Consider the following 72,089-nt stretch of genomic DNA (forward strand, 5'->3'; position numbering starts at 1 on the left):
TCGGTGCAGAGAAGATGGAGAAAGAGAGGCAAACTTTTAATGCTGGGCTGAGAAGCCAGTAGTAAGGATTAAGAGGCATCGGAAGCTTCTAACATAGTGGATGGTCATGCAGAAGAGAGGTACTTCCTCTGAATGACAAGTGGGTCAAGCTGCTACCATTCAATATCAAGGAAGTTGAGAGTGAACTTTTAAATGAAGGAATAAGAGTAAGCAGGCATATCCAGAACAGTAGAGAGGTGGAGATGACATATTTATTATGGATGATGGTATGAAATTTTTTTGGTCTCTGTAAGGCTAGAACACAGAATGGAATTAGTCAAAAAGAGAGTATTATTTAAACTGGATCCTGGGAAGAGAATCAAACCTGTACAGTAACAATATAAAGTATAAGTTGTCAAATGAAGGAATATCAATAAAGCAACAGCAGACATACCAGAAACTTGACGGAAAGAGAACAATCTGCTAGGCATCATTCAGTGGAATAAAATTAGCAACAATGATCAAAAGAACACTAACTATTTGGCAAGATCAAATTATATGCACCCAAGATTTACTTAAAATTCTCCTGGTACTTGAAGTACTTGGGAGATATGAAGGCACCTTCTAAATTGATCCCAGGTGAGATTCTAAGAAATTCAGGGTACATAAACCTGATATGTCAACAAGGCAGATTAGTATAGTCTATAATAATGCACAAATTAATTATCATAAACATAAATCTGACCATACACTGGGGAAGAGACAATGCAGATTCTTGAAGAGAAAGCCTGTACCATAAACATACTATAGATATTTGAAAGTTCAGCATATGGGTAAGGGTATTCTGACTGATATATCCCAGCTGGATTCCCACTAAGTTTCTGGCTTAATTTGTCATGCAAAGCTTTAAAGAGCTTAATCAGTTACAGCATGAGATAAATTTCTTCACTTTATTCCATCATTTGGTTAAATTATTAAACAGAGGGTAAGAATTAATATTTTTTGCAGTAATCAACAATGAATTCCACAAAGGTGTGTGCTGGGACTTGTGCAGTTTGATATATTAATAGATGACCTGGAACTGAAAGCCATTAGTGAAGTGGCAAAGTTTACTGCTGATAACAAGTTATTCAAGACAGTAAAAATGAAGGCAGACCATGAAAAATTGCAGGAGAACCTGAGGAAGTTGAATGAATAGCCAATAAAATGGCAGATGAAATTCGGTATAGACAAATGTCATACATTCGGTATAGACAAATGTCAAGCCATGTATAGGGGAATGAGCAGGCCTGCACACACAGCACAATGGGCCCTGAATTGGTCATTGTCACCCAGGAACAATATTTTGGGTCCTCATAAAAGGCTCTATGAAAATGTCGGCCCAATATTGGTAAGACAGGCAAACCAGAGGTAATAATCATTTTAAAAAGTAGCGAAGAATAAAAAAAGAGAACATCATATCTCATTGTATAATTTCCTGGAATCACCCCTTTCCCTTTCCTTTTAAATAGAATCGATGAAAACTGGAAAAGATTCAGGAAATGAGAACAAGGATTAACAGATATATCAAACTGCACTGTTTCTTTGTATCAAATAATGAACTAAGAGAAGACTGTAAAACTTGGGGGGAAAGTGACAAAAAAAATATTACAACAGATGCCTTTTAAAAAGAGTGTCTGGGAGAGGCTGGGTAAGGACTGATAGTCCATTGGGAATATAAATTGTCCAAAGTAAAAGGAAGAATAGATGAATTTTGTAGGAGTCAGCTTCAAAACAATTTTAGGGAATTAGTTCTTCAGTCAGTAGCTGTAGCCTAGTGAAACTGCTCCAAAGAATGTTGGAAATTCTAAAAAGAGCATGGGCTGAAGGAGAGATGGAGAAAACTCATGGAAAAGAGAACAAGGATACCTATTTAATGCATATGTACAACTTCTGACTCCAGAACTGAAACACACTGGAAAGCACATGAGGCAAAAGTGTCACAGATACTTCTGAAATTTTCATTCTTTCCTAGATTTCCATTTATGATGTATTTTATTTTGGAAAAAATAGAAACAAACATTTGGTGTGACTCAGAAGGCCTTTACTATACAAATTTCTTGTTATTGATTCTCCCAATGGCAGTCACTGCCTACTTCATTAGCAACAAACAAACCAAACTGAGCATAGAGAATGAGGCACACCCTCACCGTTATGCTTTGCAACTTCACTCTCATCCTTATGTGACCCCAAAGCCATAGCAATTTTTTATGAATTTTCTTTTTCTATTCAAAGTTAACAGCAGTTGTTTCATAGCTTGTCCAAGTCTTGTTTTCACAGGGTGGTCTGTACGCCCTCACTTATGATGCAAGCGTGTTGAGGGGTTCTTTAAGGTGTGAAGCCTGGTGAGGATAGTGCTGGAGGAGTGTGGGAGGTGGGGACTGCCACTCCTGGTGCAATGTGGACCATTCTGCCTGTTGGAGCCAGTTCCAAGGATGCAGAGCACAGCACCACTCTTACAAGACATTTCAGACACTCACAGGCAAGGAGTGCAGCAAGCACACGATGCAGAGAGCAACAGCCTGGCGCTTGAGCACCAGCCCTCTCTCAGCACAGAGACAGATGATGTGTGGTCTGATAGAAGCAGTGGTAGGCACACTGCCTTTTCCTGAAACTGGGCTTATAAATGAATGATAAAGAATTTGGGGTTGTCCCAATAAGGAATGTGATCACTCAGATAATTTTGTTGCATTTTATTTTTTTGTAAACAGAGTCTGTGCTATGTCTATAATAAGAAACACAGGTTTCTCCTATACCTATTGTTCATGGAAAGCTGCTTAATACAAGATTTACACTCCCTTCTTAGCAATGGCAACATTAATCTTCATAGGTAACAACTGCATACATAGCAAGAATAATAATTATGAAAAAGCTTTTCTTCTCATACCTACTATCCATCTTATCTTTTAGTTCATAAGCTACCACTCGTTATTTGAGACTGCTAAATCAAAATTTTGTGAAGATCAAAGTGCCTCTAGTACCTCTACTTTGTTTTGGGGACGAATCACAGCTTTCACCAATATCTTTCTTGCCTGTAATATTACATTTTTATTGATCTTTATAACTTCAGATTGCTGTTCACATCAAATGTGTTTGAACAGAACCTCATCAAGGTTTTTTAAACACTAAGAAACCAAAGTACCTCTAGTTCCAGGCTATCAGGTGTTTTATTCTTGCACGGATTGAAAGGATCCAGGTACATGCAACTTAGACTATTTTTTTATTATTGTTTAGACAGCACTGTGTTCTTGAGAAGCAGAGAACAAACACAAAATTTTTAGTGAGGAGACAAGACTTCCTTCTCCTACTACCTATTGATACACTGGCAGTTGAGTATTTAACAGTAGCCTATGGCTTCTGCTTCCCTCAGTGATTGCACTTTTTGGAATTGGAGGTTTCTTCTTAGGTATGAAACTTTTGGAATCATGGATGCTAAGAATTTTAGATTTTCTGTGCTGTCAGGCACTGACCCCCAAGAAAAAAACTACATTTTACCTGAGGCCATGGTGAAGGCTTCCAAAATTGAATGATAGAACTGGGATTATGGGCGTGTAGTTTGAAAAGAAGCGTGTAATATCACATGGTGCAAAACTTAGAGTTAAAGGTTTTAGAGCAAGATGTAGATTTTATGGTGGGAGCTGATCCTTCTTTTTTACCTTCTTCTTCACCTTCTTCTTCATGGGTTTGGGTGGTATTGTGTAATTGGATAAAAAATCCGCATTGCAGGCATACGTGATGGGTTATTTGGTTAAAAGTAAAAATAATGTAGGTGTCATTTCTTAATTGGACAGTTTATCCTTAAAAGACCTTGTAGAGAGAGATATGTTGCCATTTTTTACCTTTTTACCTTTACTGTAGAACTTACAGCTTGTGAGACTGTAACAGAGAAAAGAACTAATAAACATCTGAGTCTGAACAAGAAATACCAGCTTGGGATTTTGTCCAGACCTTGGCAGAAAAGAAACAAAGAATTCATTAAGAAACAATTCTTGTAAAACTTGGCAAAAAATTGTCCATCAACAGAAAGAAGAATCTCTTCCTTAGATTATCACCAGCCAATATTACAGGCATTTATAAAAGCAGTCTTTCTTCTGGAAAAAAAACCTGGTTTATAATCTGTCGTTAGCTACAGATTGTCTTCATAGGAGAAAAACATGGGAGTGGTAGGGATTTTTGCTTTCTTTTTTATGCTTCCTTAAGGCTGAAAATTTTCTGAAGGATGATCACTGTTCTGCTCCACAGCTAGGAATGTTGATCTAAATTTACGCCATAATGTTTTTGTGATTAGGACTCAGTGAAGATCCATATAACAATACAACTGAATTAGTCTATTTCACTGATTAAAGAATTTTGTCTAGAAAATAATTTTCCTCTAAATTCATCATATTTATGTGACTAACAAAATAGCTTGATTAACACTGTAATAATGTCTACCAAAAAAGTATATGATTCACTACTTATGTCAAGCTAAGAGAATAATTTCTTAACATTATGTGCTGAAAAAAACAGTATCTAGTTAAGTTTTCTAAAAGTTGTTGATATATTTGGCTTTTTGATCTTATTCATTAACTAAACTATGGGAAAAAAAAGAAGGTACAACCTTTTCATATGTCTCTGATTCAGTTGATACAGTTTTTATACTAATCATCATGAAAATATTTTACATGCATCTAGGCATATAATAACATAATGTCTTGCATTTTATGTAAATCCCTCAGTATTGTATGATTAATCATTGTCCTATTGAAATGCAATATTAATTTTAAAAGAAGAGTAAACAGTAAGGTTTTAAGTGATCAAAAGAAATCAGAAAAGACCTAGTTTGAACCTAAAAAGGGCTGATTCACTTAGGATTTAGTCAGCCTGAACCTAATATATTAGGCTCCAAAGAAAGCATTTCACTTGATGTCCTTGGTTTTTTTCATAAGTATGGATTTATGGATAAGAACAGACACATGGTTATCTGCTGCAGTTTCGCCCCCACCACCCTCTCTGCAAAATCCAGAATCTGTGAAAATGCTTTTGCACACATGCAGTTCCCAGGTCTTTGCCATATATCATGGCAGCCTCCTTTCCCTTCCTCAGAGAAGGTCATTCCTTTCCAGAATGACCTGAGCATGCCTACCTCCACTTGGTTGCTGCACAACAGCACACTATAATGAAGAAAGATCATTCTCTTTCTTCTCTAGGGTAGTGACTTTTCTTCTGCCAAGAAGAATTGTTGTTTCAACAAGAAAATTGTTGAAAGAACATACAGCAGCAGTCTGTGGAAGTTAGTCTAGCAAACCTTTTAGTGTCTCAAGTTTCACTGGAATACTTTACACACGAGTTCAAAGCACAAGATTAAACTTGTGTTTTCACATTTCCATCATATCCAAGTCCTCCTCAGATTTCAGTGTCCTATTGCTTGAAACCAGCAGTAATATTGCAGGATTTTTTTTGAGGTATCAATTTTATAGAAGACCTAAGCATTTATTATTATGCCTCTCAAATCCTCTGAATAGTTGGGACATGGTAAGTTGAAAGTTTTAAGGTAAGTCTGAAAATACTTCTTCAGGTAATGCATAAACAAAATTAATGGTGGATCAAAACCCAATATACTTGTGGATAATGACAGATCCGATGCACTTCTACCAGTATGTTGTCTTTAACTGCCTGACTTAGGCTGCAGAAAACTTAACTGAGGTAAAATGATGAAGTATACTGCAGAATCTTATTTCTGTTATTGCTGTTTCTTATTTGGCAGAAACTCTAAAAGAAAGAGTTATGTCCTCTGAGTCATATAGAAACATACTGTAATTTAATATATGCCTCTAGCTCATACTGAAATATCAAAAAAAACCCAGAAAATCCAAACTGAACTATGTCAGATTTACAGCAGAACTTAGACAAAACCCGTGGAGCTTTAATGATATCTGCTGAAGCAGCTCAAGAATTAACCTAGCAATATATAAAAAAAAGGAGTATTTTTCTTCAGCTAACAAAAAACTTATGAAGAGTCTTGCTGCAATACTCTCAAGACAGCACTTTTTTAAACTAGTTCAAAAATAAATTACAATGATTAGTTTTCTGTTTAAAAGACTGCCTGTGTGAATGTCAAAATATACACTGCTAATAAACTGAGTTATGGTAAAGGTATGAAAACCATGTTATGTGAACTGCTCTACCAGTTTAAAGATGTTCTAAATGGCTCCACAAAATGCATGTAAAATTACAATGAAACCTTGATATGAAATTATGGCCTTTACTAAACTTTTTCTGCTTCACTTCTACTCAGGATTCGTTGGATTTACACAGAGCAAACATCCAAATATGTTAAGTTGATTTTGATTTTGAAGTTTTATTGCTGCCTGAAATTAATTTCTGTAATCAGATGCTTCCCACTTCTCTCGTCACTGCAGTTGAGGTGTCTAGCAACCAGAAGCAGACAAAACCCAAAACTAGTAATTCACGTGAAAGCTGGGGACTCTATCTTTGATTTTGCTTTGATTTGAAACAAAACAAAGCCAGATTTTTTTTTTCAACATTTTCAGTAAATTCGAAGGAATATTTCAACTAGTCATGGAAATTAAAACAGATTTAGCAAATAAATCAAGTAATTTTTTTTTGCAATCAAAATTTAAAAACAGTAGTAAACTTGAATTTCCCTGAGAGTAGATATGAGGTTATCTGGGATATAGAGCTATGGAGTAATCTTCTGGGATAACAGTCCAGAGAAATAGACCTGGGAAAAAAAGATTATGTCAAGGTTTGTAGCAGCTGCTATCATTTTGTTAATAAACTCAAATTATTCCCAGCCTCATCAGTCCTACGACAAGAGAGTCTCCAACAGCTGTAGTACATTACTGAAGCCTATCTTCCTTTTTGCTAATCCTGGCAATTGCCTAGTGAGTGTCAATAAAATTTGGCCTTGACCTACATCTCACAGCAACTGAGACACAAATTAATACCAAAGAATACATACACTGAATAAGTACTGGGTCTTGTGACATAAAACCCTTTTTCATGTCAAGAAACTTCAAATGTACCTTACCACAACATGACCTAACACATCCTTTCCAATCAGCTCTACTTGTTATTCATGTGCTTCATTCTGAACATTGTGTGAAATAAGCAGGAGAATGGATAAAATTATTTTTCTCAATGCGAAGCTGTTCAATTACTTTGTGAGTTCATTACAGTTGTACATAAGTACCTTACTTAATTGTATAATTACTTCTATAGTGTCATTCTAGGACAAGTTAATGTAGATAATATTGATCAATATGAATTTTTTATTTTTCACATCTGTGTTTATTGTAAAGAACTATCCATAACTTTTCTCATGTTCAGAAATTTCAGAGAAATGGTGTTAGATTTGTATTTGGATTCTTAGGTAGTTTCTCAGAGAGCATTTTTTTCTTTATTTCTTTTTCAGGTGTATGAAGTGAAAAAGAAATTTAATGAATTTTTATATGATGACAGATGACCTGTCACTCATCTTTAATCATTACTATAGCCGTTAACAACATAAAGTGACAATTCTGGCTCAGATTATTATTTCAATTGTATACAATAACTTTTTTTTTAATATCAGACATGATCTGAGAGCTAATAACTGCAAGAACAGTGGCTCTGGAACCTCTTAGTCTTCAACACTTTGGCACAATATCATAAATCTTTTTTTTTATTCTATCTAAAGAGAAATCTATTGAGTGATGTGAGTTGAATAAGATTTCAAGAGGAACGGTTACAAAAGGTGTCTTGTATGTAGAGGAAGAGTTAGAGTTTGCTGTGATCCTTTACAGTAAAGAGTAGGAATGCCCTGTCGTTCCCACTTCATGTCATATTGTATAGAGTAGATAAGGAATGAGGAAACAAGAAATTGCAAGTCAAGGAACTGATTGAAGCGGAAGTTTGGATTTCTTTGGATTTTGGAAAGTCTGTTACTTTCCAACATGGCATGAATTAAAGCATTTTATTGCTGCTATTTTGTCCTCTTCTTTACCTCTTTTTGTTGATGTCAATGGTCATTGACTTCTTCAGGTCTTAAAACTAATATAGTATCTCACATTTTGTTTCATAAAAACCTCTAGACCTTTTAAGTACTTTTCTTTTCTGTCCTTTGGGTCCTTCAAATGGTCTAGGTATACATTTATTTGTCTAGGTGTCTGAGCCTAAAAGCTGGATTGGCAGAAACACTGTTCAGCTGATGCCTGGCCTGAGTTAAAAGTATCGCAATATTTAAACACAAATTCCCAAGTATGACTAGAAATTCTTCTCACCTGAGAGGTCTGACACCTTTCTAGAACGATAAATGCTGTGTTTTGCATTATCTGCTTTCTTTGAGTAGCTTGGTGGTTGGAATATTTGTGCAAAATAAAAATATTTGGTGGTATAGAGGAACACAGGTTTCCTTAGCTGCTAAAGCATTGCTTTCACTATCAGACTTTGTGGCCATTATAATTTTTCCCCATTTTTGTTTCCCAGTCACTAGATAAGCCACCTTCAACACAACTATTGAGACTTGAGCAAGTATTTAGGGTAGTAGTAAGGCTGGCACTTAAATCACTGTCTCAGAAGGTGAGATGATAGGAGGACACATAGATATCTACATCAAGCTGTAAAATGTAAAGAAAACATTATGTTTTAGCAGAAGGGAAAGAATCTCCTGAGTCATTTAAATAGATTTATTTTTACCTAAATAGAGTGATTGAGGCCACAGAATTGATGATGGATTGCTCCTGCAATTTGAGGCCCTATTTCTCTGATTTGTGGCTGATTTGTGTCAAGGCCCTGAGAGTGCAAATAGGCATCAGTTGCTGTGTCTCAGAGAGTGCTGGGCTCTCGTCATTGTGTCCCAACAAGAAATCAGTGTCTCATTAACAGAGTTTAAAGGTTCATATCCTACTAATCATGTAGAAGGGTTCATTTCAAATATGCAGGGGTTTAACTCCTGATTATTTCTACCAGTCAGGAGCTCAATGGTAGAGGTATGTACCTCCACCTGAAGATGCAGGTGGACTCCTTTTACCATGTGCACATTTGGGAATCTCATTGCCCTTCACAAGCCCTCCTTAAAGTGACGTTGCGTCTCTCTGCCACAGATGGGACATGTCACTGTTTTTTCTTCACCCAATAGATGAAAAATTGATGATTGCCAGAAATTTCTATTAACTGGTGGGTATTCTGGGGAGTGGCCTGCATTTTGCAGGAAAGCAGCTGTTTCATGTCAAGTGAAGTAGTTTATGTCAGTCATTTATGTCAGGCACTGTGCTCTAGAAGTGGTACAGAGACAAAGTTAATTGATTTGTCTCAACTCTTTAACACAGAGACTAGCACTTGTGTGACAATGCCTGTGACAGCACACTTATATTCCAAAGAAACTGATAAAGGAGGCAGGACAGATGGCTGATGACATGGACCAAGCATTAATAGCAATAACTTCTGATAGACTGTTCATCTCTTCAGTGCTGTCATTCCTCCCTCTTTATTTGTCTGCCTCTATTTGTCTAAGTCTGACACCAGTAGTAAAAGGCAGATGTTCATTGAAGAAATCCTTTGCATTTGGTACTTTCAATGCTGAGAAAGAATTTCCTGGCCCAACCAATTGCATTGACCTTGCTCACTTGAACAGAAAACCATCATGTCAAACAACTATGCTGGCTTCTATTTCCATTGTGATGAGACTCAGTGATGGAATAATATATTCACATGGACCATACATCTTTTTCTGGGTCTTCAGGTTCTTCTAGATTTTTCATAGAATTATAGAATCATTTATGTTGGAAAAGACCTATAAGATTGTGAAGTCCAACCTTTAACCCAGCACTGCCCAGTCCACCACTAACCATGTCCCCAGGTGTTGTATCTACATGTCTTTTAAATACCTGCAGGGATGGTGATTCCACAACTTCCCTTGGCAGCCTTTTCAATGTTTGACAACCCTTTCCATGAAGAAATTGTTTGTAATATCCAAACTAAATTTCTCCTGGTGACACCTGAGACAATTTCATCTTGTTCTTTCCTTCAAGACCTAGTAAAAGAGACCAACCTGCACCATCTGGCTACAACCTTGTTACAGGTAGTTGTAAAGAGCAAAAAGGTCCCCTGAGCCTCCTTTTTTTCCATGCTAATCAACCCCTCAGGTTTTCTCAGGTGCTCCTCACCAGACTTGGGCTCTAGACACTTCACCAACTTTGTTGCTCTTCTCACTTCAGCACCTCCATGTCTTTCTTGTAGCAAGGGACCCAAAACTGAATCACAGAATCCTCAAGGTTGGAAGAGACCTTCAAGGTCATTCAGTCCAACCATCCAGCACTACCACTGCTACCCCTACTAAGCCACATCACCCAGCACCAGAAACAGATGCCTCTAAAATATCTTCAGCGATGGTGACCTCACCACAGACTTGGATATCTTTTATCAATGCCTGACCACCCTAATGGTGAAATTTTTTTCCTAATATCTTTTATGGATCTCCTCTGCCTCAGCTTAAGGCCATTTCCTCTTGCTGCAGGCATGGTAGAAGATACTGCCCCTACCTCACGACAAGTCTTTAGGTGCAGTCTCACCAGTGCTCTGGTCCTGCTGGCCACATCATTGCTGATACGGGCCGAGGTTGTCATTGGCCTTCTTGTCCACCTGGGTGTATGCTGGCTCATGTTCAGCTGCTGTTGAGCAGCATCCCAAGCCTTGCAGCTGCTCTTCCTTCAGCCTGTAGCATTGCATGGCATTAGTGTGACAAAAGTGAAGGACCTGGCAATTGTCTAGTTGGACTTCATGCAGCTAGACTCAGCTCATCCAGCCAGCCTATCCAGATCAGTCTGTAGAGCCTGCCTGCCCTCCAGCAGACGGGAGGTACTCATGCTCAACCTGCTCAACCTGGTGCCATTTGCAAACTAAGGATGCACTCAATCCCTTGCCCAGAAGCACATCCTTTTAAGTGTACTCATATCATATATCTCAGTACACCAAAAGGGAAGGAGTAATTATGCTCTACATGCACAGAGCACTTCAAGGGTAGAATTGCTTTGTCCCTTTCCACAAACAGACTGCCAATTTGTAGATTAATCAGTCTGTATATCTCCTTTCTGTCCAATGTTAAACCTGGGTGGTACATGAGACATGGTAGGATGTTGACTGAGATAGAAGAATATTGTTGTACTGATTTGGGCTTAGACATAGTTAATTTTCTTCATAGAAGCTAGTATGAGCAATGTTTTGGATTTGTGCTGGAAACCGTGTCAATAAGTCAGGGCTGTTTAAGTCACAGCTGAGCAGTGGTTACACAACACCAAGGCCTTTTTATCTTCTCACATCATCCCATCAGAAAAGAGGCTAAGGGTGCATACCCTGGGAGGGGATACAGCCAGAACAGATGACCCCTGCTGAACAAAGGAACATTCCATACCATATGGCATGAATGTGAGTGTAAATTTTGCAGGTCTGTTTGTATATATCAGTGCACAAGGCTGCCTGGAGGGCATTTACCCCAAATAGATCATGTTAAAGTCAACGAAATCATCATCCATCATGCTCAGCATATAAATCTGGGGGAAGAAAAAGGAAGGGGGAATGTTCAGGGTGATGGTGTTTGTCATCCAAGACATCATTATGTGCAATGAAGCCTTGTTTTCCTGGGGATGGCTGAAAAACTGTCTGCCCATGGGAAGGTGTGAATGAACTCTTTGTTCTGCTTTGCACCTGTGCATAGTTTTTGCTTTCCATATTAAGCTGTCCTTGTCTCAACCCACAAGTTTTCTCACTTTTACCATTCCAATTCTCTGCCCACCCTGCTTGGGGGGGGCAGGGAGGGAAGTAAGCAAGCAACTGTGTGGTGTTTAGCTACTTAATGATGTTAATAATGACAATTATTACAATAAGTCAGGGCTGTTTAAGTCACAGCTGAGCAGTGGTTACACAACACCAAGGCCTTTTTATCTTCTCACATCATCCCATCAGAAAAGAGGCTAAGGGTGCATACCCTGGGAGGGGATACAGCCAGAACAGATGACCCCTGCTGAACAAAGGAACATTCCATACCATATGGCATGAATGCGAGTGTAAATTTTGCAGGTCTGTTTGTATATATCAGTGCACAAGGCTGCCTGGAGGGCATTTACCCCAAATAGATCATGTTAAAGTCAACGAAATCATCATCCATCATGCTCAGCATATAAATCTGGGGGAAGAAAAAGGAAGGGGGAATGTTCAGGGTGATGGTGTTTGTCATCCAAGACATCATTATGTGCAATGAAGCCTTGTTTTCCTGGGGATGGCTGAAAAACTGTCTGCCCATGGGAAGGTGTGAATGAACTCTTTGTTCTGCTTTGCACCTGTGCATAGTTTTTGCTTTCCATATTAAGCTGTCCTTGTCTCAACCCACAAGTTTTCTCACTTTTACCATTCCAATTCTCTGCCCACCCTGCTTGGGGGGGGCAGGGAGGGAAGTAAGCAAGCAACTGTGTGGTGTTTAGCTACTTAATGATGTTAATAATGACAATTATTAAAAAAAATATCTAGCATAATTTTTTTTCTCAGCCAATGAGAAGGAATATTCAGAAGTTCTGAAAACAATGCCAGAACTGAATACTAACTGTATTAACGTTAACAAAATATACACTTCATCAGGAAGTATCTAACACAAAATTAAAACCAGCTTTATTACAAAAATAACAATTTGTATTTTTCAACCCACTCTATTTAGCAACAAAATTTTTGTGAAATGTATGGATTTCTGAGATAAGCAATAGCTTTCCTCACTGGTGCATATTCAAAGTGAATTAAAGCGAAAGTTTTATAGCAGCCAATGTTTCAATTAGCACTGTATATTTTAACTGGTTTGTCAATTTACCTTATTGTATTTTTCATTTGTAGTCACTGTTCAATTGATTTCCATCTTCATTTATTTTACTTTAAAAAATCAACATTCATACAGTATGTTGATATGGTTTCTTCTCCTTGCATCCAGCCCAAAGGCACTGAGAGCAAGGCAACCTTTTGGATGTTTCTTACATCAGAAGCTTAAGGATTGTTTCAGCAACTGATTAGATGGGAAATTCTGTTTGTTGCAAAAGTCTCTTTTAAGGGAAACATCTTGTGGCTTTGTATAAAACATATATATAAGCATAAATTCCAGATTAACCCATACTAATTCATAGTCTACCATTATGATAAGTAGTAGTGGGTTTGTAATTATTAAATAGAATGTAAGTTACTAGTAAAGCCAATTGATTTACTTTGTATCCACAATTATTGCAATAATTGGATATTAGAATCTAAAAATTACTAATCTATATGCTTGCTATATCCAGAAAAAAAAAATGTTAAGACAGCACATTTTACAGATGCTTTGTTAGAAATCTGTGTTAGTATTTTTCTGATTCGTCTGTGTAATAGGGGATATGCGTATCCACAAATTTTTAAAAGTGCCACTATCATTATTAGGCAATATCAGCAGGGCTCACAGAAGCTGGAGTAAATAAATCTACTAGCTTAGGATGGGTTATGACATTATGCAAGAATATCTGATTTTGTCTCTTTGCTGATCATGTAGCTAAATCTCTGACAACCCTAGAGGCCTTCTTGTTTTCTAGCTTCTTATAGTGATGTGTAGTCACACATCAGCATCACCATTCCAAGGCCATGAGAGCATCTGCCTTTTCTTAAAGGTCCTGTGGTGCATTAGTCTGGTCACCCTCTTCCTCTCTTTGGTTCTGTTAAGGACAGGGATCAGAATCCTGCAGCCAAGTTAAAGGGCTTTTGGCCATGTGATCAGCAATCAGCACAGTTCTTTTAGATTGAGTTTTTTGGGTTATCCTAAAGGACTTTAAGGACAGGTTTTCCATGGGTGATGCATCTTCTTTCTGGACTCAAAAAGAAGCTGAATGCAATTGCATTAATAGGATATTTCAAAACCCTGTCAGGATCTCTAGTCTGCCTTCTGTATGAAAAAAGCTGAATGCTGTCATAGCTTCATAGGTACAGATTAGTTGGTCCCATCCAGCACTCTCTTGTCTACCAGTGGAACCTATCTGGAGCCAAGAAATTTGACAATACATGGCACAGATGCAGATGGTGCAGATCAGCATCCACTGGTTATACTGATTACTTTATGCCTGGCCGTTCCCTCTGGTGCTGCTTCTTCTGATGATGACAGCTACAGGAACAGATACAATGGAACAGATATGTATTCTTTTCTTTGGGCAACTCTCCTGTGACAGCAGTTTTTGGTATTCAACAAACTTTCCCTGGATACCTCTCCGTCCTTGTTTCTTTCTGGTTTTTGAAGGGGGAATTTCTTCTAGTCAGTACCACCACTTGGACAATTAAGGGACAGCTAGGTCCTAGGGTTTTTCACTCAACAGGCTGCTTCAACAGTCACTTCCCATTTATTCCTAAAGCAGTATCAGACTTTCATCCTGGCCTGTTGCTAGATTAAGAGATTAATTAAGTTTTCTGTTTATTTCTCTACATCTCATTCTTTTAGGTGTGATGCAGCACTTCTCACTCAAAGTCAAAAAGATAATTTTGGTTTATTTCTTCAGGTGAAGGCATGTTAAGATAGCTCTTTGGCCATGTGTTTCCCACTTAAGGAAGAGTGGAAGCTCAGTTCTCTGCCTTTGGTGATCTCCAAGACAATACTCAGCTGTATCCACATTATCTGTGAAATTGTAAAAGCTCCACAGAGTTCCAATGGAAAGTCAGGGAGCATCCTGCTGGAGATTTTTTGTTTACCATGCCCAGCATCTGGGTCCTGAAAATGCTTGTGGACTGTTTACCTGTTTTTCCCACCAGCATTTCAGTCGGCTCAATTCCACTTAAAAACCATATGGCTATAATCATGGTCCATGAAAACAAGAATTCAAGATCCTCAGCTAGACCCTTTCTGGTAAGGTAAATGCAAAGAATACAGGAATTCAGACAATAAATAAATGCTTTCTCAGAGACAGTGAATCCACACCAAATTAGTCTTCCAGCCCAGTCTTTCTTATCTTCTGTGGTTCTTTACACATTTGTTTTTGGCTTTAGAAGGATACAGAAAGGACAGTCCATGTCAGCCATGTACACACACACTGAGCAGTAGAACACAGTACACTTGGCTGTTTTATCTACAGCAAAATTTCCCTTCTCTCAGTCATCAAATCACAGCTAGAACTACTGTAGAAACATGTAATCTGTCTGTAGAATCTAGCACTACCTATTTGTAAGTAAAGTTTCATTCCAGATTTTTTGCATCTTGGAAATGATACTCTGCCATTAATCTCGGATTTCTCAAAGGCTCGGGCTTGCTTGCCATGCATGGTTTGGATACACTCTCAGGGGTCTGCTTCTCCTGAGCTTGTATATGTACATGCTCTGCTAAGAAGCATGATAAAGAAACTAAACTCTTTTTGACATGAATCTGTGCTAGTGCTCCATACAAGCTACAAAATATAATTAAAGCATGTATTATACCATTATATTTAAACATTAACACAACAGTCCAGCACTGGGGTGCTGGTCACAAGACAGATGTATTGCTTAAAGGATGTCATAGATATCACTATTAAAATACTCTATTTGACATTACTCATTAAACTGTGTTTGAGTAAGGTGCTTTTTAACAATATAGCTGCACTCAAGATAAATTAATAATCCTGTCTCTAATTCTGCTGAAACCTATTGTTTCTAAGCATCTATATTGCTGCCTTGCCTAGACGTACTGCTTAAGTAATGTCATAGTCTGAAAATTAAAATCTTGGTCCTAAGATCATTCTCAGCCAATGGACCCCCTAGATTTCCCTTTTGATTTAATAGCAAGCCAGGGAAACATATTTATTTGGGTGTCTTTCTTTTTATGAATCTGAATTACTAGTATTATTCTGGTAGAATTTAATAAACTGATATAGCATCCCATAATTACCAGCTACTCTTATAAAGTAATGAATTTTGTCACCCTTGCCGATAATTTACTGGTGTGACATGGGAAGTCTGCATATGATGGGTTAAGATATTACTGCTGTTAGCTGGTTGACTTGGCTCTCTGTCAGAGTTGCCAAGTCATAACTGAGACTCGAACCATGGCCTCTGCAGCTCCCAGCCTGTTGTCTTGATGTAGCAGAACCTGCGGCACTGATGGCATAGGACTGTCTGGAGCCAGCACACGAGTTCCTGTCTGTTGACTGTGGGAAATTGCAATTGCTATGACAGCAGCCAAAAGAAAAGTTGGTGCTTGCAGCTCCTGGAACCGTCTCTGCTAGTTTTGCCATTGAATATTAGATTAATCGTATGTAAAATGCTAAAAAGAAGCTTCTTGTTTACTGCAGTCTGCACTATATCAGGTGTTGTACAGAAAATCCTGCTACAATGAATTAAGGCTTTCATCTGTTTCTTTTAGAAAATTTAAAAAAAAAATCCAAACCCAAGCAACTATATCATGAATTGCTTTCATAGCACATTACATCAAAAAAGGAGTTAATCACAGTAATGCTGATTTCTGCCATCCCACCACCCACAGCTTTCCATTACATGTGTTTATACTATAAAGCTGCCATTCACTTCTCTAAAATAGAGATGTCTCAGTTTTACCCTCCATCAGGACCTAAGTATTCCACCTCCAGGGTTCCAAGGTATAGAATCTCCCACTCTTTTGAAACTGGTGTCTTATCTGTCAAGAGAAGAGCTTGAGAGGTGTCACCTCTTATTTAGCCAAGAGATGATCAGCTAAATATGCCTGTTCATGTATGCCTTCTGTGTCCAAAGCACAGTGAACCCACAACATTTCTAGCTCAAGGCACTACAGTACTATAAATAAATTTCAAAATTCAATTTGTAACTTTTCTTCAAGCTAGCCCACTTTGAATATTTTAATATCAGGCTAGACAGAGATAGAGAGAAAATAGATTTGAGGTTTCAGCTGTAAAATAGGTGATTTTTTAGATCTTTAAAGACAAAAGAGGTGCTGGAAGGGAGGACTTTGGAAAGAGAATACATACTGAGACTCTAGTGCCTTATAAACATAGTTTGAAGTACCAGACTCTGAAAGCAGAAAAAATCCCCAAAGAATATGTGTGTTGAAATAATCAAAATCTAGGATACCTTCTCTTAAAATTTGCTACTTCTTGTAGCTGTGAATATGTGACATTTTCCAAGGAGTCATTATTCTTTGTATTTCTACATTTGCTTTTCATGGGTAAGAGAGAAATGTGCATAGTTGATCTCTTCTTTCTATATATACCACACCATTTCTCTCATTTTCAATTCATGTCACCAAAATTTTCTTCTTGTTAACACCTTTTTCCATTTGAAATTTATGCACAGCTTGGTAGAACTTTTTGCTGCATAAATTTACTTTTGTACTAAGGTATACAGATCATTTATGATCTGCACTGAACAATGCTTCATATTGATTTTTTAGCCATCCATTTTCTGATTTTTTTACTTTTTCACAGGTCCTGTGTCTCTCTTCTGTTAAATACTGTGCTGCATTTGACCCCGTTGCTAAGCTTTTCTCTTTCCTTGTGACATTAGCCAGGATCTCAGCCTTTGCTGTATATGAACTATATCACCCAACCTGAGAGCCATGCTGAGAATTTGATGGAGTTGAAAAAGTAAAGGTATGAGCTATACATCTGAAGCATATTTGACCCAGTGGAAATACCAGCAATAATCACTTTTAGGTGCACTGTCCTCATGCCTCTGGGCAGCTGGGGATGTTCTGTTCTGTTCTGTTGCTGGAACTCCTGGAGTTGTTCATAGCCAAGTCCTTCACTTTCTATCACCTTCAACTTTATCATCTCCATTGTCCTCAGCCTCACTTCCCATGGAAAAAAAAAAAATGTATATGAAAGCTATCTCTGAAATCAAACTGGAATAAGGGATGCAGGTGGTGGTGGTGGTGGGAGCTGATTCTGTGACTTTTTTCTTGTTACTTTTATTTTTTATGAGGAAGATCTTGAAACTAATTTCAGAAATATTGCATGGGCATGTTTGCTACACAAAACCAGGTTAGATAATTAAAATGTACTGTTAGCTAGATCTGGATAGGATAAATACTTGATTGAACTTTCATACCATAAGGGTGGTCATGCTGGCTGACAGAGAATTTCTCCTGAGGTCATAGACATAGTTTAAGTTAGATGGAGCTGTTGCAATATCTGAAAATGTCGAGTTCTTAAATTTCCATTAATATTTATGTGTCTAATAGGAAGAAAGATCAATAGCTTTTTCTCAGAAGGCAACCACTAGAGAACTAAAATTAATTACTGAAAATAAAATAATTACAGACAATCTTATTTGTGTTCTGGACAGCTAATTAGAAAGATCGAGATATAAGTCAACAATGTTTTCTTGTTTCTGCACTGACTTTAAAGTCTGACTGCAGCTCTCAGATACATGGGATATATTTTAACTACTACTACCTATATCCTATTCTACATTATATCATTACTTTTTATAACTTTAGCTATTTCATTTCCCTTCCTCTCTCTCTCTCTCTCCTTTCTCCTCTCTTCTTCAGTTCCTCACTTTTCTCCACCCTCTCTCCCTCTTTCCCTGCCCTCATTCATTCCTTCCCTTCTAATTTTTAATATATTTTCCCATAGATAATTAATTTATACCCATTCTATGTACTCTATTTTCTTGGCCAATAAATGGTCTTTCTTTACTTCTGTTTGTGGAAATGGAGGAAAAGAAGAAATGAGTGCTTTTCGCTGCACCTTCTTTGTTCATGAATATTGAATTTGCAAGGGCTTTTGATTGCTTTTGCCATTGGCATTAATCACATTTGCAAATAAAAGCTCCCTGAAAAACAACTTACTAGTGTTATGTAGGCTGTACATTGACCTCCTCTATCTTTAGATCCACATACATCAATAAGTAATCACAAAGAAAACCCAGATGGAAGCATTTTCCTTTCAGGAAAGAGAGGAGATAACGATTTGCCTGTAAAATTTATATATCAGACCTAACCACCTCAGTAAATTTATCTTTCCTTCAGCAGAATTGTCAATTTTAGTCAAATAATTTGAGACATCTCTGATAGATGTTCTACCTCCTTTTTTAGCTACTAAGCTAATTAAGTGCTTCTCATAACACCGGTGAAGGAAAGATAAAGGTGAAATGGACAGAGACTTCTGTCATGATATTTAAATCTGAAAATCATAATTGCATGGGGCTTTCTTTTTAACATAAATCAGGAGTTCTTGCAGAAGATTGTTTGAGGAAAAAGCCTTGACCTAGTAATGGGAGGAAATTTAAAATCTAGTTTATATTAGGAGGCACTTATTTCTGCTGGTCCTGATAGCCTCGAAAATTTCAACCTGGTACTTGATATTGATTGAAACTTACATAATATTGTAAACTATACATGAACAATCATCATGACAAGGAGCAGGAAATTAAACTGGTATATTTAGGACTTATATAGATTTTAACACCTTAGCCTCAATTGATTTGATGGACACTGAAGGGAACAGTGTCCTCTTTAGCTGTGTCTGTTCTGAAAGAGAAATACCAACATGTCTAGTGTACTAGTTGTGTGATTCCTGATGTTTCTTAGCCTTTGCCAACACACTCCTGAATATATAAGGTAAGTAGGTAAAAATTACTGAAGAGCAGGAAGGAATGAATAGAACAATGACAGCAGAATTGCTGGGTTATAAACATAGCTTTGCCGCTTATTTTTTATTGACTTGTTTTAGAAGACACCAGAAAGCTACTACCCCAAGTTTATTTGTCTACAAAATAAGACCAATGATTCTTTAAATCATTCCCATAAGTTTCCATGTTATTTTCAAATTGTTTTCCCTATTGATTATCTTACATAAATCACCACAGTGACAATTTGTTTTTAAGAACCTGTTGAATATGTAGTTGGTTTTCACCCTGTTGCGTGTGTATTTTTAGTCGAACTTAATTTCTTTGTGAGACGTGATGTTAAAATAATAACTGCTAAAGTCTATAGGAGAAAACAGTAGGAGTTTACAAGCTGGCAAATGATTTCTAGAAATTTAAGCAATTGTTCTAATTGACTACCAAATGTTCTTCTGGTTACTTAATATATTTTATCTAGTTAAAAATTGGCAACATAGTATTCTGCAATTTATTGTAACATAAATAAAATTATTTAATACAAACTTTTTCCTGTTACAGAGACAAGCAACATTTCATACAATAGCAAATAAAATGTGGCTTTAAAAATCAAATAATAAGAATCAAAGAAGCTAAGGACAAAAAATAAAATCAGTATTTTCTAAAGTTGTGAAAACAGATTTCAATATTTTTTAAGCTACCATTCCAAATATAAAAGATGGCTCACCATGAGCTTGTACAGTGACAATTTTAAGCTTTGCAGTTTGGAAAGACTTTGGTTTTAGAGGTCTTAACTCAAAGTCAAACACAAGCTTTTTCTGGATTACTGTAGCTCAAACATTGTTTCTAAAATTTGAAAGGCTTGAAGGAATTGTAAAATCAAAGTGTCTCCTTAATCTTTGCAAGTTTATATAAAATTTTCACAAGTATTTTCCCTAGTGTTGAGTGAATTTCAGTGTAATATTATCATACAGATAAAAGCTTTATGTGACAGAATACATTAATGTTAATGCTCATGAAAAGCTCTCAAAACCCTTTTTGCCCACTCTGGTCATGCTGCTCCTGGTCATTCTCACTGCTCCAGGGCTGCTCCTATTTGGTGGGGGGGGCGGGGGGGGTTGGCCACCATTATTCCTTATCCAGCCCATGCTTCATCAGCCTCATGTTGCCAGCTCCTGGCAGGTCTCAGAGCTTCCCCCACCCTGTACACTGCAGTCCTCCACAGGTGGAATGATCCTGCACCAATATATCCCCTGGCAAGGGATGTATGTTCAACTGGGTCCTTTTTAGATTGGACATTAGGACCAATTTCTTCACAGAAAGGATGACTGGGCTTTGGGAAGGGCTGCCCAGGGAGGTGATGGAGCCACCGTCACTGGGAGTTTTTAAGAAAAAGCTATATGTGGCACTCAGTGCCATGGTCTAATTGACAAGGGCAGTGTTTGGTCATATGTTGTACTCAACCACATTAAAGACCTTTTCCAGTCTAGTTGATTCTGTGATTCTGTGATTCTTTGCTTTACATTCCCTGTGATTATTGTCCTGTTTTAGTTGTGCTGTTATGAATCATAAATAATGCCTTTTAGCTGCATACTAGTGCATGCAGTCTGTATTTAATAAAGATAAGACCTTTTCAAGAAGTTAGGCATCTGATGCTAGTTTTTGTGCAGCCACATCACCTGCTGATTTAAACTACAAGTAAAGAAATGCCTATTGTATAACTGTTGAACTAAATAACTTCTACATTTACATGATAATAATTTTTGAAGTTAAGATGATTTTGTGCTCTCTGATTTGTCTCTAAACAATTGTTTTTAAATAAAAAGAGGAATATTTCTTGAATCATGAATAAAAGCCAATAAATGTCCCAGTCTGTGCACAAAAATACATTTAAAAGACAGAAAATTACTTTATCTTCTCAAAATAAGAGAAACTGTTTAAATGTTGCAAAGACAAAGAAAAAATCACGTTTTAAAATCTTTTTTCTAAAAAAATTCTTATGAGAAAACCCTGACATTATAAAGCATTGATTTCTGTTTGAGGAACTCCATTTTTGCTTCCACTTTTTTGAGACAGGGAAGAAATACATCTTCATTCATATTCATCAGGAAACATCATTATACAATTTTTATTTTCACTATTGTTTAAAATGGCAGTGTAACTGCACTTAAAGCAAATTCAGATTTACCCGCTAAGAATTCTGTATTAAAAATCCTTTTTAAGGTCTCAGTACTGCAAAATTGCTACTTTGGTAGTTTTATATAGATGTAGTTATAAGTAGCATTATCATAGGAAGTATGACAAAGGTTTATGTCAGAAATAACTAGTTTTATTAAATATAAAATATTTTTCTATGCTATATATGATATATAGCATAGAAAACATCTTTCTAAAATAGCTTTGGCTTTAAACGATTAAATACTCTTTTAAAAAAATAAAAGGTTTAAAATTAATGTTTTCCTGCATGTACACTAGGTTTGCAATGAAGACTTCCATGGGATTTGAAGCAGGTAACTAAGTTTCCTTGACATATTTATACTCAAAGACTAGCTAACAATCATTTTTGCATTATTTTTTTAACCCCAGGAGCAACTTAGAGACAGTTTAGATCTATTATAGTTCTTATAACTAAGAGATTGGCTTCTAAGCACACATCAGAGAGTATCCCACCTCTACAGGCTGTTGGTAGTGTTTCTGCTTTCCTGGCACTTTTTTCAGTCCCGAAACACCATGACCAAATCGACTACCACTGACAAGATACTTTTGTGTATTTTACTAGCATTAAACTGACTCTGTGGTGCTCTATTTGCAATAGTACCAGTGGGCCTGAGATTGTAAAAAGTATATTTTTAAGTTTTAGTATGAAAAAATCTCTCAGTTTAATCACTGGTATGCTACAGGCAGATAAATATCGCCTTGTAATGTCTATGAAAGTTGGAAATGCATTTTTATATCCAGAATATAGATTCTGAGTATCAAAACCAGAGTGACAATAATATTGTTTCTTAAAATCTTCTTGAAGTTATTAATTATCTTTATGGTTTTTTCTCTTGGTAAAACAGATTGTAGCTTGATTATCTGAGAATATTTACAGATATATCCTTATCATCATTACTGAAATTTTTAAGCATAAGCACCTTCTCCAAAAGGTTAATTATATTCTGAGAGCTTTTTAATATTTCTGACACTTTTGTTGTTTTTGAACAGAATGATACTTGAAATAGTCTCCCTAAAACTGTGGAATTGTCACATAAAAAAAGAACTTCATTATTTTGAATGAAATCTGAGTTATGATGCAACCCATCATGCACATATTATTTACACACTTCCAAATTTGGAGAAGAAATGCACACCTTTTCTTGATGGAGCACAAATCTACTTTTATTTACATTTATTAAGCGCAGCTTTTTCTGCAGCAATATACATGTAAAGTTTGTCTTAAACTTGATAATTGCAAACCTTACTGATTTTCTGTCAGCACAACAGTATGTTTTCTTCACTATCAGTATATGGATTTGAAACATACTCAGATAAAAGAAAATCCTCCCAGAAATATTTTCTTTCTTGTAGAAGAGGAAGCTGAAACACAAAGTTTAAGTGACAAGGATGAGAGTAGGAAGAAGAACAAGGGAAACCTATGTGCTCTAGGGGAGAAGTAGAAAGTACAGGTTCAAACCACTTTTTTTCTTTTCTGATTTGGTCCCTGATGTGACTCAGAAGAAACCAGAGTTCTTACTTAAGAAGTTGAACCAGAGTTCAACTTTTAGAATTCTTCTTTAAATTTTGGTGTCCATATTGAGACAGTAAGGTCTCCCATAGTTTTTGAAAATAAGGCCTTATGTGTTCCAGAAGCAGTGCTGACCTGAATCATCCTTTGAATATATTCTGATTATTTGGATGCATTAGGCTTAGTGCAATTTGCTTTACTCAAAAATAACTTGAATTTATGCTTCCCTTTATTGATATATAATCACTGAAATTCAAACAAAAATTTGTGGTAATGCTTCAAATAAAGTCAAGAAAAAGGCAAGGGAAACATGTTTCTGTATGATGAGAAATGTATATCAGATCAGAAGAAAAGAATGTGAGTGTAAATTTTGCAGGTCTGTTTGTATATATCAGTGCACAAGGCTGCCTGGAGGGCATTTACCCCAAATAGATCATGTTAAAGTCAATGAAATCATCATCCAACTTGGAAAGAAACTTTTTAATAAAAAAAAATACTTGGATGTAAAAGTATAAAAATTTGTATCAGGAAATAGAGTCTTCAGAGTGGAAACAGCACTGGTCAATACTTGGTAGGACATTGCCAGAAGACTCCACATTACTCTGCCTTATCCAGAGAGAGAGAAGTCACCATTGGATGCCACAAACTCCCACAGACTGCACTCTGCCACTTACTTTTCTCATTCCCTCATTCATCTCTGCTGTTTCCTGGCCACTGCCACCAAGGGTGTCATCATCACATCCCCAAGTAGTTCTTCCTTTCTAGGTATGGAGCTAGTCCTGGCATTCTCAGTATTCTTGATTGTTAGCTTTCCACCATGCATTCCCTTTAGAAGGTGTTGGAAGGATTAAAACACCTCATAAGAGTTATAGGTGATTCTTGAAACACCAATAAAGAGAAGGAAAAACAAGCAAATAAATAGCTGGCTTCTCTTAAAGATGTAAGGACTAAAATTCCTTTGAATCAATTTCCTTATCTGAACAGTTACCTATTTTCTGCTCCATCAAATCTCTCGTACTTGGAACAGAGATTTGGACATTGGCTTTGAAGAATATTGAGGCAAAATGTCTTAATCTTCCCTTCTTTTTTAACCAGCTTTCTTCTGAAATTCTGTAGCAAAAGTCAAGGCACTCTCATAGGCAGCCCAACTAAGATATGTTATACTTTCATCCAAGGCTATGATGGGCTCCAAGAGGTCACAGAGGCAGAGCATGCGGGCAGGATATTAAAACTGTCAACAGGTTATCTGGGCATCTCCAGGCATAGAAAACTGTCCTGAACTGTAATAGCAGTTCTGTGACTATGAGCATAATATGAGAAAAGAATAAACTGAAGCTTAGCAGAAAAACTTTAGTACAGTGTGGGAGATGGCTCTAAAAACAGAATAGGAACAGAAGGGACAAGAAAGAATAAGTCTGAGAAGTAGTATAGTTTTTTTGCTGTTGTAGTTTACTTGTATCATATCTCTTGTCTCATGCCCTTTTGTTACCATTCTGTTTCCCATATCCAGGGCTTGGAAACCATTCTCAACCATCACCCCTGAGTGACTATCTTTATGGAAGTTTTGTTGGCTGACTTTTCACATGGAGTGACTCCTTCCTGTGCTGTATAGTGCAGTGTGATGACTCTTGAAAAATGAGAAAAATTTAATGATTCTACTTGGGAAGTAGTGAAAAGCTTAGTTCCTAGAGAAAATGAAACTATGGCAGATAGAGACTGATTAAAAATTAAAAACAAGATTGCGAGAGGACTTGAACTGTAGTGGGACCAGAATGTGGGCATTTGTGGACAAAAGAATTACCAAACTTTTCCAAATGTTCTCCTAATATTCTCACAGCCCACTCTTGCCACCTATCTTCTTTCTCAGTAGCACAGCAATAAGACAGCTGAAAGTGTAAAAATTAAATTCAGGCAGTCTTACTTTCAAGACCTTTTATATTTTCTTCTACTCTTGACAGAAGAGGAGTCTCCTGCTCCTGCTGGTTCAGATTCTCTGGAGTAATAGTTGCCGTTTAATATTAAGTACTAAACCAGAAAAACAGGGGTCTCCAAGCACTGTAGCATGCATTGTTTTCAGTAAAAAGAAGTTTCCATCTTGTATCATGCCTTTTCTACCTTCCAAACTACATTAATTTCTCACTTTCTAGAAACTGCATTGTTTTGACCTGCCACAGCTGCAGAAGACAGCTCAGTCTGTTGATGTCTCCTGAAGGAAAAAGGTCTCACTGTAGAGTTCTGCCCTTTCTAAATCTATATTGAAGATGGACTGTACCTGCCATGCTTACTGTTAATACTTTTGGAGTAGGAATTGGGACATTTTGAGAAGGAAGCATATATTATTTAAGCAGTTAGGTGGCTTTTTTGCAAAACTGGCTTGCACTGGCAACTGCTTTGAACACAAAGACTCTTCTTGTGATTCTACCTCGTGAGAGAAAAAAATAAACTTTTCAGAAAGGAAAATTGTACAGAGGATGTAAAATGCAGAAAACCAGAATGTCAAATAATTGAGAAATAAATGAGTAAAGAAGGACAGTGGCTGCCCTTTCAAGGAATGTCTGTGACCAAATGAAGAAGACACCACAATTTGTGCTTAGACTGTTGTTTGCCCTGTGGGGAAAATGACCCTTCAGTTTGTTGTAGGACTGAACCCCTGAGGCACTTCTACAGTCAGACTTCAGAACGACTCAGCTGATATCCACATGTAAGGGAAGGGGGAAAGGCACCTTCAGTTATTCACCTCTGTCACTTCTGACTTTGACTGCAAAGGCAGTACCTCTGAAGTATTTCTGAATTATTTTTGTTTTCTGCAGTACACCACCTTTGAGCATAGCCTTGAGGCATCTGTGAAGGTGTTGCTCTGGTTTATCAGCAGAGGGAGGAAGCCAGGGCTAGAAAATAAATGCTTTGCCACATCTATTTGTGTGTATGCAGTTAGTAAAAAGAGAGATGCTTAACTAGTGTTTTACAAAGAGCTTGTAATAGATCAACTCATACTGGCTGGAAATATTTCTTAGAAATGACAAATTACTTTTATTATCTAGAGAAAGATTAAGAGAAAGGACATTGAGCAATTTTCCTCAAACTCATCTTTGTTAGTGACTCCTTGCCTCAGTCTAACCAATTGAGAACTGGAATAACTGCTAGCACAGTTATTATTTAAGACTTTAGGTATTGTCATGGTATTATGAAACGTTGAATTTTTTAAATTTCAAGCTTTAAAAATTGCATGTTTTAAAGAGCTTTTTAAGAAGGAAAATATAAATATAGAGAACTAATGAAAAATTTTATACAGATATTTATGTTTTAATGCCATATCCCACAATGACTATAAAGCATTCTTTTTCATCTTCACCTCAAAACTGCAATGAAAGACATGTTGCTTAAACCAGTATGAAAACTTTTTGCCCTTGGAGATGCATATTGATGAATATAGCAGCTCTATTTCTTCAAAAGATAAGAAACATGGTATTGTGCTGCATTTTAATGGTCTGAAATATGAGGTGTTCACCCTGGAATTGATTATTGTGGATTGGATTTAGATATCCTGGAGAGAAGGTGATTTGAAAATTTGATTAATTAAATGAACCCTTAGTTTGTCACCAGAGAGTGGGGTTTTTTATTAAATTGGTTTTCTCCTGCCTTCTTTAGAATTTTATTTCCACACTGTTCCTACTCATTAAGGAAATTATGATATAAAAAAAGAAAGAGATCCAACCAGTTGCAAAGCAAGGGCAGCAGCAACAAAATTCCCCTCCTATGTTTTATTGCCAAGCATGAGATGACATGATTGATATGATATGATATGATATGATATGATATGATATGATATGATATGATATGATATGATATGATGATATGGCGTGGAATATGGTTGGTTGGTGCCAGCTGTTCCAGCTATGTCCCCTCCCAGTTCCTTGTGCAGCCCCAGACCCCTTGTTGGTGAGTGGAGTGAGGAGCAGAAAAGGCCTTTTCTCTCCATAAGTGCTTCTCAGCTGTGACTAAAACATCCCTGTGATTTCAATGCTGTTTTCACCACAAATCCAAAAAATTTCCCTATACAAGCTACTATGAAGAAAACTACCTCTAGCACAGCTAAACCAAAACAAAAATATTTATTTCCTAAATTCCTGCCTTATAGGAAAGAAAGAAATATTTTCTTTCAAAAGACAGAAAAGAAGTAAACAGGAAAGAAATAACTGAATTAAAAAACAATAAATGCAAGGAATTTATATTCTACCTTCACCTTTAATTATTGCTATTATATGCATTTGCACAAGAACTCAAGCTCTCTCTCTCTCTCTTTGCTGCTAATACAGGCCATGAAAAGATTAGCTTTATATGTCTCCAACTAAATTTCCAGCACAAGAATGTAAGGACGCAGAAATAACTAAGAGCAAAGTAGTTGACATGGCAACAGCAAATAGCCAGAAGATCTTGTGCAGTCTCTCAAGATGGAAAAGTTTGATTTTCCTCACTAAGGGAAGAAGGAAGAAATGTCTCTAACATTAGATATTTTGTTACAATCTAATACAAAAAATTGAATTGCCTCATGGCCTGTTTTAGAATTAGCAGGGAATTATAATAAAGAGTAGTGTTCACATTGTAAATGAGAAATTATTTACTTAGTGGGCTATGTTCATTACCATGGTTTGCTGTTGACTTAAGCATTTGAGATATTGTATTTGCCTTAATCTCTAAGGATATATGGATAGGCAATGACAGATGAAGGTATTAGTCTTCTATGCAGCCTCAAAACTACACTTACTGGACCATTCTGTATTGTGCACATTTCTCACAGTAATGCATTAAGGATTTAAAAATACCATGAAAATATGAAAAAATGCTGTTTAATTCCTTTCCTGTCTGTGTGTAAAATTTGAAAGTCTACTCCTGAATAATGTGTATCAATTCTACTGTAATAAAACAAACTTCCTTTGACATAAATAAAAGAGTAATCTTGGTAATCTTAGAATGATCTCAGTTGTCATCTTTTGTCATGATTGAAAACGTTTACTCATAAAATGTCCCCCTTTTTATTTAATTAATCTGCAAATTAAGATACAACAAAAAATAATATTTTAATATCCCAAGGAAAATCATTACCTACTCCAGGTTCTGATGCTCACAGTTTGTAGTACTTTGCTTTCAGCTTGATCCAAGTCCCACTGAAAGTAGTGGGATAGAGTGGATTAAGTATTTGCTAAATAGTTCTATTGATTTCTGAAATGTTGAAATTCATCATAAGTGAAAATAGTATTTTGGACAGCCTTCTGAATTTAAATAACATTGTGGTGGGTAAAAAGCCTGCAAGGAACATACAAGTCTTCCTGTTTTTGCAGTACCATTGTATTTTAGTTATATTTTTTAATTGTAAAAAGAAACTACATCCTTGCCTGTTGTTGTTCTACCTTTTTCTACTCAGGGAAATAATTGTTAGTTATTCTAGCCCAGTTTCCTCTTTCTTTTAACCTGGTGCTTTTGGTGTTTACTCCCCTCATTTTTTATGAAGTAAGTTTGTCATTATTGCTAATTGCATTATGAAACTTGCTTTGAGAAAACTAACACACACTCCAGAACAGACTGGAATATCATGTGTTATGCAAAAATATGGCAGATAACAGTTTCACATTTTTGCAATACTGTGAATAAATACAAAAATATTCAAACCATTTGAGTGAAACAATTTCAGGAAGACTAGCAACTCATAAATTTCCTGCTGCTGTCACTACTATATGCTTTGTCTATTTCTATTGCTTCTGACAAGGATGATTTCTGGACAGGTATTGGGAGATCCAGTATGTCCTGAATAGAATATCTGCTCCCAACTATGTGATGTAAACTCATTTTTCAGTTAGAAATACCACAAGTGAGGAGAGATTGTCCTCACTGAGCAATGGTCTGCCACATTTTAGCAGAGAGATTTGTCCATTTCCATGTATGGATGAACTCTGTTTTGCCCATATTTGAACGTTAATAGGAGTGGGAGCTTCTGAATGTGTAGGACCCATACCTTCACAAAAGTTATGGGTTTTGGCACACATGGCAATGGACCTTAAGAAAATCAAACTCAGGTTGTCCATGTAGTTGCATTTTTAACCTTACTGGACAATTTTTTACCTGAAATCAAATAGTGATTTAGTATTTCTTACATTATACTGTCTATATAAATAATTCTAGTATATGTGTATATAATTATGTAGCTATATTAATTACATATAAAATTTGGCATTTATATTCACTAGTCTACTATTTGGTGCATAAGACTAAGTTGACTTTGGAAAGCAAACAGCTACTGACTGCCAATTTTTCTTCCAAATTCTTCCAAGTGCTTGGCTAGAACTGAAAATTCTTACCTATACCTTTCTCTCCTATCTTGTCCTCTCCTTTCCTCCCCTCTCCTCCCTTCCTATCTCCTCTCCTTTTCTTCTTTTTAATAAATTAATATTTAATTCTTTCACAAGAAGCTAATTTTATTAAAACAGATATTTTGAAATATAAGATAAAATAAATTTGTGTAATTTATTAGGTCTGATAGCTAAATAGAAAAATTATTTTAAATATGCTTTTACAATTGGCCTAAATAATTCTCAGTAATATCTAGTGCTAGTATTGAAATTGATACAAAATAGGGCAAAAATTACTAAAAGTAAGACTTAATAAGAAACACCTGTCCATGGTGGTCCTATTTGGTCCTCCAGTGACATGCTGTGATGTAGGAAATTTTTGTTCATCATGAGGAGATCAGTGATTCATCTCTTGTATAGCAACTTCTTGAAAGAAATTAGTGTTTTATGAATTTGTCAAGCTTCAACTCTTATCTGAAAGAGGATATCTAACATCAGAGCTCAATGCTGCTACTTAATACTTCTTACTAAGGATTAAAGGGTCAGCCCCACTCAGCTTCAGTTATTGCAGTCACTCACACCTGAAGCCTAGGAGCTACTAATGGCATTAAAAAGACATCATGGTAGGTCGCCATTTTTAAAATTAAACTGATGAGATAATAATTTTTTTTATTTCCATAACAGTTTGCTATCTAGGATTCACAGAAAGTTCATACAAAAATGAAGTTCTTAATATATATTACATGGTCTTTGGAAGACAAGTTGATTCTTACCAGGGTTTTAGTTGTACATCCAGAGAAAATTGCACTTTTGTGCAACACCTTCATTCCTATGCAGCATGCTTCAAAACAAAATCCTCCCTGTCAGGAGACACACATGGATCCGTCATAACTCTATGAGTGCACAACATCTATAAAGGCCATCCTGAGCATTGTGAAATTCTATGTGCTTCTATGGCAACAGGAAACAAATTGAAGCAGCCTTTATATAGTCCCAGTTGCAGCTGCTTGAAAATGGGAGTGCAAAGTAATCCTATGGAATAAGAACTCTTACAAGATCTTGAAGGGCCACCACCATGATAAGATATCACCTTCCAATTTGATAAAATTATTTTAAGCCACATTTTCTGGCTGGTCCCTTAGAAACCATGACTCTGACATCACCTGTGAGATCTTTTTCTTTCCTGTCTCTTCAAGACAGCTTCACTCCTTTCGCCTCAGAAGAAGATTCAGTCAGAGCGAGGTTGTTTATGACTCTAATGAATAGCTTCCATAGACCATCATTAACAAAGTTAAAGAAGGAGCATATGACAGCTGCAGACAAGTCTGTGTTTTTCAATGGGACTGGCCAGTAAGTGGTGTAAAGATTGAACAGCTCAAAAATTGTCCTTCTGTAGACTGTTCTTCATCACCATGATTAAGCTCAAGACAACTAAATGACTCCCTAACACACAGGCATACCCACCACCTCTCCATCCTTGCCATGATCCATGAAGGAAGAAAACAGGTTGTATATAAACTTCTTCTCTGTACTCCCCTTGTTTGAAAATACAAGCAAGCAATTGACTTTCACCTCTAACATGCTGCTTTGCATTTGTTGGAAGTGAGTTCCTCTGAACACCACAACTGAATCCCTCTGGTGTATTTGTGTCCGTTTGTCTATGCAACAGCCTTTGGCAGACTAAAAATGTTTAGTTCAGTGGTTTTCCTGCTGGGCTGCATGACATATTTCCAGATGATTTACCACACAGCTTCCTGTACTGTGATGAGGCATCATCTGTTACTCTTCAAGCAATTGTACTTCATGCTGGTGGCAACTTCCTGCTGGGTTTTTTGACCAACAAAATTGTGAAGATTCTGTAAAAAAAAATCCATAAGTGTTGTCTGAGTGTTATTGCTTTATATCGAATTAAATTGACTATGATTTATTGGTTGTCTAGGTAGACTCATAATGGTAGATAAGCTACAAGAGAAAAAAAAAAGGCAGCAACATACAAAATATTCTGGTAATATTAGAACAGAGAGACTTAGACCAAGAAGAGATTTTTTTTTTTTTATCATAATGAATTCAGAGTTGTTCACAGTGACTGAATAAACAAAAAAACAAGATTTGAAATCTACAATTCAGAATGCAGTAATGCCTCCAAGGAGCAATTGCAAATACAGCATTAAAATGACTCATTGACTCCTGTGTATTGACCTAATATTGACTTTACTAAAGATTAAGCTTCCATAAATTGGCTGGGGAAAGAAATAGCAGCATAAAGATTTCTAACTGGAACACTTCTGCGTATGCACCAATTCAGCAAAACACTGAATCTTGTTTACCTTTATGCAAAGTTTCTCTGTATCAGTGTCTCAGCCTCTGATGAACTAAAAGTGATTGTTTCTGAACAGATGAGTTCATTTTGGTCTGTTGGTGTATATTCAGAAGAGAAATCATTTGAAAGAGATTCCCTATTTTGAGAGATTATCTACACTAACATCCTCATTTGAATGACATGTTGGGGATTTTCAACAGTTCCTTAAATTATTTGAATGAGAATCACATAGCATACATTTGAATCCTTAAATAATTTACAACATCATGAATACTTAAATCGATTAAAATTTAGGTGGGTTTTTATTATTTTATTTATTTAAGGATGAGGAACACAAATTCCTTTATAAGAGTCTTGTTGCATGAGGAGTATACACACAGAGAATGAGAGAAACAACAATCCTGTTTTCAACAAAACAGTTATTTAAATAAATGCATTGGAAAACCACTTAGAAATCATTCTTTACATGTGGTAGGCAAACTGTTAACTCAGTCTGAAATTATTTTGTATTTTCTGTGGGTATGACACTACTGCAAGCTAAATATTCAAAACCTGTAGTAACTGCAGCAGTGTCCTGGTTCTGGCCCATATCAGCAGGAGGAAGTCTGGGATGATATCTTATTATTTGATACTGCTTTATGTCACTGCCAGAGGCAGGGAAAAGGGACTCTGTCACTCTTTTCTGGGAAGGAGGCATGTCCTTTTGTGGTGGAACAAAAGCATGGTAGGGTGAGAGACCTGTTGATGTTGCTCATTGTTTTGGGCTCATTGGTGAGCATTTCTGCATGTGAAACGTTCTCTTTTTTGTATATTCTTGTTGTTAATATTGTTATTGCTACTGTTAATTTTCTTATCTCATTGATGTTTCCAGTAAATTGTTCTTATCTCAATCCCTGATCTTTGTCTTTTGTGCCAACAAGTCTCTCTGGTCACTCTCCTGGTGGGGGAAAGGGGGCAGAAGAGGCAGAAAAGGGAGCGAGTGAGTGGAAGTGTGGTTTGGAAAGTCTGAGCGGGAGAACTAAATAGGAGAGTAGCATTCCTAAATCATGACATACAGTAATTGTTACTTTGACTAGATTTTACCATTTATGTTAAGCTTTATTTATTTTATGCTTTTCCACACTACCAGAGATTTCTTTGTTTTCCTCAGGATGGCACTTTTCATATTTTGAAAACCAAACAGTGCAAGAAATACTGAATCAACTGAAAAACTGTAGCCACTTCTTCACAGTGGGGAGGAACTGCAGCGATCAGTGAGTTTGCATTCTATCATTCAGTTTGTTTTAGGCAGGAATTGTTAACAAATGAGGGATTTGGATGAAAGCAAATGGAGAATAAAGAGAACTTTATTCCAAAGGTCAATATGAGAGCAACCCTAAAACACAGAGGTGTTTAGAAAGAAAGTGAAAAGTTCAGTCAGCACAAGGGATTTGAAATAGATCAGAGAAAGAGAAATAAAAGTGTTTGAATGGAAATTTCCTTCATTCATAGCAGAGAAATCAGGTTTATTTTTAGGCAAAACATAACAGGCACCAGAAAAAAATAATGTGGTCAAGGGTGCAAAGAGGTGATTGCATCAGAGCTACTGTTTACAATAGAAATTGTAGTAGGCCATGAACACCTTAGCAAATGAGCATCACACAAGAAAAAGTTGAAACTATAGAACAGGTTGCACATTACTATGATTATCTGCAGACTTTTCCACTTCATAAAGCTGCTGTTATAATGTACTGTTCAATAATATCTCTACCATAAACTTCTTAATGGGGATTACAAAGACAGGTTTTTTTCTCTAAATTTGTGACATTTACTGTTTACTTCTCTGTTCCTCTACTAGGGTTTTGGTAATGGTTTGTACTTTACACCTTTTTTTTCCACTCATGTATGAGGAAGTTCTCCACAAATAATGGCTGTTTTTAGCATGCAACCTTTTCACAAGACATTTCTCTCAAGGCTGGTAAATTGCCATTTCTCCATACTTCTGGAAAATTGTTTGACTACCCAAAGTTGCATATGAATATTATTAAATAATCTAGCATGATGTTCGTACCTTTCCTGGGATCTGCTTTTCAAAGACTTCCACATTTATTTATAAGGTGATAAAAAAGAAATTTATTTTTTCAACTTTCCTTTTTGTTGTTTTTTTAATGCCTAATTAAGCCATGAAATGATGATTTTGACTTTGCTATAAGAGTAGCATCAAAACATCCAAAATTTTACCAGCTGCTTCCACCAATTTAAATTCAACTATTATCTGTCCAGAAGAATGTGGTTTACTACCCCAGTAGAGACAAAACAGATGCAACAGCATAATGCATGCTTGTTCAATGCCATTGCTGTCCAGCAATTTTGTCTCTTGACTGAGGATATGATGCACAGGAGCTGTTGAACTGTACATTACCAGCAAATATTAACAAGAGCACAGTTGGTTTATTCTAGACCCATAAAGCTGAATTCCTAGTAAAAATATCTCATCTATATTTCATCAGTATCAAATGCAATCAAAGACTAACCATATCCAAGGGTGCAGAATGACATTTTATTCGATGTCTTCAGATCATTAATTCACCCAATCCTTTTCAGTTTAAGAAATCCTGAAATATTTTTATGCGGGTTCTTAGTACTTAGCAATATGATATTCAGAAGGAGGAAATTGAAAATATCAGTGTGGGTGTCAGTACCCACCATTAAGAATTAAGGAATTTTTAACCATTTATGATATTTTAGGCTATGTTAAAATTATTGGAATGTCTAAATATTATTTATATCTGACTGTAACTATGTAACAATAGGAAACCTATAGCAGACAACAACCAAAATGACAGACAGTTCTCTCTATCTTGTACTTGTAACCAGGCTGAATTTGCAAAGAAATACTGTGTCCACTTATAATGAGAAAAACCCAAGCTGATAAAATGGTGAGAGGTGAAAGGAAAAATTGTGCTTAACCATTAGTTCAGGTAAACTAGTAAGAACAGGACCTCTGTTGAGGAGTCATGGAATACCTGGTAATTTGGAATGCAGCATCAATTTGATCTTCAGATTTGTACACACAGATTACTGAAATAGAAAAAGAAATTCCTTCAACAAATCTTTTGACATACCATTGGGCTAACATAATTCAATGTATTTCCTGACTGTTGACATCAGGTATTACACACTTTAAGAAACAATGTCAGTCACAGAGATGATACTGGAGTGTTTTACCTTTAAAGGAGTTAAGTCCTTCTCACACTACTGCAAACATCCTTTCTTGTTTCCAAGACACTGCTTTGATTCTTAATTGACCTTTCCACAGGTATTGTGTCTGTATTCTTGTGAGCTTTGTGTGGCTTCAACGTACCAACATGCAATATTAAATTAGGATGTCAACTTGTTCATTTCTTTCCTTTTCTGATGTATGTCAGTGAGCTGTTCACAGAATAACTATTCCATTGTGAAACACCTACAAAAATCCTGGAGATGATTTTAAGGCAGAAATTAATAATTTTTATTATGTAAACTGTGTCATTCTCAACAAAACCATGACCACAATTATAAAAGGACCTTGCTTTTCAGTTATGCTTTTTTTTCTTTATAACCTACATACTGCCTTTTTGAAATGAAGCATGCTGTAAATGATATATGAGCTAAAACATGGAATCCTGCTAGAAAATGGGTTTTGGAGGGAAAAACCCCCTGATTACTAGCATTCTTTAAAAAGAAAATAGTTAAACTTATTTCTAGGATTTATAATGCTGTGAATAAAATAATGGTACTGGGAATATAAATGAGAATTGATTAAGTAAATGACAAAGAGACTTAAAGCAACTTCTGATGAAAAAATATTGGAACAGATGATATTTTAATAGAGACATTATAATAGGTATCAAAATATAAATTACTATACTAAGCATTATTATTCTTTATTATTTAGTTACATTGAAGAAATAATCATAGTGTGATGTAGATATTAAAAATTCTACTTTGTATTGTTATACAGTATTGCTGTAGAGTATACAGTATTGTTATATATTATATACAGTATTGTTATAGAGTATTGCTTTCTCCTTTCTATAATTCTTTTGATATGAAGTTTCAAAGGAATTGTAAAATTATTATAAACTATTATCAGATTATATTAATTGCTATAATTAATGATTAGTAATATACACATTATTATTCATGCTATATTACTACTATAAGTAAAATTATAAGAAATTTCAAAATCATTTATATTTTTTATAAAAACACTGAGGTTTTTTCATTTACCTTTACAGGTAAATATTTGATTTGATGGTAGAAAACTATTGATTAGTTCTTGATGAATACCTGAAAGAGTAGAATTTCTCTTTCCTAAATATGATTATTAGTCCATAAAATGTGTTTGGATCAACTGAGCATGATAAGCTTAAGCTTTCATGAAAGCTAAAGTGACTGGTAGTTGAAATGTTGATTGCTAGGTGAAAATTTTCCAGCTCAATGTTTATTTTTTATACCATCTACCGTATGATGTATGTACATATCAAACTCACAGCTCATTACTTTGGCAGGAATAAGGTGGCATGTCAGATTCTTTTTCAAAGAAGTGGATACACAGACTGAATTTTAGTTTTATTCCCATATTTTAAATTAATGGTACAATGTTTCACAAAATATACTTTCCAAAAAGTTAATCAACATTTACAAACTTAAGAGCTAGTGACATGAAGGTGGCATTAATTCCTCTTTCCAAGTATCACAAAATGTATATTGACATGTCTCAAGCTCAAAAATGTCTTAAAAAAATACAGTCAATTAAGTTAATTTGCCTTCTTGGCGCAATAATTGAACAAATTATCATTATAAGATTTATCACTTAGTTATACCATTAACTGAGAACTTGTTTTAGTCTATATTTAAAGTAGTATCTTAAATTTATTCTGGTACTGAAATGGCAAAATATTGAATTATATAAACTTCTCAACACTTTTATAACTTTCTGTATGAATAACTAAAAGATTGGTACTGGCAGGTAGAAGTATATGTATGTATATAATTTATATAATATTATAAAATTTAATTTGAAGTATAATATGCATAGGGTTATTCTTGAAATGCCCAGTAACATTATCTGATGTCTATTTGTATCATATGGCATAATCTACCCCTTCAAAAATTTAAAAATTAAAATAGATATTCTAACTTTAATTCAAGTATTGATGTGATAAATTGTTGAATGTTATAATTTGGACTACCACAAAACATCTGAAACAATTCACATTTTCTGTATTCAAATTTCTTGATTTGATTAAGAGATGGTGAGTTAGCAAATTTCAGTTAAATGCTGTTTAGACACATGATGTTGACTCATAGTTAAGCCAAGTGGCTTGAGACAAGTTCACATACATGAAGATTTATTAACAGAGAAGCTGCGTTGAAGGAAAATTAAAAATAAGAACTGGGTGAAAAGGTAAGAGGGAGAGAGGAAGGAGATGCTATTACTGCTGACTGGAGCATGATCAAATCAAAGGCAGGTTCTGCATGATACAGCCACTGACTAGGAGATCTATTTACAGCAGCACTGTTGGAGTTGGCAGGTGCAAGGTTAGAGGAGTAACAACACAAGAGCAATTGCATGAGAAAGCAGGGGAAAAACTCCTCTTGGTCAAGAGGAAGCTGGGTGAAGGGTTATGGAGCTGCACCTGGGAAGCAGCCCATGGATGGGCAAATAGAAGATCCTTACAACACAAAGGGCAAAGCCTAAGGCAATGTACAGCACATCTCAAGCCAATGGGGACTGGTTGATAATGAGGCTAAAGCTGTTCCTGAGTAATTCAGCTATTTTGGTCTGCATGATTCCTGGCCAGTTTATGGACAGATATACAGGGTACAGTCATTTTAGTCAGTGAGCTTGGCCTGGAAGTTGTGGAGGAGGATAGAGAGGGGCAGCAGGTCTCACCCCTTCCCTACAGACCCATCTCCTCAGCTGTGCCAGAGCTCTGGCCCCTGTCTTCTGAGAAAGCAATCCTTATGTCTGTTACATATAAGAAGCCTTCACACGTGTGTGAAGGAGAGGTGACTGATTCTGACATTTCATTCACTGTCAATAGATACTGTATAGACTATCTGATTTCACAAAAAAAATCATGTCTAGAAAAAACTAAGCATGCAAAAAAAACACATTAGGAGTGACTCAGCTACGTAATCATATCCTAGTTATAAAGCTGACAGTGTTTAGCAATGGATTTTAACAAGATTTATTTGTTTTCTGTTTTTAAGCAAAATTTTAGGGCAACTCTCTGTAAGGAGCTGTGGAAAACAAATTCATCTAATGGTCCTCTGGGAAAAATGTAGAAAGACTGTTCAAGCAAAACATTATTCTGTTATTTTGGGCGATGATACATCCATAAAAGAAAAATAATCAAAATGCTTATGAGTCTATTTTCTTTAAAACACACAAATACTAGTTTCCAAGAAAAACAAATATATCTTTACAGCTACAAAGATACCTGAAAATAACAAGTCCTGTTTTCTCATTTAAGTTGCAAAAGAGATGGTCATGTGCATTTTCTAAGTCACTGACATGAGTGATTTGCTATTTAGTAAATGAGAAAGTATGAAATAGATTTTGAGTGTTCAATTCATAGGAATCAAGATATGTGCTAGAATGAAACCTCCTGCATGGCTGGAAAGATAATTTTGCTAGTGGGTACAGTCTTAACTCATCATTTGAAGTGGAAGTGGAAGGGGACAGGTGAAACTGGAAATTTCTCCCCATCAAAACCATGGGTTTCTGAAGCTGTTCTTCTGGCTGCCAGGGGCCCAAAGCACTGCTCATAATTCCTGTCTTCCTCAAGCAAACAAAACGAAAATGAGATGCAAAAAGCTCTGCCAAGACTAGTGCTGTGCCCTTAGAGGTCCTCCTCCATGGAACTTATGAGACCTATGGGGAAAGGAAGAAAAGGATTAACCTCAGGCTCCTGAGATCTAAAGAAGGTTTTGGATTGTTAGGGATTTTGTGGAGGCTGTTTCTTACCCAGGACTGCAGAAGCCCTTTACTCTCATCATATCGCATTCAAAGTTTTATGGGGCAGATCAGGCTGACAGGGATGCTTGTGTCCATCTGCAGCAGAACACCTTGAGCTGTGGGCTTATCACTGGAGCCACCCTAACATTTTCAATTTCATATGTCATTGCTCAGTGCTGATCTACCAGAAAACAGCTGCTCAGATGTCCCCTGGGCAGTCAATTTACACATAAAGAAACCTGAGGACTCTGTTGTTCTTATATCAGTGATGGATGAAAATGTTGGGTATATGATAAGGACTGTTCCCAGGAATGATTGACTCTCCTTTTCTACCCTGTGAATGAGCAGTGTGTGAGAGAGCAGATCCTGCTGCAAATCATGGTGACCCTCATGCCACGTTGTTTGTACTTCTAAGGTTCCAGCAGCCACCCTTTTGCCTGCAACTGAACTTCCCCACTCCAGGAACTCCTTGGTTGCTTTGCCTTAGACAGTGAAATAAGCTGCACACATTGGGAAATTGTGATATCAGAGAAGAGCAGCAGAAAATTTCCTAAAAACAAGAATTCAAATAGACCTTATTCCTAATTCAATGAAGCATCTTCTGAAAAGCAGTTGGAAAACCAATACAGTGTCTTCCAGTGGCAACCAATACATTGTTCCATGATGCTTTTAAATAGTTGATATTTGTTCTTTAAGGAGTAAGAAGGAAGGCAATTAAATTATTTAAACATTTAACACATATAATATATCATTATACTCATATTGAAATGTGATGTGCAAATGATGCTAACAGATACTTAGGACACATACATGGGACTTTTAATCCACTCTACAGGCCACTTGGACTTAAAATTATAACTTGTATTAGATAATTATATTTCAACATCTGTTTTTGGACAAGAGAAATTTTCTTTTTGACAATGACAAGCAAGCTGCTTTTTCTAAAAGAAACTTGCTTGTTCTAACATGGGGAGTTGGAAGTTGAATCTCAAGAAATTCTGTTTCACAGAAACTGACCCCTCTTTGTGCACACATCTTAATTCATATCCTAATGTTTTTCTAGCACTTCTATGTATAGTTAGAAAACAACAGGGAAAACTGACTTCTCATAACTCCCTGAATTAGTATCAGATAACAACTTTTAACTCTTTTCAATTCTTGAGAATAGACTAGTTTTCATTTTAAATTTAGGGATTATTGTGCTTATGATGCTCTTTAGTTTGACTTCTGTAAAATCAGAATATTAATTTGTACAGTAAGTGTCACAAACCTTCTGTCATAAGTGTCTTCTGACTATCATAACTTTACAAGGTCAATTTCTTTCATTTAATGGATCTGACTTAATTTGAGTGTGAAATGTTTTGGCCTAGCTGTAACCCATTATTATAGCTAAGAATATGAATAAAAAATCACTATACTGCTTGGTACTTTTCAATAGCGTCTTTCACACTGTGAAGAACAAAACAATCTTTAATGCTCTCATCCTTCTGACCTATTCTGAACAACCTCACCCCCTATTTTCTCTTTTAGTCCTGTATTTCTTATGTGCAATCTTATAATTTACCAAGGATTTACATATCCGTAATTAAATTTCTCAGAAAAAAAATTAAGGTTAGGCCTCACAAAGAAGAAAGGTTTAGATCAGCTATTCGGAGTAAATTCTTCACTATGAGGATGATGAGACAATGGAACAGCTTGCCCAGAGAGGTTGTGGATATCCCATCTCTGGAAGAATTCAAGGCCAGGTTGGACAGGCCTCTGAGTAACCTGATCTAGCAGAAGGTATCCCTGCACATGGCAGGGGTGCAATTAGATACTTTTTAAGATCCCTCCCAACCCAAACCATTCTATAGCTCAACTATTATCAAGGATTATCTTCAAAGTGGACATAACTAAGAAGTGGACCTGCATTTTTCAATTCTAATACTTTTTTGAAAATCAGTAGATGTTACAATGGCAAAAAGTATTTTCCATTGTTCCATCTTTCTTGCCATACAACATTTCATTTGTAATGTAAACCAATGCTTGATTTTTCAATTCTTACTGTCTAAAAAATTGTTAATATTTTTGCCAATTAGTTTAGTAGCAAGAGGCATTTAAATAATATTCAGTGAGAATATTTGTGATCGAGAATCAATATCGCAAAATAGAATCCAGAACACAGTAGCTGGAAAGACTACCTCATTTCCCTCCTCTTCATCTTCATTTTTCAATTATGAATCATGGCAATTTTTTTACTTTGACTAATGGCATTTTATCTTTACCTTCAGGGTTTAAAAGGATTGGAAATTATTTTTTGTTCTGCTTGTTCTTTGACTTCAAATATAAAATATGCTATATTTCATTTAGAGAACCTCACAAAAGGAATGTAGATAGCTATACCAAATGACTATGTAAGTACCATTAGAAAGAGTAAATCTTGTTATGAAAGGATTCAGTGAGTTCTTGAAATCATGGGAGATAACAGCTTTTCAAGTCCTTACCAGCTAAAGTATTGAAATATCTGATTAATATTATGAAATACTATTTTTCTTTTACTTAAAAGAACAGTTTTTAAGATTTTCTTGCCTGACAACAAGGAGATATTCATATAGAAACAATATAGTGCAGGTGAAACAAATCATGTGATGCATGTTAAAAACTGTGAAAATTATCTTAAAAGATGTGGAAAAAAGTTTTATAGCAATGTCTTTCACAATGTAAATACTCAAAATTATGCGGAAGGTAAATGATCCTTCCTTTTGGGTATTTTTTATAGGCATTACTTTTCCACTTGCTGTGACTATATGCTGAACCTATTACTCTGTGTTTGCACTAAATGAGACTTGGAGGAATCTGAGTTTTACGCCCCATGAAGCTTCCTTTAGAGCTGTTGTCGCATCACTTCATCTTTTTATGAACCAGTTTTCTGCCTCCATAGAGCCATGAAAGAGCTTATACAGACAAGAGAAGATGTCTCTTAGGACTCAAGCTATTTTCAAGTCACAAAGCTCTTGAGTAAATATAATGTGCTTTAGAGATACCTCTGCTAAGCCATTTTTCCACTGACATACTATAGAATGGGGAGGAAGATTCTTATGGAGAAAAGAACCCATTTAATACAACTAACAGGAACTCAGAGGGAAAATATCTTCCTAATGAATCTTTACAGAAACATGGACTTGCTGTGTGAATCTGTAGTGACATGTTTGCAGTATGTTTATGTTTTAATTAGTTGCTTTCTGTAATTTGTGACAAGCAATTGATGATCAAGTTCATGCATATATCTGAGCCTTAGAGCACACCTTTGAGAGCTCAATGTCAATGATCACTTCACAGATTTCAAATTTTCATAGTAGGGATGAAGACAGGAGAATCAGATCCTGCCTTCAGAAATCCATCTCTACATTAGCATTGAATGCACTTTTTGGTTAATTAATAAAAATAAGTCTATACTTTCAAAGTAAAAGGAAGAACTGAAGTTTCATATGTAATCTGTTATTTTCTGAAAAAGGAGGGGTATCAATTTTATTGTCCAAATTTCATATTCATTAAACCCAAAATTTAGCTATTTCAGAGGTATAATAGAAATTTTGTTCCTCAGCTCTTTTCCTGACTATAAAATGGAAGTATCAATGTGTCGTGACATGAGATGGAATAGGAGAAAGATGAAGTAGAGAAAAATAAATATTAATACTAGAAATATTTTCTTATTTTTTTACCATTACATGAAATACCTGTTAGCAAGTAAAATGAATATTTTTAATCAGAATCATGACAAAATTTGATTAATTTTCTGTTCTTGCTGTCAAATTGTGAAAACAATATTTCTGTGGTAAAAGTGATGTCGATATGGGCATCTCACATAATCTGTTTACTTAAATGTTCTTGAATAAATAGAAATAGAATCAAAGTTATTAAAGTTGTATAATATTTTCTTCATGCAATAATGACCATATAATTACAAGAGTCAGTTATGTAATTATATTTGTGCTTGAGCTTAGATTTCATGTAAGTGTATGCAGTAATTCAATTTCTTCTGCATGATTATGCAGTGTCATAAAAATTTAAATAAATATGCTACAAAGCAAAATGTGAATAATGTAAGTTATTAGAAATAGAACTTGTTCAATCCCAAGTTACTTAATCATCTTATGCTTAGTTTATTACTACACTTTTCCCTTTTATTACGCCCAAGAAATTAGAACAAACTTTATGGGTTCTCAAACCTGTGATTTAGTTTATTATGTAAACTATGCTACATATTCATATTCTGTAGACTTTCATTATTAAACAACTGATTCTTGGACTTAACAAGAATAATTTCTTGGGAACATCTTCATGAGCTCTGCTGTTGAGGATACAATCATTGATCATGTTCATCAGCATATTGTAAGAAGGTGTGGAGTAAAGAGAGATGATGAGGAAGTCACACTTTCATTAGACAAGTGTAAGAAGCTGTGGGGTATTTATTCCCATATAAACCACCAAAGCTAAAAAAAAAAAAAAAAATAGAAATGTAGAAATAGCTAAATTCTGTAGACAGCATAGGCAAATATATCTCTGTTTAAAATTATTTTCATTTGGAAGCAGGTTCAGAGATCACCTTCTGAAGAGGAATGTTATGTTGGAGGCTCCATGAGCAAAGTAAATTAAGAGGTGAGTAGAGTTCAAAGCATGCTAAAAAAGATAACAGGGTTTTTGGAGATCATGCTTTTGGACATGACAACTAAAGTTTGAAGAAGTCTGGTGAGTGTGGTTCAGATGTACCAGTTGAGGTACATCTGAATGTTGAGGAAATACTTACAGTTGAGGAAATATTCCTTCTTATTCCCATTGTTCTTGTTCAACTAGGACATAGCTGAAAGCACATTACAATTAAAAAAAAAAACAAAAAACCAAACAAAAAAACCCTTTAGAAAACAAAAGTAAACAGAAACAGAGTTTGAGGATTCTATAAAAAGATCAGAAAAAAGAATGCAAAATTCCTTTGTCCTTGAAACACATTATCTAGAAACCTATGTAAGTGAAGGATTTCAACATGTTTCATGTTTCACTGTTCTACCAAATCTCTATAGATTCCTTAGGAGATATTCTGCAACTATAATGGAAACATTGCTGGAAAAAAGTCTGAGGCATAATGATTCTCTTTTATTTTTTTTTTCTCTCAGCTGTGATTTTGGAAAATATTTTAATTGACTTTGCCTTAATTTAGCTCACTGCAAAGACTGGTCACATTCAAGGATAGATTCAAGGCACTGAGCTGACTAGACTTTCATAAATGTTCTTCTGGCTGTGTTTAACTACTATTTAGAGGGAATTTTCATTTCTTATTATGATAGATTTTGAAAAATGGCAGTTAATAGCTATAAGAAAATAGAATTCCTTCCATAAGAAGAATCGTGAAGTGGATCAAGTTTAGGTCATTATATTAGAAAATGCTGAAAGTACTTTTTGTTATTTTACTTAAGTCTTTATCATTAATATTTAGAATGTATTATCTAATGCTTTTTTGTCATATGGTAATTTTTGAGTGTTTGGCTTTGTAATTTGGATTAGTATTCTTTGAAGGTTCTTATTTGTATTATTTCCCATATTTTAAGAAAAGCTGCCTGACAATAAGTAGTTCCATGGATTGACATCAAAATACCTTCCATCAAAACTATGTCATTTTCTAGGAACATCCACTCTTGCTACTGTGCAAACTAATCTGTTACCTGACTTTTGGGCCACTGCTGAAGACACATAAGAGATTCCAGTTATGGGAAAAGTGTTTGGTTTATGTATCTTAAACAAAATTAGAAGTGAAGTGTTTTCCTGATTTCTTAGTTAACCCACAGACAGTGGATAAGGATCAACATCAACTTAGCAACATGGTCCTAGGGACCAAAGGGTTAATAAATACTTACAAATTTGCTGTGCGCTTCCATAATTATTCTCAAAAAATTCTAATCTCAGGCACATGCAGAATGATGGTAAATCACATCTCCTTCACAGACAAGGTTTAGTTCCTCACTTCTGGGACTGTGGTTTTGCTACTTGCAGATGCCTCCTGTGGGAGACATCAATAGTCTCATTTGTGTCAACATGTGCAACCTAAGCACCACATCTATATGTTTTTTGAACATCTCTGTTCCTCTGTGTGTTTGTGTGTGAATTGATAATGGTATGAGTTTTGTAATCATGAATTTGAAATTAAGTCACTGTTATAGCAAATCTTATTGAATCACCTTATAAATAGTAAATTATTTATGATTAAGTGCTACTAAACCCTTTTGAACCCTCAATTTTTTTTGTATCTGTATTCTCTGTACCCTTGCCCTTTTGCATCTCTGGTGTCTGTGTAAATCATTCTAAATTGATTCTAATCTGAATTTCCTAAGTAATTCATCCAAGTCGTAATTAATAGAGTGAACCTCGGCATCCAGTTCTGTCACAAAGTTACACTTTTGCAAATTCATACTAAAACCTGCTTTTTTTTGTCAACACCTTTGATGATGATTCTTTAGGTAACCTAACCATCATGAATACCTATGGTGAACACTGCAGGACCTCTCAACCCCCTCCCTCCATTCCTGGGTCCTGTTCTGACCACACCCAGCTTTAAGATTTAGACTTGGTGCAATCTTTGAATTAGGCTGAGCCAGTTGATAAAATATCGGGAAGGATTGCCTTATGGAGTGTTTCTTTTTTTATTTTCTTTCTATTTTTGAAGTCCCTAGTTGTGAGCACAGCAATGTCTTTTTTGTTTATTTTTTCTTTGTACCAGAATATACCAATCATTTTAGGAAGTACCTTCTGCAACTTTAGTGATTGTCACAGTATGGGAACACTAACTCACCTGAAGTATCTGGCTTCTGGCTAATTGGGGTCAATTAACCCCATCTGAACACTGAGGTTCAGAACTTGCTGGTTTTCCTCTTAGGAAATGTTTTTCTGCTGTCACCTCATAGAACAGTAGAGAACGCTGGACTCTCTGGAGTTTTTACCACAGTGAGCTACGAAATCTTTCATGGGGTCAGTATGGACACAGAAGTCCAATATTTAAACTGTTAAGCTCCAGGAAGACATTAATAATGGTGATGTGTTTATCATTGCAAATTTGATTAATGATGATGGTGTTTTAACAAGGTTAGCAAAAGATGCAAAGGCCAGCTCCTGGCAGGGTTTCAAGTTTCTCCTTGGACTGCAAAAGTGCATAAAAAAAGACAACACTTTCACAATAGGAGAACAATTTTTTGTATACTTAGCCTTAAAGCAGCAAACCATTTTGGCTACACTTGAAGGCATTTCACAGCCTTAATTGTAGGCACTGTATTCCGCCACCTATAATCACATTTATAGTGTCTTCACTCTGTCCATCTCTTTTTGTTGCATTAACGCCTCCAATTGGCAAACCAGGCAATTTTCTATCGTAACGGCGAGCTCCTGTATGGGGAATGATGAGCATTGACTCCACAACTGCAGAAGGTTGATCAATCGCTTTATTGTTACTACACTATACTACACTATTAAAAAAAAAACCCATTGCCCTTGCCAGACAGTCATGACACACGTGGATCCAATTGATCAATGAATCCAAACACCATCCAGTGTCCAATTAAGAAACCACCCTTTGGTAAACAATCTCCATAACACATTCCACATTTGCACAACAACAGGTGCAGCAAGTGGTGATAAGAATTGTTTCTCATTCTTTTCTCTGAACTTTCTCGCAGCTTCCCAGGAAAATCCTGGGAGAGATTTATGTCTCTCTCTGTTCAGAGGATATGTGATTACCACAATTTTCTATCTTCAGCTGTATGAGCTGAGGAAGAAACACTGTTAGTGAACAATTTAAGACCCTCTATCAATATTTGGAAGTGTTAACATCAGTTAAAGGTCAATATTTTTGCCCTATAAAATCACCTACAAAATAGCCAAAATAAAATGACTGAGCACTCTGTCATTTCAAAGGGTTGTTGAAAATAATGCATTATAAATTACCTCCCTGCTTCAGAAAGCACAATCTCATGCTTTATGAAAAAGATTCACCACAGAATTTCTACGATTAGTTTTAAGTTACTCTGAAAATGCTCATCCTTCTTTGTAGTGCTAGTGATGTCTCAGGTTTTAGCTTTTATGTTTTCCAGATTCTGTGCTGCTCTTTTCTGTGTGTAATTCTGAGCTTCATATTAGGGGATAGTAAGATCTCTTCACAGAGTAGGTAGGCAAAACAATTCCTTCTCTAGCTGGGGACCAAGGACAAATGATCCAAACCTCAGGCCCAAGAGCATAAACAATGTGGACTGAAGAGAGGAAAACAAGAAGGATGGGATTTCATAACCTAAAGCTATAATTGGACAATAACTCCAATGCAAATGGAGCAGAATCTATAAAATTTTGAGACCCCATGAACAGTTGTCCATTTTGTGACCATTTTAGGTTCATCTTGGGTGTAGCCCTGGCTGGGTTCTTGTGCTGCCCAAGGTGTATCCACTGAGGTCTTTTAATAAATACCTACTGTATTCTTTAACTCTGTCTAGGCCCTGTTCTAGGTCAGCCTTCACAAGGCATCAGTTTCAAAAATGTAACAGTATTTATTTTAATTAAACTTAAGAGTCAAATGCTACATGGGACAATGTTTAATTTTTATTTTTTTTAATATTTGAGTCATTAAAATAATTTGAATAAGAAGAATTTTAAAGAGCCTGACTTTTACTTTGGGCTTATGTTGCTAAGAAAAGTGATTTTCCATATGCTCATTTACTCTCATTTTACAACTCATTTATTCACAATCACCTTATATAAGGAAGTACAAAGCATAAATGTTCAAACATCAATGATTGCAATACTGACATTTTGCATATATCTGGGAAAATTAATTCCTTTTATCCCTGTGTAGAATAGTTTGGAACAAACACACTCCTGACCAGACTTTCTGTTTCAAATATTTATATTTAAATTCCATTTGGAATCATAGTCTTGTAATCTGTTGGAGATAATAAATAAAATTTATATATTGGGGCAATACTGTACTAAAAACAAAATTTAAAAGGAAATAATACCATAAGAATGAGGAATGTTTGCAATTTTGGCCTGCTTGTTAAAAACATCTGCCAGCAATGAATCAGGACTAGTTGAAGCTTGTGAATGTAAATGGAATACTTCTTTTGCGTAATTGGTATTTGGTTGGGTTTTTTTTTCAAAGGTGGGAAAATGGCTGATGAAGAGGACAGGAAGCGTGGTGTGAAAACTTAGTATTATTCCCCAACTGCATTCACAAGAACCATCTGAACAGAGGAACATTGCTGCAGTGCTTTTTCTCGGGGTTTAAAATTCCTAAATCAATTACGTTTCTTTGCTAGTATGCTCAGATCTACTTCATTGTTGCAAGGTATAGCAATTAAAATATAGAACAACCGATTACTTCTCATACATAAACACAGAGTTCAAATCTTGAAAATCACAGGTAAAAGTATACATAGTTCCTGTGCCTTTTTAAATTCTCTTAAAATTAGGTTTTACTGGCTCAATGTTGTCTTTACACAAGATAGACAAGTTGATCATATTATTTTCCAAGATTTTTTCAGATATCATGTAATAGTTATTTGTGGACTACTTTTTTGTTTAAATCATACCAATATTTCCTACCTCAAAAAAAATACAAACCAAACAAAAAAACCCAAACATTTTTATTTCTCAAAGTAGGTACATGAAATCAGTGTTTAGGACTGAGAATTCAATTCTGAATGGGACAACACTTCAAGACACACATGACAAATCCTTGCTGCTTTCTTCGAGTCAGAGCACAATATGGCATCAGTACAATGCTATTCCCATTCCAAATGTACACATCACCCAGGGATACCAAGATTACCAGCTGCTGCAGCGGCATACTACTGTATAAGTTTCTTTTTACCTCTAGAATTAATGCTCATGAGTCACAAGTGCATTTGTTACTATGTGACCAATGAGTTTAGGTGGGTCCTCTATCCTTTCCTTCCCTATATCCACTAATCAGAGTAGCACAGAAGTAAACAAAACAGGCAGGCAGACAGAGATGTACTCAGCATTAAAACTGAAGTGATATTAACTCAGTGTTTTCCACTTCAGATGAACTCAGGTCTGAGCTGTCTTCTGAATTCAGTTTAGTACAAGGACTTTTTTCCTGCAATTACTCTTACATGATAAGTCAAAAAGTTGAAAGTCCTATCTCTAGATTAAGAGAAAATCTTTAGTTACACACCATGTGTATTTTCTGCATCAGACACAGAAATGAAAATAGACATCAGCAAAAGGATACGTAAATTAGACATCCTGCAGGTGTTGGGTTTTGTTTGGGATTTTTTTCCACTCCTGTACATAGCCACAAAATCTATTTTAATTTTATAACTCAATCTATATTTTAAAGGTTCTATGTGAGGAAAAGAAAAATCACCAAGGCTGTAGGTAGATGCACAAAACTCCAGGAATGGAAATGATTCTTCTTAAGAGATAAGAATAAGAATTTATTTTAATAAATGCCACAGCTGACTATCAGTTATGCATGAGATACAGACAGGAAAAAAATCCAGAGGAAAACATCCAGTCTTTACGAGACCCTCCTTAATGTGCGTGTAACTAGAGACTTTGGAATAAACAAGCTGCAGGTGATAAAAAGTATTTTGGCTCTCCAGCATCTTGCTGTTATGGTGATTACTAAACACTCACCATCATCTTACATCTACTGAGCCCTTATCCACTCCTCTAAAAAACTTTAAAATCTGAGCATGGCAGAGAATTGATTTTAAGGTGCTGTGTTAAAATTTTAAATCAGACAGCTGTCACATGCATGTAGAAGTGCTTAGAGTTTTACTGTTAAGTAGATTACCAAATTGCTGAAAACCAGAAATAAAGACAACTATGGTAAATTAATGTATTGCTTAGTGATTTTACCTCTCACATTTTTCTGGGTTTGCAATGCTCAAAAAAAAAAAAAAAGAAGTACAATATATGAGTGACTGCGACAAGGACTGTAGTAACAGAAAAGTAAATTACTACTAAGAGAAGAATATGTGTACATTACATTTTGGGAGTGCAATAGAATTCTAAATAGTAAACATACATATGTTTAATTCTAAGTAGCAAACATACAAATGTCTATCCACAGTATAAGAAACTTGCTTTATTGGTGCATTTAAAAGTTAGAGGAAGACAATTCCTGAAGATGCTATTTCATTTATGCAATGTAATAAATAAGTTTCTAGCAAGGTATAAAATATTAAAATGAAGGTGAAGATTTAAAAGAAACCTGATTATAGAGCTGCACACTTTCCACCTGGAAGAAAATATTAATTGAAAAGAAAGTGAAATTAAAGAGAGAAAGACAAAAACATTTAATTCAGAGTTATGGGTTATGGTCTCAAAACTATAATTGCTGAAAGGCATGTAGTTCAACAGACTATAATACGACTCTGCTGATTTCTATCCAATAAAGATTTGGTACATAAAGTTAAACACCAGGTTGTCACAGAAAAATGAAAAATGCTTGTCTTGCTCTTACAGGCATTTGATGTTGATAATGAGCCTTATGTGAAGTACAACAAATAAATATTATAACCAGCTCCTTCTGAACAAAGACAAAAATTGCTACTCTTTCTGGGTTATGTGCTTTTTGAGACATATGCTTCAGGAATTCAGCAGTTTTAGCATGCTTACTTGCTTGAAGAGTACTAGCAAGGGTAAATCAAGAGGGATGTTCATGAGTCAGTTGTTGAAGATAGTGTCCAGTTTTATGATAGCAAATATGTCAGATGGGGGTTTTTTTGCAATTTCCAGTGCTTGTGATTCTTTCTTAAGTGATTGCAATATATGATGTCAATGAGTCATAAAGAGACTACTGAGAGCAAGCACATGGCCAGAGCATGGTCTTGTAGGTTCCCTTCAAAATCTGTCCTGAAACCATGGCACAGGTAGCAGACAAGCAAAAGGAAGTATGAGCATTATCTGTGATCTTGATCTTTTTATGATGAAGTATGCTGGGATTATTTTTAATTTAATATAGTAATTATTCTTCTGTGCCTCAGGCAAAGCCCCAACATATGCAACACTTATGTCAAAAAGGACCTGTGTAGTATTTTTAATTTTAAGTGTTTCCCAGAGACACATCATTTCCCTTCAGAGGGCATGTTTTGTTCTCCTTTTCCTACTTCTTACTAACCACATCTCAGCAAGCTTGATGAGTGGGTCCATGGGAATCTTATGAGGTTTAACCAGATCAAGTGCAAGGTGCTACCTGGGTTGGGAAAATCCCTGGTATCAAGAGGGGCTGGGGGAGTAAAAAATCAAGAACAGCCCCGATGAGAATGGCTTGGGGCTGCTGGTGGATGAGAGGTTGGACATGACCCAGCCATGTGCACTCATAGCCCGGAGAGCCAATCCTGTTCTGGGCTGAATCCAAAGAAGTGTAGACAGTAGGGGGAGGAGGGGATTCTGTCTCTGAATTGGTGAGACCCCACCTGCAGTGCTGCATCCAGCTGTACGTGCCCCAACACGAGAAGGACATGGACCTGTTGGAGTGAGTCCAGAGGAGGAGCATGAAGATGATCAGAGGTCTGGAGCACCTCTCGTGTGAGTAAAGGCTGTGGGTCATGGGGTTGTTGAACCCCATGAATTGCACACAGGCTGTTTCTAGAACTTGCCAAGATCTCTTTGGATGTGTCAGGTGTGTCAGCTGAACCACTCAGCTTGATGTCACCTCCAAATTTGCTGAGGGTGCACTTGCTCCATTGCCTATGTCACTGATGGAGACATTAAACAGTACTGGCCCCAGTATGGACCTCTGAGGGACAACACTTGTGACTGATCTCCACCTGGACATTGAGGCACTAAATTCTTCTATTTCATTGGTTCTTCAGTGGTAATTGGAGACCTCAGACACACCATTTTCATCCAAAATTTCATTTTCTAAGCTGCAGGAGAAGATAGCATTTCTCTGAAAAAAACACATTCTATCAATTACTTATCAAATAATCTCACAAAACACTACTTCATTTGCTATTATGGTCAGATGGTCCATATGAAAAACTAGGACTAATTTCACAGTATAAGTGAAAAATCTTTTAGTAAGACCCCTTCCATTATTTTTAATCTTGTAGGGTGTTGCAGGGGTTTTTATCATTTCTTAGCAACAACAATATTTTTTCCTTTCTGAGAATAATTTCATTTTTGCTCTCTTTCTACATGACAACAATCAACGGAGAAATGTCTCTAAATGCTGATACTTTTGAAACACTGTAGTAGTTATAACTGTATCCCTCTTAATTACTGAAAAAAATAGTCTAAATCCTCAATCCTCTTATTTTTTTTTAACGAATGCTGAGTTTTATATAAATTATTATCTTTGCAATTAGACATATTTTTCATTAATAATAACTGGAGTGCCTGTATTTGCAATTCTGTAGGCTAACCATTTTTTAAACACTTTTCAAATATACTTATTTTGCATTTGTCTGCAAAGCAATTTTATGTAGTATTGTTGTAGCATAATAGAACATACTGATGGAGTAGGATGGATTTATTTTTTGAATTTTTGTCTTTTTCATAAAAATATGTTTATTTCAATTGAATTTAACAGTGAGAACAAAATGCATCCTCTAGTTACTGTATCTAGTCCCCTTTTCTAAAAAAGTTCATTGATTTTGGTCTGCAATTTTATACTAAAAAATAAAATATTTAAAACTTGGGGTTTCAGGGGTAAAAGTGAGGAAAACACTTTCATTCTGCAGTAGAAACAAGTAATCTTGGAAGATATCTCCACAATACAAACAGCAAATTATATATAATTTTAACAATACCTTGGATATCTTGAAAAACATTATGAATTTCCTTCAGTACAACTTAGTGTGTGCAGTTTACCACAGAAAAAGGAACAGGCAGATCTAATAATCAGTGTCATCACAATTGAATAGCCCTCAGCAGGTCTGAACAATGTAATTTCACAATTTTCTGTCTCGGTACAGTTCTCAGACTAAATCTGTCAACTTTTAATAATAATAATATCCCTTTAAAACAATTTCCAGCAGAGATAATTCAAACCTGTATTTTTTGTGGACTTCAAGTCAATAAATCCTGAGAGCATGACTTGCAATTATCTTTGGTGAGCCAAAAAAGGTTTCCCCTGAGAACAAAGTATCTTTCCATTTTATTTACCAACATCACTCTTTTTCCAAAATTATTCGAGAAGAACAAAAGCCATGATATTCCATACATTTGTGAATATCAGAAAATCTGAAGTGGTACTAAAAATGCACAATTTGTAATTAAATCTATGACATTTAACAGAAAATTTGCCATTGATTTATAGAACATCAGGTCTCAACATTCTTCCACTTGACTAATGAAAGCCCATAAGTTCAAATTGTACTTAGGAAGCTCTGTATTGACACAGTCACATAATTCTCGTTGATAAATTTCAGCATCAAGACTTAGTTTTGCACTTACACAATCAATTTTCAAAAGAAACTTAGGAAAGCATAAATTCCTTTGCTCATGAAACAAGGATAAAAATCTAATATTGCCATTTTGCTTGGTTCTTGGAGTAACTCTTGTCACTACTCTGGGTAATTCCACACTGAGACATTATTGACCTTTAATTGTCACAAAATGTAAGTCTGGGTTTTGCTTCAAGGTTTCATGATTTTCTGGGATTTGCTGATTTCCTGTTTTTCCAGGAACAGATAGTGTGTATTGCCATAGTGAAAGCAGCAAGTAATTAAAGATCCATGCAAACAATAAATCAAAGTTTATTTCACATCATTCCAATGGTAAGTTGAATAATATGATCCGTTCAAGAAAAGAAATATTATTTTACATAGAAAAATCAGCTGGAAAGTTCAAACCCATTGTGATATCTCAAAAACCTCAAAATGCTTCTGCTGCACTTTAACAAGAATTGCCAAGAGCCTAATTAAATTTTTACAAGATATTACTTTTCTTCTTGAGGGTGGAAATCGTTGCTGTTTTTATTTTCTTTCTGGTGTAAACATGCAGCTTTTCTCTTTGCTAAGGAATTGAAGAAGCTTTGCTGGAAACATCAAACTTAAAAGTATAGCCTAGAGTGTTGACATTTCCAATTTGACTTCTCTTTTCATTCCAGAATTTATTTATCTGCCATTAAAATTCAAGAGGTTATGCCAAAGTTTTCTTCTGTATCATGAGATACAACTATAAAAGTTATATTCCAAGAGGTAAACGTTAGAATGAAAACGTATTAAATGGCATGTAGTAAATGGCATGTAGTAAATGGCATGTAGTATACACGTTAAAACTGAGATGCCTCCTGGTCTCTTTTTCTCTATTCTTTTACATGAAACCTATTACTGATTAGGAAACTAACAGGCAAGTAATGCAGAAATGACATGAAATAGTATTGTGAAATCACAGTCTTAAATCTCCAAATGTAATCTAACAAAATTTGCTGTTGTCAGACGTAAAGAGATTTGCTTCAGGATTTCCAAGAGAATCTAAAATTTACTGTGAGAATAACCAGGTAAACATATGCACCATTAAGAAAAACAGCTAATCATATGTCGAATATTTTCCATAACCAAGAACATACATGAGTCTTCTTATAACATACATGTCCTGTTAAGTTGTTCAATATGAGAATAACCTGTCATTTCAAATAACAGAAGATTTAACTGGCTGTAAGGATATTAAGCTATAACAATATTGGAACAAAGCATAATAAACTTGCATTATATTTGAAATTCAGAAATTTACTCGGGAATCAATTTAATTCATGTAATATACATAAAATATTAAATATTCAAACAGAAGATACCTATTCATGAAAAAAAAATGCCAAACACAAATTAGAAGATTTTAAAAGAATAAATATGGAAATGAAAATTGATTGCTGTGAGAAATATTGATGCAGTGGACAATAGTACAGCAGAATAAGAAGCCAAAAGGACTTTGCAACACAAGTGATACCAGAAGTTCAGATTCTTATTTTTCACTTGAAAGAACAATAGAAAATTTAAAACATTAATAGAGTAGTAGGTTAAAGTATGTTAAATTTGAAGAATTCATAATGTTATATGCCTTAGTTTATATGGGTAAGACTCAAAAGTTAAGCATACGAGCACACTTGTAGACTATTCTATCATCCCCATATTAAGAAAATTAAATATTCTTTTTTGGATACACTAAGTAAACAAAGCTTAATAAATGTGAATTTCATACTGAACTGAAAGAGACAGCCATGGATCACAAAAAAACAAGAAAAAAAAGGAAATTTGAAGGGCTTCAGCTTCATAGAGAAGCTAGGTATTCACCCTGATGAGCCAAAGCTGGTTTGAGCTTTTAAGATGTCACCTGCAGAGGGTGTGAAGCACAGCAGCCAGAGAGGTAAGGCTCTGTGTCCCCCCTGAGTGGGAACCCAGTCAGCTCTTTCAGAGCCCTTCCTTGTAGAAGTGCCAGTAACTGTCTTAGAAGAAGTGCCTTCTTTTTCTTTAACTTTCTCCTGACTATATTAACAGGGGCTTTTGTAAATATGGACAAATACTCCTTGCATGGTTCTGCCTCTTGAGATTCCCCTAGGAGCCATTTAATTTTTTACCTGCCTAAACCAGTAGGGTACTATTTTATCATACTTTCACACTATTTACTCTGAGATTTCACTGAATTTCTATTTAAAATTCAGATAGTGCAACTGCTTTCTTTTCAATCCAAAAAAATCCTACTAGATTTTTAGTTAATCCTACTAGATTTTAGTGAAACTGGTGTCTCACTAAACAAATGAAAAGGAGAAGCAAAGTCTTGTCTTGGGTAATTGCATTCCAAGAAAATACAAAGAACACAGTAAACACTCTCAACTGTGTTCAATTCTGCAAACAGAGAGCATCTAGAATGAGAATATGAGAGTGTTTGTGATACCAGCAGAATGCATATAAATACCAGCTATTGGAAAACCTTATCATATTAAGTGATGCACTTTGCAGGGAGCTAGGTCAGAGTAAGGAGACTTGAAAACCAAAAATTGTTTTGTTCTTTAAACAATAGGGAAAAAACTGTATTAGAAAACTTGTGGTTTAAAACTTGATATGTTATTTTAGTTGGGGTTACAAGATTTTTTTCCTCATTTAAATTTATATTAGCTTTAAGCAGGATTACAGTTGTCCAGATTAAATTACCCCTTTCTTCCTAAAGACTAGAGTGCTTCTTAAACTATGATATTTTCACTTTTTTTCATTTAAATCAGGGCAGCAAATGCAATAGTGTTAAACTGATCTTTGCAGTTCAAAAAGTTCCACCAGAAGCAAGAAACTGAGGTTACAGGGGTAAGAAAACATAAACAATTATATAGACAGCAATTATATCTTAATTTAAATGCTAAAATATCCTCCTGCTTTTGAGGAATATCTTAGAAGAAAAACCAATTTGTAAACATCTGTTCTCTACCGGACAGAACATGAATTTTAGTCAGAATATATTTAATTTAAATGTTTATGTGTTATTTAGTACAAGCTGACTTTAGGAAATGAGTTGTGCTACAGGATTGATTTTAACATAGATGTTTTATTTCTTTATTGTTTGCTATGTGAATAAATGCAAACTATGGTCTTGTTCAAAATTAAAAGAATTGAAAATGTAGTAACGTGCTTTTCAAGTCATGTAGCACTTAAAATATTGGAGTCTGCTTTAAATTAAGTTCTTCATCAAAGCACTCAAAGTACCTAAAGATCTAGACAGTCTGAAAAAAAACTTAGAAGATGTATTCCAAGCCTAAGACTGGTGTTAGACAGGATTTAGTTCTTCTGAAGAAAAATTTAACTTCGTTGATTGTCATAGATGCATAAAAATTTAAATGTTAGAGAACTTTGATGCAATACAATACCACTAAATCTCAGTTAAGTTTGTAAGACAACACTGGAAGGTAAAACCAATCAGGATATATTTTCTTAGGTCTGTCAGTGTGAATTAATGAATTTCTGCTATGGTTTCTATTAGTTCATCAAAAAATATAATTTAATAGTACATGGAAACAAAATGGATTGATTCAAACTTTCCATGAAAATAGAGTATTCATTTGTCATTAAGGACTGTCAACAGATTCTTTTGAATAGGAGTCACTACTGATATGAATTCACCCAGGTAAACTAATTTTCATTTATATCTTCTGAACAGAGGATGTCAGCATGAAATTGACCATATAATTAACAAACATAGCACTTTACAGAATCAATCAGCTTTTTAAGAGGATCTATTATTTTTTTTTCACTTGTTTGTACCTTTATAATCAGAAAATTGACATGATTATACCAAAAGCACAGCCTCATTTGCCCCCTCAGGGAATTAATTAACCTGTTTTATCTAGGAAACAGCAATAACCCTCATAAGTTATTAGTTACTGTGTTTAATATTGCCATGTAAGTCCAAAAATATAATGAAATATTAAGTCATGAAAAATGAAAAAACACCTTTATCTTCTGTCTGAATGAAAGCAGCGACTTCACTAAGTAAAAATTGTTTCCTTTCAAAGAATGAGATGCATGAAGGTATATAATATCCCTCCCATATATTATGAAGAGTTTAACAGAATTTTATTACTTAACTCCAGCTATTGTCACTTTCATAAATCAGTAATCTAAATTCATGGGAAAAAAACTGGTTTATCCATTATTTAAAAGCTTTGGAGTAAAACTGAAAAGCTAACAATTTTGCAATATTAATTTTGTGTTCTTCCCAGAATGTTTGACCTTACTGAAGGCAGAGCTTAGGTAGGTAACAAGGTGTAAGTTCCTTGCAGAACTGTACTTTGGCCAGTGTAACATACTACACAATCCCTCTTTTTTCATGGGCAAAATAAATTATTATAATTTATTTAATAAAATAGTTATTTAGAAAAAGGGTAAGCTTAGCAGGAGATAAGATGAATCTTAAATCTTTAGTTTCTTGCAGTGTGGAGAAGTCCAAATTATGAAACCTCAAACCAAAAACAAAATAGTCACAGCAGCACAAAGATGTACCTACTAGTATTTAGTACCTGTAGCCTCCTGCCAATGATGTACTGTGGCAGAGTCCCTTGCTTGGCACTAACTTGGATCTCATCACTCTGTGCTACTCCTTGTTACTGCAGAGGAATGACCAAAAGCAGTACAACTTGCTGTGACTGACAGCACAAATGCTGAAAGAGGTGTGGATCTAAAATAAAACAGAGAAAATAAGAACTGAGTCAGAAGACTTTGCTGGCTTGTGAGCAAATGGTTGTGGAGGGAAAAATGCATGAGAGAAGAAATGAAAAGGTGTCCAAGCATCAGAGCAGCAAGCTGCACAGTTCTACTCCCAATTCAAAAATCTGATTTTAGCCAAGAGCTCATTACAGCTAAGATGTCTTTTGGGAGCTGTCACCCCTTTGACAACTGAAGATGAGAGTACAGTTATTAAGTCAGTTGGCATTCATAATGCTCCAGAAAATTCTACTGGCTTATCAGGTCCATGCCACAGGGAGCTCTTACTGCCTTCTTTACAGCAGTTCTATGAAATAATGAACTCAGTTTCATTCTGGCGCTTTCACAGCAATTTTTGGCGTCCATTTCTAAAGGCATAGAAAGATGCAACGTGCATAAATATTCTATGACTGAATTCAAGTTGAAGAAGTATGACTCTTGGCTCAGGCTAACCCAAATATCATCACATTTACAGGCAATTCATGATCACCCATCAAAAACCTCAACACCTTTTCTTCAAGATCTACTAGTATGGCACCATGCAGACACATCTGTAAAATCTTATATTGCACCTGAACATTTATGCTTATAGTACAAGCAAATTGTGATGTAAAATTCTTCCATTCTGAGGCTGGATTTTCTTAATTTTTCAAAGATTTAATCCCATAGCTCCAGTAAATTTAGCCAAGTACAGGAAACCAAACACTCAAACACTTCAGATACATGGAAAAAATACCACTGAACCTTTAAACTGCATTAAGATCTTGTTTGAACTACCACTAAGAGTTAAAATGGTGTTTAGCTTTAATTACATACAATGTCACTCGGTGCAGATAAAATTTTAATGTCTTTAATTTTTCTTAAAAGCATCCACCCATGAATTAATTGTTTAGCTAATTTACTTAAAATTAATACACAAATAATTTGAGTTAAAGCTCTTCATACTGTTTAACTTTATATACAAATACTTTTCTTTATTTCTTTCATGCATGCTAATTAACCACCACTCAATAACTGTGTTTTATAAGCACACATATATATACATTTATATTAAACTTCATTTTTCCTCTTTTAAGAAATAAATCTCATGGACTAATAGAATGGATATGTTACCTGTAAAATTACTTTTAGTGTTCTGATTTCACCTTTAATTGTATTTTCAGGACTGCAGATATCTGAAAGAAATGGTGTATTCAATTTCATTTCTGGAGTTAGTGTGCTTCAGTGCTGAAGCCACAAACCTCAATTTTGATCCCCAAATTAGTGTGGATTTCTGGAGATGATTTTTCACAGAGAAGAATCCAGCAGTAAGTGGGGCAGCAATAGCTATTTCCAAATGGAGAAATGAGCCCAAAATAGAGCTAGCAATTAAAGCTCCATTAGCTGGAAACCTGTTGTGCCATCATCATTAGAGATTTTATAAAAACAGTAAAGAAAATTCTGTGACTCAGAGCCCCATTGGTGTTGGCTTTGCAAAGCAGCCTGAGGTAGCATTTGCTCAGACACAATCTTTTTCTGCAAAGAATAACAAGTGCAATAACCACCCAAGAAGAGTAATGACGTCTTCAAGAATAGACTCATTTGTTCATCATGAAGATGGCAAAAATTGTACCAATTACTTTGTCCTGTTACAGAAAGTTGTCATTTTAGTCATAGCAACTGCAGCAGTAATCACAAGCTCATGTGAATTGTGTTTACCTGAGTTATCTGCTAAATTATATATTATATTATCTAATAAGCTATTTACATTTAGAAAGCAAATAAAAAATAGATGTGCATATAAAAAATCAAATATCAAACATTCAAAAAATAATTTTCTTATTAATAACTACAATTGAATTTTTATCTATCTCTTCCAATAGAAACTTAAATGCAAAGTTGACCAAATTTGTCTTTGAATAGCAGGTTTGCTGGTAATACGAAATAAAAAGAGGAATAATAAAAAAAAACAAACAAGGGGAAACCATTCTTAAACCTTCCCTAGTGAGGACTCTGCCTCAGTAACTCATTCATGCTGTTCTACACTGATGTTTTCTCCTATTACAACTCTGTTGGGAGACTATTTAGCATGAGAGTGGGTGGTGATAAGCAGCACTTTTCCCTTTTTGATTCCCTTAAGACTGGGGAAAACTTGGAGTCTCTTTGATCAGTCTTGATTCATGTGCAAATGACAGCCCTCTATCATTCAGAATTCATTCATTTGTATCACATCTTCATCTTCTCACTGACATTAATATCTGCACAACAACATTCAAAAAAAACAACCTATAAATGCACAGGCTTTGTGTATGCCACATTAGAAATTTTACAAATGTTAAATTCACTTACATAAAACTGCTAAGGACTTTCTAAAGAAAAACTCAATCAAATTCATATGAATTCCAGTTACTGATCTAGCAAGCCCTTGAACCATGCATTTGCTCAAAAGACTTCCTACATCTCTACTGATTCTGAGACACAAGGAAGTTCCTGGACATGCAGAAGATAATGATCATAAATAATGGTGATTCACTATCTCCACTACGAATAGCAACTAGTTTTAACAAAAATATTTTTTTGTTAAAAAAAAGGATATATTTTTTTGTTAAAAAAAATATTTTTTGTTAAAAAAGGACATCAGTAGAATTCCAGTAGACTATAATTCTTCACATTGACATACATTGTTGAGAGAGACTGTGAAACCTCTACCCAGGAGGATTTTCAGTGCTCAACTGGATGACACCTTGCATGATTGATCTTAGTGTGAAGCTAGCCCTGGTTTGAGCAGCAGATTGGTAAAGATGACCTGCTGCGATCTCATTCAACTTTTTTCTTACTTTGAGTCCTATGATGTATTTTTCTAGTGAAAAATACTGAACAAGTTTTAAAATAAAAAACAATATATTGAAGAAATGGGCTGTATGTGGAGAAGTAGGTATGTGTGAAAGCAAAAATTTTCATTCCTAATTTCCAATGGAAATAGCGTGTTTTAATGCCAAAATAACCTCACTGCTAACAGCTATGTCTGAAACAGAAATTTGTTAATTTCCAATGGAAATAGCGTGTTATAATGACAAAAATAACCTCACTGCTAACAGCTATGTCTGAAACAGAAATTTGAATAGCTGCAACAGAAAAGAAGTGTATGTACTACTGTAAAAGTTGAAATGGTGAACATGAAACAGCAAAAATTCAGAAATCTATTCAATATATGAAGAAAAAAGTAAATTTAACTGAACAGATATTTCTGCAATAGGTGAATGGAGGAATATGCTCATATGCTGTAAACTGTTTTATAGAACTAAGCTTGTGAATGAAAACATGAAAATTTAATTAATATATGTGACAAAAACATGAACAGAATTAAGGCCAAAGGTAATACTTCACTTAAAAAAATTACATTTCATTGAAGTAAATAATACAAACAATACCATGGACTATGTCAAACTGGGAAAAATATGAAATTTAAATAAATTGTGGGAGGCAAATGATGAATTATATAAGAAAAAAAACCAGCTCAGACTTTCTGTTTTCTCTGCTACTCAAAGATTTCTTTTTCATAATTTCTCCAAAAGGGTCAGGGCATTTGCTGGAAGAGCAGTACCAAGCTCCTCTTCATCAACTCACCACAATGTTGAGCATCAACTGATACAAGAGCCTGACCAGAAGAGGACAGAAAATAAACAGAAATGAAAAAAGAGATAAGATATCAACATCAGCCAACAAGAGTATGCACGAATACCTGCTCTTGAAGCAGCAGGAGCTAGCTAGCACTGATTCTAACCACATATTAGGACGTCTTTCTGTCTCTTGAATAGGTGTAGCATATATTTTTGCTTGAAGTGCATGTGTAACCCAGCCCTATCCCCTTTAGTATGCGTCAGCACCTTCCCCCTAAACTTTGCTTTCCCAAGCTATCCAGACCTAACTGGAGAAAGAGGCTGAAGAGGTGTTTAGGCCAACTTGGTTGTGTGGCACATGTTATTTAATTCATCTGATGTATGCTACACTCAAGGCAACAGCTGTGTTTCAGGTGTCTTGATCTAATAAATTTTTATGTATACTTAGACTTGGCCTATAGATTCAGCAAAAATTTATGCTGTATGTGAAAAAGAAATCTAACCAAGTGCATCTACTTCTTAAATATATATAACCTTACTAAGGCTTTATTACCAGCTGCAGGTTATTTTCAATAATCTTGAACATTCCTAAGACATTCATGACTAAACATCTCTTAAGCCATGAGTTGATTGCTACCAATTAGCAAGTTTGCTAGGGTTATGATTTCAAAATTTGGAATAGGAAAATTAAACCCTTTCCTGAGATTTATAATTACTGAGGTAAAGTAAGCCTCCTACGTAAATGGCTTTTCATTAGAACTTTTAAAAAACCCTCACAGTCCAGTAGTAAGATTATCATGTAATGCTTTTACTCAGAATAACCCCCACATTGAGAAAATAATTAGGTGGTGTTCTGCTCTTTTGCAGTATTGTCCTCTTTCATTATACATACTGAATATTGCATTAAATGTAAGGGGAGTGGTTTTTTTTGGAGTTTTGGGATTTGGATGTTTCATTTTTTTTCTCTTACCATACCTGTAATGCATACATTAAGGATGTATGTGTGTTAAGGAATTATTCTTTGGGATTTTTTATTTTCTGCCTCCAAAGTATAGACAGGCAAAACTAATAAACAATTCTCAAATGGGGAACAAAGCATAGATATTTTAGGCTAGTGTTTGCAGAACAATCATCTCCCTTAGGTGGTTGCCAGGATGAAGAGCTAGGCCTTGATATTTTGCTTTCTCTGCTTTTTGTATGTCTTATTTTCACTGGCTGTATATTTGATTATAATTTTAGGCAATCAGTTCAGCCAGTATAGCTGCATCTCATGTCATAAATCTAACACAAACAGGACCATTACCTACAGAAAAATTAGGAATAAATCCTGCTATTCTGGACAGCACATGGCCCTCTGAATAACATGAAGGTCCTTTCTCTCTCTAAAACCTTGTGCTTTTCATGATATGTACATTTCAAGTTTAGCAAAGGAAGAAAGGAGTCTTCTTTCACATTATAGTCTTCTATTATCTTCAAAGGTGATCTAATTTATCCATTATAAGTGAAGCAGAAAAACATGACATCTGATGGTCTAATTAATATAATCACTTCCTAATAACATGGTTTTGCAAGTTCAGAGTTTACTTTCATCATCCTTTGTGCAAATAAATTTGATAGATCAAATGTTGACATGAATCCACAGAAATGGTGATCTAACCAAAGCCTTTTTAGCAAGTCATGAATTTTCTGCTTGAAATCTAATCTTGGAGGAAAAAAGAATCTGCATTTTTTTCACTCTTTCAGGATGTGAGCTGAATGCAAAATGAAGCAAACATATAAAGAATTGTAGTTACTGCTTTCAGCTGTCATTTTTCACCACTTGATGCTGTGCATTAAGTGAAAAACTATGAAGTAGCCTCTTACAAAACAGAGGAACTGCTATTATTTATCTTTCTTCATTTGAAATAGTCTTTAACAGAAATAGCTGTACTCAAGTTCTGGTATTGTAATGTTGTGGCCAGCCTTTTGAATTATATTGGACACAAACTTTACATGTTAGATGCATCTTGGATACCTAGTCATCTTCTGAAACTTAGCTGCACCACAACTCCAACTCTTCCCAGGCTTATACAAGGGAAGTACTTTGCATAAATATATTCCAGGAACTGAGGGAATTCTGAGGAGAACATTTACTTTGTTATCCATGTGTTCCTTTGACTGTCCAAACTCATCATCTTGACTCAAAAAGATCCACATGGTATTCAAGCAGTGACTGTCATGAAATAACACTTTAATGAAACTAATACTAAATTCTTTTATTCCAAGCAAGGAAAATGTTTATTTTAACTAACCCTCTGTCGTTGTTTAATGTTAGAGAGCAACTAAGTCCCACAGAATTGCTTGTTCACTCCCCAAACCCAGCATCCACTGATTATGTACTCATAAGATTGTCCATGTTATGTCCATGCCTTGTAATATTATAATAACAAGATCTGCAGTTAGTGAAAACTGTCTGTCTTTGAGCTATTATTATGGTAGTCTCAAATTACTGTGAAATAACACATAGGGGCAAGGAGAGAAGAGGCTGAGCAGACCATGATTTGTGAATGATGCCTCCTATTCTGAAAATCACTGCTTCAGTTCTTCATTCTTTTCCTTCTTCCAGGACTACAAATGAGCATAACAAGACAGGTTTTTACAAACAGCTCTTTAAAATAGTTGTTATTAAGACCAGATTAACAGGGAGAAAAAGTAAGGTAACATGACTCTTTACAGTCCACCCACTTTCTCTGAAACACCCTGGAGCTTATTCTAGGTCACAGTTCTGCCTGCACTCTCAGGACACATCCATTTGAAATGTCCATACTTTACTGTGGTAGGCCACGGGTCTTAATCATCTTGACAATCAGATACACAGAGCTGTAGTTCAAAAACAGGAGAAGACACCTCACCTACAATAGTCTATTTCTCAAATTTTGGTCCTTCATTCTCCTTCTTTTTCCACAATGATTTTCATTGCCACAAACAGTTAAATACATATTCTACAACTTTTCTCAAGTCTGAAATTCTGTGTGTTTACTGTCCTTCTCAAGACTTATGATTGTATGCTGCGTCTGGTGCCCCATGCGTGTAGACGCAAATCTCGACTCCGTGTTTCAGAAGGCTGGTTTCTTATATTATTATATATATTATATTAAAATACTATACTAAAACTATACTAAAAGAATAGAGAGAAAATGATTCATCAGAAGGCTAGAAAGAACAGGAATGAAATGTATAACAAAATCTTGTGACTACTCACAGCCTTGGCACAGGGGGCTGTGATTGGTCATCAAGTGAAAACAATCCATATGGACCAATTCAAGATGCACCTGTTGCATTCCACAGCAGCAGACAGTTATTGTTTACCTGTCTCTCCTGAAGCTCCTCAGCTTCCCAGGAGGGAAAAATCCTAGCAAAGGATTTTTCATAAAATATCATGGTGACAATTGTGTTTTATACAAACGTTCTATGAAGTTATAAACCTCACATAGATTCTTCTAGTCCTTAATGTCCACAGTAATGTCAGATGCTGCAAGAAGCTGCATGCAGCTCATTTGACTCCACATGTAATGCATATCATAGCACCAAGAACAAGTACCTTTGTTGAGAAAGACTAAATTCTGATGTCTTGGGCATTCCTCCTCTCTTTAACTATTGTCATATGGAAATACAGTACTGTTCAGCCTTTAAGAAAGGTTGACATATTTATGTCTTCTTCATCTAACGTTAGTTTTATTCATGAAGAATGCTACATGAAAGGGAAATAATGGAGAAAACTCTGTCAAGCACGGCAAGGTAGATAGCTGTTACTTATTGACAATATTGACTGCAAGTAAGTCCGACTTATTTGCCCAGTCAAAAGCTGAATTTTGAAAACCATATGAGCTACACTATACTGCAATTGAACTGAGCAAAATGTAATTGACATGGATCATTTAGTAACAGACAGCTACAGCACTTCAATTTACAGAAAGGAAAAGGACTTTGATTCTCAACACAGCAAGGCACCAAAAAAGCTTTACTTACTTAGGGGTCAGGAGGCACAGAGGTCCTTGACAGTTCAAGTGATTTCTTTTATTTTTTTAATCCCTGTGGGATCTCAGCACATCACTGTGGATGTGCAGAGACACCAGGGGAGCCCCTGGGGGGCTCGGAAACCCTGGAATGATGCCAAAAGGGTTTGGTGGTTGGATTTCGATCCATCAAAAGGAGAAGAACCTGTGAAGGAGGAAATGGGAGCTTCTTGGGTGTGAATGGTACATTTATGGAGGGAAATATAAATTTTGGAAAAATAGGTACAGGGGGGTCATGAAGGCAAGATGGAGGATTCAGGGCGTGGTCCTGTGTTCTTCTTTCTTCTTCATGTCTTCCATTTTGTATGGTGATGTTGGCACTTGGGGATTGGTTCATGGTGAAGGTAGACTTGTCTATAAGGGTGAATAGTATTGGGAAATAAAGGTAAATATGGCACACGTAATTTTTACTATAAAAGACACAACCGCCCTGTGGGCGGGAGAGAGTGCACTTGACTGTCCTGCTGAGCGGACCTCGGCTGGGCACAGAGAAAACTTTGTAGATAAGAGATAATAAACAAGACTGAAGACCGAGAATCTGAGAGTCCAGACTCATCCTTTGCGATCGCGGCCGCCCAGAACCACCTTTCCCCGTGTCGGGGCAGAGACACATAACAGCGGACCCCGACAAATCCCTGCTTCTGCTATCCAATTCATCTAGAAGATGCTTTTCTTCCACATCTTCAATAGTGGAAAGAAAGCACATTGCTCTCAGAATAAAAAACTACTTCCACAAAGCTTGAATATATAAGAGAAATCAGGAGAAGAGGCTTAGTAATTAACATGAGTATGCTGATGGTTCATAGCATGAGAATGTACTAGTAAACACAAAATGACAGAAGCCATTGGCACAAGTTATGTTTTGACAGTATAAATGAGAAAATATGAAACCTCCACTGTCTTGTATCACTTACAGTACAAGGAAAATGGACTAATTACCTTTCTTTAGAAAGAAGATAATAACTGCAAAATTTTGTGGAGCTCATTAAATGTTAGTTGATCCCCAGGAAGCCTTGACTAGTTTACAAAACTTTTTAATTCCTTGAATGTGCCTACAGTAACGAAGAGAAAGCTAGCAGACTGGAGAGATAAATTCAAATCTATATTTTCTCTCTTGATGATTACTGGGGGGGGGAAGTGGATTTTTCTTTTTCTATGCCTACATTTGTGAAGGCAGCCAATGCTTAAGACCACTGCTAGTGACCAGTGCTAACAACAAATGCTACCTGCTAATGATATTGTAACAGCCTGTTACAGCTGCACTATTAGTGAGTTTTCCTTACTTTTGAAGGCATTTGATAGCTCCCTTGTGTGTTACCATCAACCCTGAATGTAAAGAGCTGTTTGTACCTCAGACCATATATCTCTATCTTTTTAAGGTGCTTTCTAGGCCTTAGAGGTTTCCTCTCCCCTTTGAAGCTTCTGGTGTGTTGAAGACAAATGGAAGTTTTGGGAAAAGGGTAGCAGTCAGAGTCTGAGCCCAAGACCACAGCCTCGTTTAAATTTGGTCACAGACCTGGTCCTTGACAAGGTCTAACTTTGGGTCTTTCAAGGTTCTGGTGTTCTCTCCCTTACCAGCTAGCCCACTTCAAGGCATGCAGTGAGGCACAACCACACAGACAGCAAGATCACACAAAAGAGAGTTAGGAACAGAGTTTAAGAACATAGGACAGACTGCAGTGACCATGAACAGAGCTCAGACTAACATACACTGCAACCAGCGAGCAAGTTAAAATGGGACTGAGTACTTTTGTCTATCAGTGAAATTTTGCCTGACGGGTGGGAATAATGATGAGCAGGACTCCATGATATCAGAAGGCTAATTAATTACTTTATTATACTATATTATACTATACTACATTACACAATATTACACTACTTCTAAACCGAATCTGAACAAGTCAACTGTCCAAAATCTCATGACTGTCTCCTGACCGACTGTCAGGACACAGCTTGCAGAGATTGGTCAGGAAAACAAAACACTCACACCAGAATCCAATTACCAGATCCCTTCAGGTAAACAATCTTCCATAATGCATTCCACTTGTGCACAAACACAGGAGCAGCAAATGAGATAAGAATTGTTTTGATCATTCTTTTCTCTGCTTCTCCAGGAAAAAACCTGAGAGAGATAATTGTCTCTCTCTGTTCAGAGAATGTGAATCCCACATTTTTCCTCCTTATTTCCATTTTCCCATGTTTGTTCCTCCTGCAACCCACCTTGATCTCTCCATTTCCTGCCTTTGGCTCCACCCAAAGAAGAATAATTTTGTACATTCTCACATTGCCCCTATGACCTCCCACTATAAATTTCACGTAATCCCATAAGCCTTCTCAAATATCTCAAATATAAACTTCTCCCACTTATCATTTAGAAAATACTCATCTCCAAGACTTTGAGTTGCTCCCTCAGTCGTGTTTATTCAATCCCTCATCTGAGATATGCTCCTTGGTCTCCCTTATCTCCTGTACCTTAGTGTTTATGTATCTAGGTTGGGTTTATTACTCCTGTCTCTGGTCTTTTTTTTTTTAATCTTGATTATCTATTAATCATATATGCCCATAAACCAGATATCCTTACTTTCCAAGTATCTACATATCCCTTGTATTCTACATACCCATAAGCTTCTTAGTGTCACCTGAAAATAGTACTGAACAATACAAAGCAAGCTTTGGTAATATCTCTCATTCTGGTGACATCTCAGGTTTGACACATAATCTTTAAATACACATTCCAGGTTTGTTGTCAGGTGCTGTGAAGTTTTCCTAGGCCTTTGTGAACTCAAAGTCTGTGATTTGATATGTCACACTGATTTACAATGCTATAGCATTCTTTTCTGCAGGTATCTTCTGCACCGGAACAGTGCAAGGATGTGAAACAAGACATGGAGGTAGTACAAAATAATAAGGTTTGCCCATAAGCAAAGGCAAGTAACTATTATACATGCCAAAACAGAGGGAAGTAGGTATATCAAGATGTTGTCAGGTTGAATGCTAGAGAAAGCCATGAATTAAGTCTAATTAAAACAGGCTCAGGACAATGCAGTGGGTTACAGAGCTGTACTATTATCACTGCCATCAGAGGCTCTCCTCAGGCCTGTAACCAGTCTTGTGTTTTATTGTCTCTGCACCACTAGTGTAGAAATTGTTGCTGTAGCATTTCATTAATCAGAAATAACTGACTCAAAACACTCTATCTTTCATACAACAAAACACTCTATTTTCATACAAGAAATGTGACTAACCCAATCTCATGTCCAGTTTGCAAACAGGTAAAGGAGAGCTTTTAGCAACTAAACATCCTAACCCTATACACAGAAAACTCTGATTTCCATAGCTTATACTTTCCCAGCTTATACTTCCTCAGCTGAGCCCACTTACCAAAATGACTGTGTGCTCCTCTGCTGTCTACAGTTTCCCAGCTATTGATTCCAGTCTCATGCTACTCAGTGCAATACTTCAACATCAGCATGAGAAAAGTTGCTTCAGGACTTTCATGTCTTTCACTCCCAATACATTTGTTCCTCAACAAAAATACCCCGTGACTGTCAGTATTTCGGTCCTAAGAATCCTGCAGTACTCCAAAATGTTATTGTTACAGATCATACCTTGCCACATTACACATAAGACAGCAAGACAGCGTGCATCTAAACAAAGCCAGAAGCCACAGATATCCATCAACACCAAAGGCAATATTGGCACCCAGAGGATCCATTTTCAGCTAACACTGGGTCCAAATTTTGTCTGAGTGTTAACTAAAAGGGCATGGGGTCTGGATTTCCCAACTCCTTATTTGAGAGGGTAGTACTGAATAAAGTGTTGGAAAAATGGGCTAATCTGCAGGTGCCTTTAACCCTCTATGGTCGAGCCACAATTATGGATCTCTATATAATGTATTTCACAAAGACCAGTGTATAAATTGAGTGCTGGCTATCTCCAAGTTATTCCTAATCAGATGCATGTTTTGCTGTGTCCGTTTCAAGGGCACAGTCATCAGCATGCATGATTACCTTAATGATTCTGTGGAGCACTGTAGTCCATCAGGATAATTGGAAGCACATTCATATTCTAGAGTGCATTCCCGCACTACAGAAATATTCTTCAGAACATTTAAGAAAAAAAGAACAGTGCTGTATCCATCAAACACCTTGATTCAAAAACTGGAAGAGGATCAAACACCACACACTTTGACCTTGAATGTCAGGGGATGGAAGAGATTTATTTTATCATAAAAAAAAAATCTGTCATGGAACGGTAAAACACTGAAAAAAAGCTATGCTATAAAAAAAAAAAAAAATCCTTTGTTTTGCAAATCACCCCAACATGATCACAAACTTGGACTCTTTATGTTAAAAAGTATATTGGCAGCTATCAGAAGGGAGTAGCAGGAGTGGGTTGCTCAGTAAAGAGAGGCAACCTGGCATCTGAGTGTGACAGATGTCTGAAAGGACAGTACCCTCACTGGCATAGGCACAGAAAAATTATACCACATGGTACCCAAAAAAGCAGAGCAGAGTGAGCCTGAGGATGGTGACAACACTCATCTGAACACCAGTGATCTTCAGAGAAGCCCATGGTGATGAGGAAAGTCTAAGGCCAGCCAGGAAACCAAGGTACAGCAAGACCAAGGCCAGACAAAGGCACATCTGCAGCATTGCTCAGATAGATCCCAGTGGGGAGAGCCTGATTTTAAAAGAATCACACAAGTGAAAGGGGCACAAAGCTTTGGAAACCTCTTGCTCAGACTTGTAGCAAATTCAAGGCTGGATGGCACATCAATTTTTTTCTGTAGATCTGGCAGTCAGAACAGAAGGATATGGAAGAAGGGTGTTCACTGTCCTGACAGGTACAGTTAAGAGTAACATAGTGCTGTTATTTTCCCAGTTGTCTGTCTTTTAATGTAAACAGACTATGACAATACTCTAAAAACTATACTACATTACCCATTTAAAATATTTTTGTCTTTTATAAACTACTTTTGCTGTAGGGCAGAAGTGACAACAAAGCATTTCCATCACTCTGGTCTTTCCTAAAAAATCCAAGACTATCTGCTGAGAAACACGTGCTGTAGATTGGGCAGGACACAGTATTTCCTAGTCATTCCAGTAACAGTTTACCTAACAGAAACAAGAAACATAACAGCTCTGCAGGCTTCAGTTAATTCAAATGTTCTATTCAACACTTCAAGGCACTAGAAAGCAAGACCAGCAACTATGGTTTCTCAATTGTTCCTCAGACCAGCATTACTAATAGTCAATATTAGCATGTAAATAACATAAAAGCAAATAATTTTTATTACAGTAGAAATCACTCCCTTAAGCTCATACATACCACAAGATAGCAAGATGATGACAAAACAGCTACTTTGATTCTTTTTCTTCTGCCACTGGAATCAATATTAATGATAATCCCTTCAGTAGGGATTCTGTCCACCTAAGAAGCTCCTCACAAGCAGTAGTTCCACTGTCTTTTTATTACCTACACAGTATAAATTGTCCAGAGTGGTCAACTCATAATCTATTCACTCATAATGCTGGCAACTCTTTGACCTTTTCATATCCGCTACTCAGGCTGTTATGCTTTAAAATTTTGACAACATTGTGCAGCCTTAGATTTCCCCCCAGCATTCACATGGCAGTTAGTGATTTTCAAGAATTCAGAGTTGTACAGCTGAAACAAACTATCAAGTATTTGATTTAATTCAATCTTTTGAGTCTGAATAGACTATTTTTCCCTGAGTTTAAATTTGTGCCACAGTAGAAACCTCAATGCCATGTAAGCTTTATAAGCACTACCAATGATTAAATTAAATAGAAGGTAAATATTGTCTCTAAATGCATCTAGAAATGAAGTTACTCCATCAAACAACAAGGAAAACCAGCCAAGAAATAATTTAATACGGAACATGTCATACTGCTACTCCATCAGAATACTCAGGTACCAGAACAAACTTGTAGGGGAAGAGGCAAATAATACCCCATCACTTTTGAGAAGATCATAAATTAATTTATTTAAACAAACATATAAAATATTATGACTGCATAATAAATACTGAACTTAACTGACAGCTGAAATTTTTGAGTCCTGACTAAAATATCACACACCACCCTTTTGAATTTCTGACAATTGTACTGGAAGATTGAATCCTAAGAAAATTCCAGGCAAGGAATGAGGGCTGTTGTCCCCTAAATATTTAATATAAGTGGCTAGTGTTTACCCTTCCTCTTGCATGCATTAGAATACTTCCAATAGCCTCATTCTAAAATTTCTATAGTATTAAACAGATGGCTGAAAGTTGTAACTCAATGT

This window comes from Pyrgilauda ruficollis, unplaced genomic scaffold (assembly GCF_017590135.1).
Source record: "Pyrgilauda ruficollis isolate IOZ18807 unplaced genomic scaffold, ASM1759013v1 scaffold37, whole genome shotgun sequence".
NCBI classification, from domain to species: Eukaryota; Metazoa; Chordata; class Aves; order Passeriformes; family Passeridae; genus Pyrgilauda; species Pyrgilauda ruficollis.